Source organism: Triticum urartu, chromosome 4A (genome assembly GCF_056163025.1).
Source record: "Triticum urartu cultivar PI428250 chromosome 4A, HENAU_Tu73, whole genome shotgun sequence".
Classification (NCBI taxonomy): Eukaryota; Viridiplantae; Streptophyta; class Magnoliopsida; order Poales; family Poaceae; genus Triticum; species Triticum urartu.
Window position 1 is genome coordinate 13,000,765 of NC_141876.1, and position 72,089 is coordinate 13,072,853.

The 72,089-nt window shown below is 44.1% G+C and overlaps 2 protein-coding genes across 5 annotated transcripts; one reads left to right on the forward strand and one right to left on the reverse strand.

Annotated features, from left to right (window-relative positions):
* Window positions 1-24,294: 24,294 nt before the first annotated feature.
* Window positions 24,295-34,714, reverse strand: LOC125550241 (hyperosmolality-gated Ca2+ permeable channel 2.1). Of its 4 annotated transcripts, XM_048713189.2 has the most exons (15): window positions 34,487-34,714; window positions 34,308-34,394; window positions 33,051-33,126; window positions 31,976-32,028; window positions 31,803-31,836; window positions 30,547-30,905; window positions 29,770-29,916; window positions 29,479-29,542; window positions 29,167-29,376; window positions 27,284-27,475; window positions 26,896-27,194; window positions 26,210-26,486; window positions 25,783-26,058; window positions 25,117-25,350; window positions 24,295-24,939 (listed from the first exon to the last, which is right to left on the reverse strand). In XM_048713189.2, the coding sequence occupies exons 6-15, from the start codon at window positions 30,825-30,827 to the stop codon at window positions 24,619-24,621; spliced, it is 2,301 nt and encodes a 766-aa protein (XP_048569146.1). In that variant the 5' UTR covers window positions 30,828-30,905; window positions 31,803-31,836; window positions 31,976-32,028; window positions 33,051-33,126; window positions 34,308-34,394; window positions 34,487-34,714; the 3' UTR covers window positions 24,295-24,618. The 4 variants fall into 4 exon arrangements, with proteins under 4 accessions (XP_048569146.1, XP_048569145.1, XP_048569144.1 ...); XM_048713188.2 differs by lacking the exon at window positions 31,803-31,836; XM_048713187.2 differs by lacking the exons at window positions 31,803-31,836; window positions 31,976-32,028 and having other exon boundaries at window positions 34,487-34,713.
* Window positions 34,715-41,853: 7,139 nt separating this feature from the next.
* Window positions 41,854-46,981, forward strand: LOC125550240 (DUF21 domain-containing protein At2g14520). Its single transcript, XM_048713186.2, has 11 exons — window positions 41,854-42,156; window positions 42,900-42,976; window positions 43,053-43,136; window positions 43,208-43,321; window positions 43,411-43,497; window positions 44,402-44,541; window positions 44,672-44,759; window positions 45,551-45,624; window positions 45,931-46,064; window positions 46,187-46,428; window positions 46,733-46,981. Exons 1-11 carry the CDS (start codon window positions 41,979-41,981, stop codon window positions 46,775-46,777), a joined length of 1,263 nt encoding a protein of 420 aa, XP_048569143.1. The 5' UTR covers window positions 41,854-41,978; the 3' UTR covers window positions 46,778-46,981.
* Window positions 46,982-72,089: the final 25,108 nt, after the last annotated feature.

Below are 72,089 nucleotides of genomic sequence, written 5' to 3' on the forward strand. Positions count from 1 at the left end.
GCAACCAAACAGGCAACGGTTCCGACGCTTTCTTTGCAACTAGGTTCACCTGAGTTGCCGTTGCTATCTTCATCTGTTGCACTCGTTGTCTGAATTCTTTCCACGGATCATCTGTCATCAGCGGATTCATTCAGTTGACTGGCAGAAAGCAGAATCAACACCCTTGTGAGTCTCATCCATTCCGCCTTAAACGTAAAAGATGAAGAGTTGTGAGGCCAAAAGATAGTTTCTTTTCCTAATTTAAGCCCTTCAAAACAAATCTTCGGGGATCTCTCCAATGCTGGGGGGCGCCCATCACATAACTCCGTCGTTGGGTCACGTGCTTGATTTTGGACAAAGTGGGCTTGATCCCATACAACAACCTGCTTGATTTTGGACAAAGTGGGCTTGATCCCATACAAGATCTGGCCATTTTTATGACGCCATCCATGCGCGGATCTGCTTCAAGGACATCAAGACGTTGCTGGAGGACAACTCCGACTGCGACCTCCAGATATTCGAGCAAGGGTACTCGGACGCCACGGTGAGAGTCGACGACTGCCGCAACAAGACGATTCCCATCCAAGGCGAGTCAACGTCCACGTACGGCAAGGCAACACAGACGGCCACCAGAGCTTTCTGGCTTTCCGGCTGGGCCTGCTGGTTGCCAACCCCTAGGTCGATCCATCGCACTCGCACCCTAGTTCTTCGGGCACTCCGTAGTTACTCGCACCCACATTCCTTGGAGCCATATATAGTTTTTCTGAACGATAACAGGAGAGCTGTTATATTTGAAGAAGACGGTACGAGGACCCGAACTGCTTGGTTTATTAAAGGGAAATCGGGCGAAAACCTAAACAACGGCAAGCCACATCTAGTAACCTAGGCCTAAAACACCACAATACATATAAGACGCCCGCAAGGCTGACAAAGTCTGCCAAGAGCCCGTTCATCAACCGCGACGACACCGAAGAGGAACGACATGCCCAAAGGAGGCGGACATATGCAGCTCCGATCCCACAAGAACCGACCAACATGGCTCATCTGACGCCTCGCATGTGAAGAGTGCTCAAGCTGCCCAACCTCGACGACCGACATGCCCGCTCCATCCACAAGCCACAAGCCTGAGCAAATCCAACTCCAAAACACCCTCAAGAGTGAGCTCTAAGCTTCAACATTGCCTGATCCGAAAGACCATATCTAGGGTTTCCCCTGGAGCATGGTAGAAAGGAGGATGAGGACTGCACATCGACGCCTCCAACAAGGATACGACGCCTGAAGGCGCCGCCGTCGATGACTCCGGACGCAGCCGAAGTACGGTTTTCACTGACAACCACAACCATCAAAGCCAAGGATCGGCCGGCCCATCTGACCAACCACCTCCGCGTGCCACGCCGACCGTCGGACCTCCTGTCGCCAGCGCCGCGCCATCAATAGGAGCAGCAGAGCCGGCGGCCCCACCATGTTGGCCGCTGCACGTGCACCCAGCCGCCCGCACCGCCGCCCACAGCTCCATGCCTCCGCCGCGTCGCCGCGTAGATCTAGAGCACATCTCGCTGTGGCCCGGCTGGGCGCCGGCACCCAAGCCACAATGGTGCAACACGCCGCGTGTTGGGGAACGTAGTAGAATTTTAAAATTTTCTACACATCACCAAGATCAATCTATGGAGTCATCTAGCAACGAGGGATAGAGGAGTGCATCTACATACCCTTGTAGATCGTGCGCGGAAGCGTTCAAGAGAACGGGGTTGATGGAGTCGTACTCGACGTGATCCAAATCACCGATGACCTAGTGCCGAACGAACGGCACCTCCGCGTTCAACACACGTACGGTTGGAAGACGTCTCCTCCTTCTTGATCCAGCAAGGGGGAAGGAGAGGTTGATGAAGATCCAGCAGCACGACGGCATGGTGGTGGATGCAGCATGATCCCGGCAGGGCTTCGCCAAGCGCAAGCGGGGAGGAGAGGTATCACGGAGGGAGAGGGAGGCGCCAAGAGCAAGGGGTGCGACTGCCCTCCCTCTTTATATAGGGGGGCGGCAGCCAAGGGGTGGCTTCCCCCCCAAGCCAAGTGGGGGACGCCCCCACCCCTAGGGTTTCCTAACCCTAGGCGTAGGGGAGGCCCAAGGGGGCGCACCAGCCCACTAGGGGCTGGTTCCCTCCCAATTCAGCCCATGGGGCCCTCCGGGATGGGTGGCCCCACCCGGTGGACCCCCGGGACCCTTTCGGTGGTCCCGGTACAATACCGGCGACCCCCGAAACCTTCCCGATGGCCGAAACTGTACTTCCTATATATAAATCTTTACCTCCGGACCATTCCGGAACTCCTCGTGACGTCCTAGATCTCATCCAGGACTCCGAACAACTTTCGGGTTACTGCATACTAATATCTCTACAACCCTAGCGTCACCGAACCTTAAGTGTGTAGACCCTACGGGTTCGAGAGACATGCAGACATGACCGAGACGCCTTTCGGGTCAATAACCAATAGCGGGATCTGGATACCCATGTTGGCTCCCACATGCTCCACAATGATCTCATCGAATGAACCACGATGTCGAGGATTCAATCAATCCGTATACAATTCCCTTTGTCGATCGGTACGTTACTTGCCCGAGACTCGATCGTCGGTATCCCAATACCTTGTTCAATCTCGTTACCGGCAAGCCATTTTACTCGTGCCGTAATGCATGATACCGTGATCAACCACTTGGTCACATTGAGCTTATTATGATGATGCATTACCGAGTGGGCCCAGAGATACCTCTCCGTCACACGGAGTGACAAATCCCAGTCTCGATTCGTGCCAACCCAATAGACACTTTCAGAGGTACCTGTAGTGTACCTTTATAGTCACCCAGTTACGTTGTGACGTTTGGCACACCCAAGGCACTCCTACGGTATCTGGGAGTTGCACAATCTCATGGTCTAAGGAAATGATACTTGCATTCGGAAAAGCTACAGCAAACGAACTACACGATCTTTGAGCTATGCTTAGGATTGGGTCTTGTCCATCACATCATTCTCCTAATGATGTGATCCCGTTATCAATGACATCCAATGTCCATAGTCAGGAAACCATGACTATCTTTTGATCAACGAGCTAGTCAACTAGAGGCTCACTAGGGACGTGTTGTGGTTTATGTATTCACACATGTATTACGATTTCCGGATAACACAATTATAGCATGAACAATAGACAATTATCATGAACAAAGAAATATAATAATAACCATTTTATTATTGCCTCTAGGGCATATTTCCAACAGTCTCCCACTTGCACTAGAGTCAATATTCTAGTTACATTGTGATGAATCGAACACCCATGCAGTTCTTGTTGGGGAACGTAGCAATAATTCAAAATTTTCCTACGTGTCACCAAGATCAATCTATGGAGTCATCTAGCAACGAGGGAGGAGTGGATCTACATACCCTTGCAGATCGCGCATGGAAGCGTTCAATAGAACGGGGTTGATGGAGGCGTACTCGTCGTGATCCAAATCACCGATGATCCTAGCGCCGAACGGACGGCACCTCCGCGTTCAACACACGTACGGAGCAGCGGCGTCTCCTCCTTCTTGATCCGGCAAGGGGGGAGGAGAGGTTGACGGAGATCCAGCAGCACGACGGCGTGGTGGTGGAAGTAGCGGGATTCCAACAGGGCTTCGCCAAGCGCTGCGGGAGGAGGGAGATGTGTCATGGGAGGGAGAGGGAGGCGCCAGGGCTTAGGTGAGGCTGCCCTCCCTTCCCCCCACTATATATAGGGCCAAGGGAGAGGGGGGGCGCAGCCTTGGCCCTTCCTCCAAGGAAGGGTGCGGCCAGGGAGGAGTCCATCCTCCCCAAGGCACCTCGGAGGTGCCTTCCCCCTTTAGGACTCTTCCTTTCCTTATCTCTCTTGGCGCATGGGCCTCTTGGGGCTGGTGCCCTTGGCCCATACAGGCCAAGGCGCACCCCCTACAGCCCATGTGGCCCCCCGGGGCAGGTGGCCCCACCCGGTGGACCCCCGGGACCCTTCCGGTGGTCCCGGTACAATATCGGTGACCCCGAAACTTGTCTCGATAGCCGAAATAGCACTTCCTATATATAATTCTTTACCTCCGGACCATTCCGGAACTCCTCGTGACGTCCGGGATCTCATCCGGGACTCCGAACAACTTTCGGGTTACCGCATACTAATATCTCTATAACCCTAGCGTCACCGAACCTTAAGTGTGTAGACCCTACGGGTTCGGGAGACACGTAGACATGACCGAGACGTTCTCCGGTCAATAACCAACAGCGGGATCTGGATACCCATGTTGGCTCCCACATGTTCCACGATGATCTCATCGGATGAACCATGATGTCAAGGACTTAATCAATCCCGTATACAATTCCCTTTGTCTAGCGGTACGATACTTGCCCGAGATTCAATCGTCGGTATCCCGATACCTTGTTCAATCTCGTTACCGGCAAGTCTCTTTACTCGTTTCGTAACACATCATCCCGTGATCAACTCCTTGATCACATTGTGCACATTATGATGATGTCCTACCGAGTGGGCCCAGAGATACCTCTCCGTCACATGGAGTGACAAATACCAGTCTCGATTCGTGCCAACCCAATAGACACTTTCGGAGATACCCGTAGTGCACCTTTACAGTCACCCAGTTACGTTGTGACGTTTGGCACACCCAAAGTATTCCTACGGTATCCGGGAGTTGCACAATCTCATGGTCTAAGGAAATGATACTTGACATTAGAAAAGCTTTAGCGAACGAACTACACGATCTTTGTGCTAGGCTTAGGATTGGGTCTTGTCCATCACATCATTCTCCTAATGATGTGATCCCGTTATCAACGACATCCAATGTCCATGGTCAGGAAACCGTAACCATCTATTGATCAACGAGCTAGTCAACTAGAGGTTTACTAGGGACATGGTGTTGTCTATGTATCCACACATGTATCTGAGTTTCCTATCAATACAATTCTAGCATGGATAATAAACGATTATCATGAACAAGGAAATACTATAATAACTAATTTATTATTGCCTCTAGGGCATATTTCCAACAGTCTCCCACTTGCACTAGAGTCAATAATCTAGTTCACATCGCCATGTGATTAACACTCACAGGTCACATCGCCATGTGACCAACATCCAAAGAGTTTACTAGTGTCACTAAACTAGTTCACATCATCATGTGATTAAGACTCAATGAGTTCTGGGGTTTGATCATGTTTTGCTTGTGAGAGAGGTTTTAGTCAACGGGTCTGCAACAATCAGATCCGTATGTACTTTGCAAATCTTTAGGTCATATTATAAATTCTGCTACCACGCTCCACTTGGAGCTATTCCAAATGGTTGCTCCACTATACGTATCCGGTTTGCTACTCGGAGTCATTCGGATAGGTGTTAAAGCTTGCATCGATGTAACCCTTTACGCCGAACTCTTTATCACCTCCATAATCGAGAAACATGTCCTTATTACTCCAAGGATAATTTTGACCGCTATCTAGTGATCCACTCCTGGATCACCTTTGTACCCTCTTGCCAGATATGTGGCAAGGCACACATCAGGTGCGGTACTCAGCATGGCATACCGTATAGAGCCTATGACAAAAGCATAGGGGACGACCTTCATCCTTCTTCTGCCGGGTCGAGCTTTAAGTCTTAACTTCATACCTTACAACTCAGGCAAGAACTCCTTCCTTGACTGATCCATCTTGAACACCTTCAAGATCATGTCAAGGTATGTGCTCATTTGAAAGTACCATTAAGCATTTTGATCTATCCTTATAGATCTTGATGCTCAATGTTCAAGTAACTTAATCCAGGCTTTCCATTGAAAAACACTTTCCAAATAACCCTATACGCTTTCCAGAAATTCTATGTTATTTCTGATCAACAATATGTCAACAACATATACTCATCAGAAATTCTATAGTGCTCCCACTCACTTCTTTGGAAATACAAGTTTCTCATAAACTTTGTATACACCCAAAATCTTTGATCATCTCATAAAAGCATACATTCCAACTCCGAGATGCTTACTCCAGTCCTTAGAAGGATTGCTGAAGCTTTGCATACTTATTAGCATCTTTCAGGATTGACAAAACCTTCCGGTTGTATCACATACAACCTTTCCTCAAGAAAATCGTCGAGGAAACAATGTTTTGACATCCTATCTGCAAGACTTCATAAATAATGTAGTAATCGCTAATATAATTCCAACAGACTCTTAGCATCGCTACGAGTGAGAAAGTCTCATCATAGTCAACTCCTTGAACTTGTCGGAAAAGATCTTAACGACAAGTCAAGCTTTCTTAATGGTGATACCTACCATCATTGTCTGTCTTCCTTCTAATATCCATCTGTACTCAACAGCCTCACGACCATCGAGCTGTTCTGTCAAAGTCTACACTTTGTTTCCATACATGGATCCTCTCTCGGATTTTATGGCCTCGAGCCATTTATCGGAATCCGGGCCCACCATCGCTTCTCCATAGCTCGTAGGTTCATTGTTGTCTAGTAACATGACTTCCAAGACAGGATTAGGTACCACTCTGAAGTAGTACGCATCCTTGTCATCCCACGAGGTTTGGTAGTGACTTGATCTGAAGTTTCATGATCACTATCATAAGCTTCCACTTCAATTGGTGTAGGTGCCACAGGAACAACTCCCTGTGCCCTGTCACACACTAGTTGAAGAGACGATTTAATAACCTCATCAAGTCTCCACCATCCTCCCACTCAATTCTTTCGAGAGAAACTTTTCCTCGAGAAAGGACCCGATTCTAGAAACAATCCCTTATTGCTTTTGGATCTGAAACAGGAGTTATACCCAACTGTTTTTGGGTGTCCTATGAGGATGCATTTATCCGCTTTGGGTTCGAGCTTATCAGCTTGAAACTTTTTCACATAAGCGTTGCAGCCCCAAACTTTTAAGAAATGACAGCTTAGGTTTCTCTAAACCATAGTTCATACGGTGTCATCTCATCGGAATTACGTGATGCCCTATTTAAAGTGAATGTGGTTGTCTCTAATGCCTAACCCATAAACTATTGTGGTAATTCGATAAGAGACATCATGGTATGCATCATATCCAATAGGGTGCAGTTATGATGTTCGGACACACCATCACACTATGGTGTTCCAGGCTGTATTAGTTGTGAAACAATTTCCACAATGTCTTAATTATGTGCCAAACTCGTAATTCAGATATTCATCTCTATGATCATATCATAGACATTTTATCCTCTTGTCACGACGATCTCTCACCTTCACCCTGAAATTACTTGAACCTTTCAATAATTCAGACTCATGATTCATCAAGTAAATATACTCAACATCTACTCAAATCATCCATGAAGTAAGAACATAATGATATCCACTACACGCCTTAGCACTCATTGGACTGCACACATCAAAATGTATTACTTCCAACAAGTTGCTTTCTAGTTCCATTTTACTGAAAACGAGGCTTTCAGTCATCTTGCCCATGTGGTATGATTTGCATGTCTCAAGTGATTCAAAATCAAGTGAGTCCAAACGGTCCATTTGCATGGAGTTTCTTCATGCATATACACCAATAGACATGGTTCGCATGTCTCAAACTTTTCAAAAAACGAGTGAGCCCAAAGATCCATCAACATGGAGCTTCTTCATGCGTTTTATACCGATATGACTTACGTGGCAGTGCCACAAGTAGGTGGTACTATCATTACTATCTTTTGGCATGAACATGTGTATCACTACGATCGAGATTCAATAAACCATTCATTTTAGGTGCAAGACCATTGAAGGTATTATTCAAATAAACAAAGTAACTATTATTCTCTTTAAATGAATAACCGTATTGTGATAGTCATAATCCAATCATGTCTATGCTCAATGCAAACACCAAATAACAATTATTCAGGTTTAACACCAATCTCGATGGTAGAGGGAGCGTGCGATGCTTGATCATATCAACATTGGAAACACTTCCAACACATATCGTCAGCTCACCTTTAGCTAGTCTCCGTTTATTCCGTAGCTTTTATTTCGAGTTACTAACACTTAGCAACCGAACCGGTATCTAATACCCTGGTGCTACTAGGAGTACCAGTAAAGTACACATCAACACAATGTATATCCAATATACTTCTATCAACCTTGCCAGCCTTCTAATCTACCAAGTATCTAGGGTAATTCTGCTCTAGTGGTTGTTCCCCTTATTACAGAAGCACTTAATCTCGGGTTTGGGTTCAACCTTGGGTTTCTTCACTAGAGCAGCAGCTGAATTGCCGTTTCATGAAGTATCCCTTCTTGCCCTTGCCCTTCTTGAAACTAGTGGTTTCACCAACCATCAAAAATTGATGCTCCTTCTTGATTTCTACTTTTGTGGTGTCAAACATCGCGAACATCTCAAGGATCATCATATATGTCCCCGATACATTATAGTTCATCACGAAGCTCTAGCAGCTTGGTGGTAATGACTTCGGAGAAACATCACTAACTCATTTGGAAGATCAACTCCCACTTGATTCAAGCGATTGTTGTACTCAGACAATCTGAGCACAAGCTCAACAATTGAGCTTTTCTCCTTAGTTTGCAGGCTAAGAAAATCGTCGGAGGTCTTATACCTCTTGACGTGGACACGAGCCTGAAAATCCCAATTTCAGCCCTCGAAACATCTCATATGTTTCGCGACGTTTTAACACGTCTTCGGTGCCTCAACTCTACACCGTTTAACTGAACTATCACGTAGTTATCAAAATGTGTATGTCAGATGTTCGCAACATCCACAGACAACGTTAGAGGTTCAGCACACTGAGCGGTGCATTAAGGACATAAGCCTTCTATGAAGCAATGAGGACAATCCTCAGTTTACGGACCTAGTCCGCATAATTGCTACTATCAACTTTCAACTAAAATTTCTCTAGGAACATAACTAAATAGTAGAACTGAAGCGCGAGCTACGACATAATTTGCGAAGACCTTTTGACTATGTTCAGGATAATTAAGTTCATCTTATGAACTCCCACTCAGATAGACATCCCTCTAGTCATCTAAGTGATTACATGATCCGAGTCAACTAGGCCGTGTCCGATCATCACGTGAGACGGACTAGTCAACATCGGTGAACATCTTCATGTTGATCGTATCTTCTATACGACTCATGCTCGACCTTTCGGTCTCTTGTGTTCCGAGGCCATGTCTGTACATGCTAGGCTCGTCAAGTTAACCTAAGTGTTTTGCATGTGTTCCGAGGCCATGTCTGTACATGCTAGGCTCGTCAACACCCGTTGTATTCGTACGTAAGAATCTATCACACCCGATCATCACGTGGTGCTTCGAAACGACGAACTTTCACAACGGTGCACAGTTAGGGGGAACACTTTCTTGAAATTTTAATGAGGGATCATCTTATTTACTACCGTCGTTCTAAGCAAATAAGATGTATAAACATGATAAACATCACATGCAATCAACTAGTGACATGATATGGCCAATATCATATTGCTCCTTTTGATCTCCATCTTCGGGGCTCCATGATCATCATCGTCAACGGCATGACACCATGATCTCCATCATCGTGTCTTCATGAAATTGTCTCGCCAACTATTACTTCTACTTCTATGGCTACCGGTTAGCAATAAAGTAAAGTAATTACATGACGTTTATGTTGACACGCAGGTCATAAATAAATAAAGACAACTCCTATGGCTCCTGCCGGTTGTCATACTCATCGGCATGCAAGTCGTGATTCCTATTACAAGAACATGATCATCTCATACATCACATATATCATTCATCACATCCTTTGGCCATATCACATCACATAGCATACCCTGTAAAAACAAGTTAGACGTCCTCTAATTGTTGTTTGCATGTTTTACGTGGCTGCTATGGGTTTCTAGCAAGAACGTTTCTTATCTACGCAAAGACCACAACGTGATATGCCAATTGCTATTTACCCTTCATAAGGACCCTTTTCATCGAATCCGATCCGACTAAAGTGGGAGAGACAGACACCCGCCAGCCACCTTATGCAACTAGTGCATGTCAGTCGGTGGAACCGGTCTCACGTAAGCGTACGTGTAAGGTTGGTCCGGGCCGCTTCATCCCACAATGCCGCCGAATCAAGATTGGACTAGTAACGGTAAGCATATTGAACAAAATCAACGCCCACAACTACTTTGTGTTCTACTCGTGCATAGAATCTACGCAATAGACCTAGCTCATGATGCCACTGTTGGGGAACGTAGCAATAATTCAAAAAAATTCTACGTGTCACCAAGATCAATCTATGGAGTCATCTAGCAACGAGGGAGGAGTGGATCTACATACCCTTGTAGATCGCGCGCGGAAGCGTTCAAGAGAACGGGGTTGATGGAGTCGTACTCGTCGTGATCCAAATCACCGATGATCCTAGCGCCAAACGGATGGCACCTCCGCGTTCAACACACGTACGGAGCAGCGACGTCTCCTCCTTCTTGATCCAGCAAGGGGGGAGGAGAGGTTGATGGAGATCCAGCAGCACGATGGCGTGGTGGTGGAAGTAGCGGGATTCCAACAGGGCTTCGCCAAGCGCTGCGGGAGGAGGTAGATGTGTCATGGGAGGGAGAGGGAGGCACCAGGTCTTAGGTGAGGCTGCCCTCCCTTCCCCCCACTATATATAGGGCCAAGGGAGAGGGGGGGCGCAGCCTTGGCCCTTCCTCCAAGGAAGGGTGCGGCCAGGGAGGAGTCCATCCTCCCCAAGGCACCTCGGAGGTGCCTTCCCCCTTTAGGACTCTTCCTTTCCTTATCTCTCTTGGCGCATGGGCCTCTTGGGGCTGGTGCCCTTGGCCCATACAGGCCAAGGCGCACCCCCTACAGCCCATGTGGCCCCCCGGGGCAGGTGGCCCCACCCGGTGGACCCCCGGGACCCTTCCGGTGGTCCCGGTACAATACCGGTGACCCCGAAACTTGTCTCGATAGGCGAAATAGCACTTCCTATATATAATTCTTTACCTCCGGACCATTCCGGAACTCCTCGTGACGTCCGGGATCTCATCCGAGACTCCGAACAACTTTCGGGTTACCGCATACTAATATCTCTATAACCCTAGCGTCACCGAACCTTAAGTGTGTAGACCCTACGGGTTCGGGAGACACGTAGACATGACCGAGACGTTCTCCGGTCAATAACCAACAGCGGGATCTGGATACCCATGTTGGCTCCCTCATGTTCCACGATGATCTCATCGGATGAACCACGATGTCAAGGACTTAATCAATCCCGTATGCAATTCCCTTTGTCTAGCGGTACGATACTTGCCCGAGATTCGATCGTCGGTATCCCGATACCTTGTTCAATCTCGTTACCGGCAAGTCTCTTTACTCGTTTCGTAACACATCATCCCGTGATCAACTCCTTGATCACATTGTGCACATTATGATGATGTCCTACCGAGTGGGCCCAGAGATACCTCTTCGTCACACGGAGTGACAAATCCCAGTCTCGATTCGTGCCAACCCAACAGACACTTTCGGAGATACCCGTAGTGCACCTTTACAGTCACCCAGTTACGTTGTGACGTTTGGCACACCCAAAGTATTCCTACGGTATCCGGGAGTTGCACAATCTCATGGTCTAAGGAAATGATACTTGACATTAGAAAAGCTTTAGCGAACGAACTACACGATCTTTGTGCTAGGCTTAGGATTGGGTCTTGTCCATCACATCATTCTCCTAATGATGTGATCCCGTTATCAACGACATCCAATGTCCATGGTCAGGAAACCGTAACCATCTATTGATCAACGAGCTAGTCAACTAGAGGTTTACTAGGGACATGGTGTTGTCTATGTATCCACACATGTATCTGAGTTTCCTATCAATACAATTCTAGCATGGATAATAAACGATTATCATGAACAAGGAAATATTATAATAACTAATTTATTATTGCCTCTAGGGCATATTTCCAACAGTTCTGGTGTTGATCATGTTTTGCTCTAGGGAGAGGTTTAGTCAACGGATCTGCCACATTCAGGTCCGTATGTACTTTACAAATCTCTATGTCTCCATTTTGAACACTTTCACGAATGGAGTTGAAGCGATGCTTGATATGCCTGGTCTTCTTATGAAACCTGGGCTCCTTGGCAAGGGCAACAGCTCCAGTGTTGTCACAGAAGAGAGTCATCGGGCCCGATGCATTGGGTATGACTCCTAGGTCGGTAATGAACTCCTTCACTCAGACTGCTTCTTGTGCTGCCTCCGAGGCTGCCATGTACTCCCCTTCACATGTAGATCCCGCCACAACGCTCTGCTTGCAACTGCACCAGCTTACTGCCCCACCATTCAAAATATACACGTATCCGGTTTGTGACTTAGAGTCATCCAGATCTGTGTCGAAGCTAGCATCGACGTAACCCTTTACGGCGAGCTCTTCGTCACCTCCATAAACGAGAAACATATCTTTAGTCCTTTTCAGGTACTTCAGGATATTCTTGACCGTTGTCCAGTGTTCCATGTCGGGATTACTTTGGTACCTTCCTACCAAACTTACGCCAAGGTTTACATCAGGTCTAATACACAGCATAGCATACATGATAGACCCTATGGCTGAGGCATAGGGGACGACACTCATCTTTTCTCTATCTTCTGCCGTGGTCGGGCATTGAGCCGTGCTCAATCGCGTACCTTGCAATACAGGCAAGAACCCCTTCTTTGACTGATCCATTTTGAACTTCTTCAATATCTTGTCAAGGTACGTACTCTGTGAAAGACCAATGAGGCGTCTCGATCTATCTCTATAGATCTTGATGCCTAATATATAAGCAGCTTCTCCAAGATCCTTCATTGAAAAACACTTGTTCAAGTAGGCCTTTATGCTTTCCAAGAATTCTATATCATTTCCCATCAACAGTATGTCATCCACATACAATATGAGAAATGCTATAGAGCTCCCACTCACTTTCTTGTAAATGCAGGCTTCTCCATAAGTCTGCGTAAACCCAAACGCTTTGATCATCTCATCAAAACGAATGTTCCAACTCCGAGATGCTTGCACCAGCCCATAAATCGAGCGTTGGAGCTTGCACACCTTGTCAGCATTCTTAGGATCGACAAAACCTTCCAGCTGCATCATATACAATTCTTCCTTAAGGAAACCATTAAGGAATGCTGTTTTGACGTACATTTGCCATATCTCATAATCATAGAATGCGGCAATTGCTAACATGATTCGGACGGACTTCAGCTTCGCTACGGGTGAGAAAGTCTCATCGTACTCAACCCCTTGAACTTGTCGATAACCCTTAGCGACAAGCCGAGCTTTATAGATGGTTACGTTACCATCCGCGTCTGTCTTCTTCTTAAAGATCCATTTATTTTCTATGGCTCGCCGATCAACGGGCAAGTAAGTCAAAGTCCATACTTCGTTTTCATACATGGATCCTATCTCGGATTTCATGGCTTCCAGCCATTTGTCGGAATCCGGGCCCGCCATCGCTTCTTCATAGTTCAAAGGTTCACCATTGTCTAACAACATGATTTCCAAGACAGGGTTGCCGTACCACTCTGGTGCGGAACGTGTCCTCGTGGACCTACGAAGTTCAGTAGCAACTTGATCTGAAGTTTCATGATCATCATCATCAACTTCCTCTCTAGTCGGTGCAGGCACCTCAGGAACAGTTTCTTGATCTGCGCCACTTATCGGTTCAAGAGGTAACACTTCATCAAGTTCTACTTTCCTCCCACTTATTTCTTTAGAGAGAAACTCTTTCTCTAGAAAGGACCTATTCTTGGCAACAAAGATCTTGCCTTCGGATCTGAGGTAGAAGGTATACCCAACAGTTTCTTTAGGGTATCCTACGAAGACGCATTTTTCCGATTTGGGTTCGAGCTTTTCAGGTTGAAGTTTCTTGACATAAGCATCGCATCCCCAAACTTTTAGAAACGATAGCTTAGGTTTCTTCCCAAACCATAATTCATTCGATGTCGTCTCAACGGACTTCGACGGAGCCCTATTTAAAGTGAATGCGACAGTCTCTAAAGCATAGCCCCAAAATGACAGCGGTAAATCGGTAAGAGACATCATAGATCACACCATATCTAATAGAGTGCGATTACGATGTTCGGACACACCATTACACTGAGGTGTTCCAGGCGGCGTGAGTTGTGAAACTATTTCACATTTTCTTAAGTGTGTGCCAAATTCGTGACTCAAGTATTCTCCCCCACGATCTGATCGCAAGAACTTGATTTTCTTGTCACGTTGATTCTCAACCTCACTCTGAAATTCCTTGAACTTTTCAAAGGTCTCATACTTGTGTTTCATTAAGTAGACATACGCATATCTACTCAAGTCATCAGTGAGGGTGAGAACATAACGATAGCCACCGCGAGCCTCAACACTCATTGGACCGTACACATCAGTATGTATGATTTGCAATAAGTTGGTTGCTCGCTCCATTGTTCCTGAGAATGGAGTCTTGGTCATTTTACCCATGAGGCATGGTTCGCACGTGTCAAATGATTCGTAATCAAGAGACTCTAAAAGTCCATCTACATGGAGCTTCTTCATGCGTTTGACACCTATGTGACCAAGGCGGCAGTGCCACAAGTATGTGGGACTATCATTATCAACCTTACATCTTTTGGTATTCACACTATGAATATGTGTAACATTACGCTCGAGATTCATTAAGAATAAACCATTCACCAACGGAGCATGACCATAAAACATATCTCTCATATAAATAGAACAACCATTATTCTCAGATTTAAATGAGTAGCCATCTCGAATTAAACGAGATCCTGATACAATGTTCATGCTCAAAGCTGGCACTAAATAACAATTATTGAGGTTTAAAACTAATCCCGTAGGTAAATGTAGAGGTAGCGTGCCGACGGCGATCACATCGACCTTGGAACCATTCCCGACGCGCATCGTCACCTCGTCCTTCGCCAGTCTCCGCTTATTCCGCAGCTCCTGCTTTGAGTTACAAATGTGAGCAACCGCACCGGTATCAAATTCCCAGGAGCTACTACGAGTACTGGTAAGGTACACATCAATTACATGTATATCACATATACCTTTAGTGTTGCCGGCCTTCTTGTCCGCTAAGTATTTGGGGCAGTTCCGCTTCCAGTGACCACTTCCCTTGCAATAAAAACACTCAGTCTCGGGCTTGGGTCCATGCTTTGGCTTCTTCCCGGCAGCTTGCTTACCGGGCGCGGCAACTCCCTTGTCGTCCTTCTTGAAGTTCTTCTTACCCTTGCCTTTCTTGAACTTAGTGGTTTTATTCACCATCAACACTTGATGTTCCTTTTTGATTTCCACCTCTGCTGATTTCAGCATTGAATATACCTCAGGAATGGTCTTTTCCATCCCCTGCATATTGAAGTTCATCACAAAGCTCTTGTAGCTCGGTGGAAGTGACTGAAGGATTCTGTCAATGACCGCGTCATCCGGGAGATTAACTCCCAGCTGAGTCAAGCGGTTATGCAACCCAGACATTCTGAGTATGTGCTCACTGACAGAACTATTTTCCTCCATCTTACAGCTGAAGAACTTGTCGGAGACTTCATATCTCTCGACCCGGGCATGAGCTTGGAAAACCATTTTCAGCTCTTCGAACATCTCATATGCTCCGTGTCTCTCAAAACGCTTTCGGAGCCCCGGTTCTAAGCTGTAAAGCATGCCGCACTGAACGAGGGAGTAATCATCAGCACGTGACTGCCAAGCGTTCATAACGTCTTGGTTCTCTGGGACAGGTGCGTTACCTAGCGGTGCTTCTAGGACATAATCTTTCTTGGCAGCTATGAGGATGATCCTCAGGTTCCGGACCCAGTCCGTATAGTTGTTGTCATCGTCTTTCAGCTTGGTTTTCTCTAGGAACGCGTTGAAGTTGAGGACAACGTGGGCCATTTGATCTACAAGACATATTGTAAAGATTTTAGACTAAGTTCATGATAATTAAGTTCATCTAATCAAATTATTCAATGAACTCCCACTCAGATAGACATCCCTCCAGTCATCTAAGTGAAACATGATCTGAGTTAACTAGGCCGTGTCCGATCATCACGTGAGACGGACTAGTCAACATCGGTGAACATCTTCATGTTGATCGTATCTTCTATACGACTCATGCTCGACCTTTCGGTCTTCTGTGTTCCGAGGCCATGTCTGTAAATGCTAGGCTCGTCAAGTCAACCTAAGTGTATTGCGTGTGTAAATCTGGCTTACACCCGTTGTATTCGAACGTTAGAATCTATCACACCCGATCATCACGTGGTGCTTCGAAACAACGAACCTTCGCAACGGTGCACAGTTAGGGGGAACAATTTCTTGAAATTATTACGAGGGATCATCTTATTTAACCTACCGTCGTTCTAAGCAAATAAGATGTAAAACATGATAAACATCACATGCAATTAAATAGTGACATGATATGGCCAATATCATTTGCTCCTTTTGATCTCCATCTTCGGGGCTCCATGATCATCGTTGTCACCGGCATGACACCATGATCTCCATCATCATGATCTTCATCATCATTCTTCTTGAAGTTGTCTCGTCATCTATTACTTCTACTACGTACTTTGGTTAACGCTTTAGCAATAAAGTAAAGTAATTACATGACATTTATGTTGACACGCAGGTCATAAATAAATAAAGACAACTCCTATGGCTCCTGCCGGTTGTCATACTCATCGACATGCAAGTCGTGATTCCTATTACAAGAACATGATCAATCTCATACATCACATATATCTTTCATCACATCCTTTTGGCCATATCACATCACACGACACATGCTGCAAAAAAAAGTTAGACGTCCTCTAATTGTTGTTGCAAGTTTTTACGTGGCTGCTATAGGTTTCTAGCAAGAACGTTTCTTACCTACGCCAAAACCACAACGTGATATGCCAATTTCTATTTACCCTTCATAAGGACCCTTTTCATCGAATCCGATCCGACTAAAGTGGGAGAGACAGACACCCGCCAGCCACCTTATGCAACTAGTGCATGTCAATCGGTGGAACCAGTCTCACGTAAGCGTACGTGTAAGGTCGGTCTGGGCCGCTTCATTCCACGATGCCGCCGAATCAAGATAAGACTAGTAACGACAAGCAAATTGACAATATCCACGCCCACAACTGCTTTGTGTTCTACTCGTGCATAGAAACTATGCATAGACCTAGCTCATGATGCCACTGTTGGGGAACGTAGCAGAATTTTAAAATTTTCTACGCATCACCAAGATCAATCTATGGAGTCATCTAGCAACGAGGGATAGAGGAGTGCATCTACATACCCTTGTAGATCGTGCGCGGAAGCGTTCAAGAGAACGGGGTTGATGGAGTCGTACTCGACGTGATCCAAATCACCGATGACCTAGTGCCGAGCGGATGGCACCTCCGCGTTCAACACACGTACGGTTGGAAGACGTCTCCTCCTTCTTGATCCAACAAGGGGGAAGGAGAGGTTGATGAAGATCCATCAGCGCGACGGCGTGGTGGTGGATGCAGCAGGATTCCGGCAGGGCTTCGCCAAGCGCAAGCGGGGAGGAGAGGTATCACGGAGGGAGAGGGAGGCGCCAAGAGCAAGGGGTGCGGCTGCCCTCCCTCCTCCCTCTTTATATAGGGGCCTTGGGGGGCGCCGGCCCTAGGAGATGGATCTCCAAGGGGGCGGCGGCCAAGGGGTGGCTTCCCCCCCAAGCCAAGTGGGGGGCGCCCCCACCCCTAGGGTTTCCTAACCCTAGGCGCAGGGGAGGCCCAAGGGGGGGCACCAGCCCACTAGGGGCTGGTTCCCTCCCAATTCAGCCCATGGGGCCCTCCGGGATGGGTGGCCCCACCCGGTGGACCCCCGGGACCCTTCCGGTGGTCCCGGTACAATACCGGCGACCCTCGAAACCTTCCCAATGGCCGAAACTGTACTTCCTATATATAAATATTTACCTCCGGAACTCCTCGTGACGTCCTGGATCTCATCCGGGACTCCGAACAACTTTCGGGTTACTGCATACTAATATCTCTACAACCCTAGCGTCACCGAACCTTAAGTGTGTAGACCCTACGGGTTCGGGAGACATGCAGACATGACCGAGACACCTCTCCGGTCAATAACCAACAGCGGGATCTGGATACCCATATTCGCTCCCACATGCTCCACGATGATCTCATCGGATGAACCACGATGTCGAGGATTCAATCAATCCGTATACAATTCCCTTTGTCGATCGGTACGTTACTTGCCCGAGACTCGATCGTCGGTATCCCAATACCTTGTTCAATCTCGTTAGCGGCAAGTCACTTTACTCGTGACGTAATGCATGATCCCGTGATCAACCACTTGGTCACATTGAGCTCATTATGATGATGCATTACCGAGTGGGCCTAGAGATACCTCTCCGTCACACGGAGTGACAAATCCCAGTCTCGATTCATGCCAACCCAACAGACACTTTCGGAGGTACCTGTAGTGTACCTTTATAGTCACCCAGTTACGTCGTGACGTTCTAAGGAAATGATACTTGACATTCGGAAAAGCTACAGCAAACGAACTACACGATCTTTGAGCTATGCTTAGGATTGGGTCTTGTCCATCACATCATTCTCCTAGGGATGTGATCCCGTTATCAATGACATCCAATGTCCATAGTCAGGAAACCATGACTATCTTTTGATCAACGAGCTAGTCAACTAGAGGCTCACTAGGGACGTGTTGTGGTCTATGTATTCACACATGTATTACGATTTCCGGATAACACAATTATAGCATGAATAGTAGACAATTATCATGAACAAAGAAATATAATAATAACCATTTTATTATTGCCTCTAGGGCATATTTCCAACACCGCGACCACCGGGCCCTTAGGAACGCCGCGCGGAGCCCATGCCGCGGCACTACCGCCTGCAGCTCCATGCCACCGCCGCGTAGATTTGGGGCGCACCTCGCTGCGGTCCGGCGCCCCGCGCCCTGAGCTGCCCAGCCGCCACCTTCCTTGGGTCGTCCCGAGCTTCGCTGACATGCGCCCTCCGGCGGCGGCGGGACGGGAAGGGGAGGGGGGAAGCTGCGGCGGCTAGAGTTTTCTCCCCCGAGCCGCCAGGGAGGCGACGCGGGGGTCTGGTCTGAGAGGTTGAGCCATCTGTAGTGACACCCCATTCCTTGGGGCTACATATTTATGGATAAAAGGTGGTTTAAGAAGCACCAAAATCATAGGACTGGGAAAATCACAGGAAATGAAATAACATGTATCTCAAATCTTATGAATAGGAATAGGAAAATAGACGCTCTTTGGTTCATATCATAAGTTTTTTTCTTCATTAAGTCTAGGCTAATATTTATTTTCCTATGAAATGTGGAGGATAAGAAGAATTCCTCCATAGGAATAAGATTCTATTCCTACAAACCAAGAGCTGAATCAGTTTGAAAATCAAGCCATAAATGCAATTAAATTAAAGGAAAATGTGTGTGTAATCGTTGTCGGGACACCATTATTAATCTCTACTACTATTAAACGGAAAGCGTGCGTAGTCGTTGTTGGGACGCAGCCATTAATGGAAAAATAATTTGAAAACCAAACAGTGCGTCAGTTTGAAAATCAAGACATAGCGTTGGATGAAAGACGGACGGTAGATGCAAGTCTTTGCCATCTTTATATACACTGGTAATAATATGATTGCACGTTTATATTAGGTAAGATATTAGTTGCACGTTATATTAGGTAAGATATATCTGTTGCACGTTGGTATTTGGTAAGATATCAATTATTTTTTCCGTAGGAATGGTAGAATATTAATTACATCGCAGATTTCAAGGGATAGTGCTGAGTCAAAACATGTTTATAATCAATGACAGTGGTGGGTAATTAAAGCGTTAAACGTGTTTGGTGCTCAACATTGGAGCAATTTAAACCGCTAGATAACATGATTTGACGGCCGAGATGGTTTGGATCTGCCCATTTGGGTCTTTTTATATTGACTAGTAATAATGTATGTGCAATGCACGTTTATATTAGGTAGGATATGTTAGTTACACGTTATATTAGGTAAGATATATCTGTTGCACGTTAGTATTTGGTAAGATATCAATTACTTTTTCGCGGAATTGGTAGGATATTAAATACATGACAGATTTCAAGGGATAACATTTAGTCAAATCGTGTTTATAACCAATGACAGTGATGGGTAATCAGAACGTTAAACGTGTTTGGTGCTTAACATTGGAGCGATTTAAACCGCTAGATAACATGATTTGACGGTTGGGTGGTTTGAATCTGCCCATTTGAATCTTTTTATATTGGTATAGATGATATAGATATATACACAAGGACACTTCACAGTTACCTCGTCCTCGTCATGCCCGTAGTACAGACATAGTAGACGGTACCCTTCACAATTGCACTAGTACTTTCAAGTTTGACCATGGACAAGACTAGTGGCCTTTCTCTGCCCCTGCTCTTCCTGTTCGTTGCCGTCACCGAGGCCGGCAAGTTCAAGGACGTCCGAGCGACGTCCACTGTGGCCTGCCGCTAGGCGAGCACCAGCAAGCTCCTGTACGAGTACGACCTCTGTGTCCAGATGCTTACGGGTTCGTCGGACAGCGGTGACGTACGCAGCCATGCACTCGCCGCCGCGGATGCGGTCCTCAAGTCTTACTCGGCCACCGGCGTGGCGATCGACGAGACGCAGCGGTCGGCATCCCACCGGCCACCGCATGAGGGAGAGGGAGGCCCTGCTATCCTGCACGCAGTACTACTTCCATGCGCGCATTTGCTTCGTGGACATCAAGACGTTGCTAGAGGACAACTCCAACTGCGACCTCGAGACATTCGAGCAAGTGTACTCGGACGCCATCCAAGGCGAGCCACCGTCCACGTACGACATGGTCAATATCAACGGCCATCGGAGCTTTCTGACTTTTCTGCGGGGCCTGTTAGTTGCCAGCCCGTAGCCTCCTTTGATTCATAGGATAGAAAAATCATAGAAATAGAAAAGTCACACGAAATGAGATGGCATGTATCTCAAATCTTATAAATAGGAATAAGTAGACGCTCTTTGGTTCACATCATAAGATTTTTTTTTTCATTACGTCTAGGCTAATGTTTATTTTTCTATAAAATGTAGATAATAAGAAGAATTTCTCTATGGAAATAGGATTCTATTCCTACAAACCAAAGGGCTCTAAAGGATTATATCATTTGAAAATCCTACAGAATTCCTCCAAACCAAAGGAGGACTAAAGGGAAATGCATAGGTAGTCGTTGTCGGGACGCAGTTATTAATGTAAAAGTAATTTAAAAGCCCAAGTGTTGAATCAATTTTAAAATCAGGTCATTAGTGCAATAAAATTAAACAAAAATGCTATGTACTAGTCATTTTCTTAATATTATACGTATGTAGTCATCCTTGGGACGCAACCATTATTGCAAAAATAATTTGAAAACCAACCGCAAAATCAGTTTGAAAAACAACCAGTCATTAATGCAAAAATAATTTAAAACCAAGCGTTGAATCAATTTGAAAATCAAGTCATTAATGCAATTAAATTGAAGAAAAATATGTATGCACTATACTAGTCGTTGTTGGGATGTAATCATTAATCTCTACTATTAAAGGGAATGCGTATGTAATTGTTGTTGGGATGTAATCATTAATCTCTATTATTAAAGGGAATGCGTATGTAATTGTTGTTGGGACGCAGCCATTAATATGAAAATAGTTTGAAAACCAAGCATTGAATCAATTTAAAAATCAAGCCATTAATACAACTAAATTAAAAGGAAACGTGTACGTATAGTCGTTGTTGAGACGCAGACATTAATTTCTACTATTAAAGGGAATGCGTACATAGTCATTGTTGGTACACAGCCATTAATGCAAAAAAGAAAAAGAAAAAAGAAAATTGTCATTCTTAAGCCGACGACATAGCGTTGGATGAAAGACGGACGGTAGATGCAAGTCTTGTACTCCCTCTATCCAAAAATACTTGTTATCAAAATGAATAAAAGGGAATGTATCTTGTCATCAAAATGAATAAAACGGGATGTCTCCAAATATATTCCTTTTTATTCATTTTGATGACAAGTATTTTCGGACAGAGGGAGTACGTCTTTATATACAGTAGGTACACTCCACATTTCACCTCGTCCTGCCCGTAGCAGTACATACACAGTACAGCACCCTTCCCAGTCGCACTAGTACTTCCAAGATTCCCCATGGGCAAGACCGGTGCCTTGTCTCTGACCCTGCTCGTCATGTTCGTCGCCGGGGCCGAGGCCGGCAAGTGCAAGGACGTTCGGGCGACGTCCACTGCGGCCTGCCGTCAGGCGAGCACCAGCAAGCTCCTGTACGACATCTGCGTCCAGATGCTTGAGGGTTCGCCGGACAGCGGTGACGTACGCAGCCACGCGCTCGCTGCCGCCGACGCGGTCCTCAAGTCCTACACGGCCACTGGCGTGGCAATCGACGAGTCGCTGCGGTCGGGATCCGACCGCATGAAGGAGGCCATGTTATTGTGCACACAGTACTACTACCATGCGCAAATTCGCTTCAAGGAGATCAAGACATTGCTGCGACCTCAAGACATTCGAGCAAGTGTACTCGGACGCCATGATGCGCCTCGACGACTGCCGTAGCAAGATGATTCCCATCCAAGGCGAGTCGCCGTCCATGTACGGAATGGTCTACACCGATGGCCACCGGAGCTTTCTGGCTTTCCGGCTAGGCTTGCTGGTTGCCAACCCCTAGGCTCTCCGTAGTTACTCGCGCTCACATTCCTTGGAGCCATCTGTAGTGACACCCCATTCCTTGGGGCAAAAATTGATGCACCTTTCTTGGGGCAATAAAAGGTGGTTTGAGCAGAACAAAAATTGATGCCCGGTGTGTCTCCTCTCCATAAATTTTTACTACTATATTAGGCTTTCTTTGGTTTATAAGATAAGAAAATCATAGAAATAAAAAAGGCATAGAAAATGAGATGGCATGTATCTCAGATCTTATGAATAGGAATAGCAAAGTAGACGTTCTTCGGTTCACATCATAAAAAAAATCACGGAGAATTCCTTGCTTGACCCACAACGGTCTGAAAACTGAAAGTGAAGCTGCCGCACGCGTGACGTAAGCAATGAGTTGCTTGCTCGGATCTTCCGTGGAGTTCTCCCGGCACACACACGGAGCACGGTGGTTGCAATGGCTCTCCTTGCGCCGTGTATCTCCCCGGCTGTGTTTTTTTTTGTCAATTTGAGATTGCTTTTACCACGCTTGTCGCCTGGTATCTCCCCGGCTGTGTTAGCGTGCTACTAGGCACAGTTTCGCAACAAAGATCTCTTCATTTTGCAAATACTAAAGCAGTAGCACCTGTTTCGTGTGGAGATTTATTTTAGACTTGCGTCGTCACCTTGTCGACGAACATAATGAAGCACCTTGTCGGTGATAATAGGCATCTCTTGATTAGCATAGGCCAGACCGCCACACCAATGCCTTGTTTCATTCACATGATCATTTCAATTCTTCTGTTTCTTGGAATAAGAAAAGAAGAAAAAGAAAAAGTCAATTCTTCAATTCTTGTGCAGACGGAGGAACGGAGCTGTCAAACTAAACTAAACCAAAGAGAAGAGCAGGGCAAAGCAAGAGGCAGCCAGCGAGTCGTCTTCAAGCAACGGATTCCATCCATCAATCCATCCATCGATCGCCACCGGAGAGCCAGCAACAGAGCAATCGACCGAGCGAGCGCGAGGATGTGCTGCCTGGTGAAGTGCGGCAAGTCCACGTGGGCGGGGTGCGGCCGCCACGTCGCCTCCGTCCACCGGCAGATCCCCGAGGGCCAGCACTGCGCCTGCCGCGACTGGCCGGGCGTCTCCGCCGGCGGCGACAAGGCCGCCGGCTCCACCTCCGGCGCCGTCGAGGAGTCCTCCACCTGCGCTATCCTGTGATGTAAGGTACGGGCCGGGCCGTGGTCGGCGAATCAGCATCGGCCGTTCGTTGACTTCCTCGCCGATCCAAAGCCGTGGTGCATCGCCTACACTCGTGTCAGTGTGCGGCATCTCGTTGTAATCTGTATCCTGTAATAATAATTCTGGGTTGGAACTAAGAAACGATGGCAAGTCATTCCTTGTTCCTCGTTTGGCATCGTATCATGCTTCCTCTGCGGCTCTGTCTGTTGGTTGAAGCAGCAAGGAACTCGCTGTGGAACTGCGCCCTTGCCAATTCCCAACAGCAGCAAAAAAAAACCTTCCTCTGCTCGATTCAGTTTCACAGCTCCCTCCGTCCAGAATTACTTTCGCGGATAGTTCAGCCCAGGGCCAGGGGCACAGAGCGGTCGAACAAAACAAAGGCACGTGTAGACATGGATTGGATGGATTGCTTTCTTTCACAACAACTTGTTTAACCGAGGTTACAATGCAGCAAAGCCGCAGCAAGCAATTCAAGGGTCCGTGCATCATGGCCAAAAATGGCCTGAAAAGTCGCGCAGGCATCGATTTAAACACAAAATTGCTTGCACCCTTGCAACCAAACAGGCAAACACATCGACTTTCAAAAGAAAAGAAAAACAGGTGACACTCCATTCTTTTTTCCTTGGAGCAGCGTAATATCCGTATGTGTGTATCTTGGTGTCTCTGTGTTGTTCTATGTGCACACTGTATGCAGTTTGTACATTCACCAACCACGGCTTACGCTGATACGCCTCTCTTCTGCAATCTGATCATGAAACCGAGTGATCTCACCGCGCGCCGTAGCCGCTCAACGGGGAGCCCTTTCAGTGTCGGGTGAGACAAGTCAGTTACTGGTTGTCCGACGCTTTCTTTGCCGCTAGGTTCACCTGAGCTGCCGCTGCCATCTTCATCTGTTGTACTGATAGCTTGAACTCTTTCCAGAGATATGTCATCGGCTGATTCCGTATCGGTGGACTGACAGTAAGCGGAATGAAGGCCCTTGTGAATCTCATCCATTCTGCCCGATTGCTCGTCTTCTCTGTCCATGTCTATCAAAACCTGCGTGTGTCCAACAAGAAATAATGGCAAGTGAAAACTATATATATAACAGGATCCATTTCAAGTAACTAATCCCTCTGTAAACAGATCCTATATACCTAAATAGTTGATCCCCACAGACTCCAATTCTGTATGTATAGGTTAAATTCTACCAATTGTTAAAGAAATCATACCAACCTGTGCAGGGAAAGTCCCGAATAACGGCAGAAGACGCATTCTACAATACTGGTTGAATAAAAGAGTGATGATGATAAGAGGTACAGTGAAGCCTGCAGCTACTGGGGATTCTTTAAGGCCAAAGACACCAAGGCAGATGATCTGGGTGAGCACCAGAGAGAATATTGTTGCATTGTACGCAATTGGCCAATATAGACCGCCAGTGTCGTATCTTGTGCAATAAACATTGATGAACTGAAAATGATAAATTACCAACCCATTAGGTTATAGGAGCACAGAGGACATTCTTCCACGAATACTATGTAGTGTAAACAAAATCACGAACTAGGAAAAACGGTTTGAGTTACCCTAAAACTCAGGTTAAATAACTAAAAGATATCTAACCACAATAAAGTTATACAAGGCCAGAGAAAACAGATCAAATGGTATATCCAAGACAAATATTGCATTTCACCTAAAATGGAGCTAGCACACGAGGATTTATCAAATTCAAATTTCGCCCATTATAAAAGAATAATTTCAGACAAAATGATCGCATACACATTCGAACATATATTTTTTACTTTATTCATTCATAACTATAGACCAAATTATGCATGAGGACTTCAAATAACAACTTCGTTTACAAACAAATTAAATGTTTTAAGTTTATATCTAGTTTCTCACCTGATTTCGGTACACAATGTAGGCAAGAAAGAAGTAGAGTAGTAAAAAGGGCAAGATCAGAGGTGCTAGCACAGAGCATGTGAAGCCCAATAGTCCAAACAACAGAACTTTTGGTAGTTCAGTGTGATACGGAAACGAGAGGATAAAATCGCTATCTTCTTTCATTCTCAGAATATATTTCCTTACAAAGTTCCAAATAAGGCCAAAGAGTTGCATAACTTCCGACGACAGACTAGCCCATCCTGAAGTCAGAACATAGGTGGTAAAGAAGGTAGCCTGAAATGGAAGTAAAAAAGAAGTCATCAATAAAATGCAGTGAGCACCTGGAGAAACTCAACCTAAAAACAAATAAATACACTGCATATACCTACTTAAATATTTATATTTTGCACCTTCATAAACAACAGAACATAAATATGTGATTCACCTGTAAAGGAATTGCCCTCGCAAGCTCCATTGGAATGTCCTTTGGTCTTGATAAGGCGTTAAGTTGGTTAATTGCAGAACCTGATAGGACGTTGACGAAGAAGACATTCCAAATGGTGAAGTATAATACTTTACAACAGGCACTTTTCTTCCTTTCACTGTGAGAAATAGGTCCCTCTAGTGTCGCAAATAGCATCATGGTCGGGGGGACAGTATATAAAAATATTTGCAAGATCACACTGGGAAGGTATCCAGTTACTAGCTGGGTCATGATTTTCCTGCAGGAGAATTAATAATCGTTAAATTTTGCTGTAATGATAAATTAAAGACTGCAATATCTCCACACTTCAGTACTCCCACCCGTCCAGTTTATAAGGCACGCGCGCATTCCTAGATCATGAATTGGACCGAAAAAATATGAACTATATGCCTCAAAACTATACCTATTAATTTGAACCACCGCCATAATTGTGATAGCTTTTTTAGAGAAAGGGAAGGCCTCATAATTGAATGTTATCTCGGATACTCAACCCTAGATTAAATCCTACTAACAAATTGAGTCATTCTGATTAACGCACATTGTATTGTCAATACAAATTAAGGGATCCTTTGCTGCAGCTGCTCCGGCTGAGTTAGACCCTGCATTTAATAATAACAAGGTGAGTTCTAAGCGTTAAGATTGCTTACCCTTTCAATAACCCTTTCAGGAAAGGGAGCCTTTGCTGCAGCTGTTCCAGCTGAGTTAGACCTTGTATAAATGTCACAGGTACAAGAAAAATGAACATAAAAACAATAGAACCAAGAAGTGTAGCTATGCGGCGAATCCAAAGCTGCTTGTACGGTAACCAAAGATTTGACCAGTACATGTCTTTAGGTTCTGGGGCCAGACTAGTGACCCATTTCATAGGATTGGATGTCTGGAGAATTTTGGATACAATTAGCGCTGCATACCGCGTTTTGAAAAATACAAAAGCAGCAGAGCATTCCTGTATTCGGTGAGCACAATTAAATTAGTAGATTAGAATAATTCAGTGAGGATAATAGTAAGCAAAGAACCAAATGATAGCTAGTTTACCTCGGCAGGTAAGTTCAAGTTTGAATTTTTCACACAAGGTTTTTCCCTTTCTTGCTCTTCAGTGGGCAACAACTGGAACGAATTTGATGACACCCCACAAAGACAACATCGATATGTCACAGATCTGCATGTCTGATCGACTGTGGTACCCTTAAAATGCTTGAACTTCCTATAAACCTTCTTCGCACCCGTCTGAAAAGTAAGGATATAAGCTATCACTACAAACAGATAGTACTATGAACATGCAATGAGGGTATTGATTCAAAGATCTGAAAAAAGTTCCCCCGTGATATACGAATGATCCTGCATCACAAAAGCATGTGTTGCATGTATAATAGTTTTGAATTACCCAACAAAAAGAAATACATGTACACTTAAAACTTGTAAGGAGCCTATTCTGAATTTCAGTTCGACATATTGTCCTGTGCAGTTGCACTACAGAGATTACGCAAAGAGCTTAGCATGAGTTTTAAGAGTTCCGCCAGAGAGATGCTCTAGACAAGCCAATAGCAATATGCAAAGATGGTGCTGGTCAAACAGCTCACCGGCCTCTTGTAATCTCATTGGCAGTGCTTTATGGTAATTATAGTCCTGCTTTGCTGGTTCCATAAAGGTGGTTTGCATTGCTCTAAAAAAACTACTCCCTCCATTCCGAATTACTTGTCACAGGTATGGATGTATCTAGATGTATTTTAGTTCTAGATACATCCATTTCTGCGACGAGTAATTTGGAACGGAGGGAGTACAACGATTCTGCGTGTTGCAAAATATTATTGGTGACAAGTAGTCCTAGTGAAGAGATCACCACTACTTAAACACAGGGATGTTTAAAGCCATGTAACTACATACAGATGAGGAGGACGAAGTTGAAGCAGTGAAGTTGAAAGAAGACTTTCCATAATCTACACAAAATGATTTGAGGCTTGAGGGCATGTGTTGAAGTCATGTCAGGTCATGATAGATGCTACCAACGTATTAGTTTGCTCTTTGCTGTATAGTTGTCCTATGGTATGGACTTGCTAGTTGCTAATTGATGTTAACTGGTGCTGCCTTTATGTTGATGTTTCTTGTTATTTAAGTTCTAAATCTCCTAATATCAAGGATAGTGATAAGCAAAACCTGCTGGATGGGGCGTCGGCGATCCGTAGCTGCTGTTAGAACTCATGAAGCTGCCCGTGCCTCTCCAAACAATACTCTTCTTAGCATTGCAGAGGCGGAGGAAGAATATGAAGGTGGTCAGTCTGGATGAGGAGAGGACGACCGCCAGTAACTTTGGTACCTATTGAAAAAGCTCATTTGGTGCTATGTGGGATCCTGGGATGCAAGGTTGTAGTACTTTGTTTTGTGCTGGTGCTAGCGTCTGTTTTGCTAAGAACCTTGGCTGTTTGTGTTCAGGTCTTTTGGGTGGTGGCCTGGTCTGGTTAATTCCTTGTAGCTGGTTGCCTGGACTTTATTTCTTTTAGTTTTTGTTTCGTTTTCGTTTTGAAATAAAACTCTGTTCATTATGCTTATAGTGGAATCCGGCTCCCCTTGTTGGGAGGCTTATGGAAAAACAATATGAGGTATAGTTTCACGTTTTCTGCTATATGATATATTATTTTTGTCTAACGCCTAACTATCGCCATGGCACCCCTGGGCTGCCTTGACTTGCCATGAGTACAATGCTTGTGCATGTGCTCTACCAGACTACCACTGATCTACTTTTGTTTATCAGTGGCTATCAAACAGTTTTAATATTTCATTATTACAGGATAGTGCGGAGATAAGTACAACAATATTTAATCAGGAATCTCTGGCGGCAGCATTCCATTTCCACAAAAGAGAATAGAAAGTTGGTAAAGTCCACATATCAGAATCACATAACTTGATGAGATATTGCTTACCACTATCTTCTGAAGTTTACCAACTTTATAAACAACTTGATGGGATAGGTAACTCGGTGCATGGTACGTTGTAAAGAAACTCTCAACAGCGTTGTTGAATGATTCATGAGTTGACTTTGGTATCCCACGGACAAGGACAGTAAAGTGGCTACGGTTGGTCGTTGTTCGAACAAGATGAAGCAACCTCAGTCTAGCAATATGCTTGTATTCCTAAAGCAACAATGTAGGATTTTTTTTTACAAATAAGGTTCCTGAAGATTAAGGTAAACGAACATTTAAGTAATTTTGAAAGGTAAAATTACTGATGCGTACCATATATAGAAGAAAGCAAGCTACACCAGATATGATGTACAGCACGACGCAATGGACCCAGAGCCTGCAGTTATGACCAAACAAAATCCAAGAGTATAAGTTCCAAAGAAAACTGCCTAAATGATTACGTGACCAGTATATACAACAAACACAGAACTAATAACTTAGATCATAGGTAACACCGGAACAAGGTATAAATCAGCTAAACAAAAGATGAAACATATAAGATGGCATATTCAATGAACCAAGTTAGCCTCCTCATAACCAAATAAGAGAAGCTCAATTGCTCACCATATTGATTTCTCTTTCATATTTCCTATTGTAAATGTCTCCAATGATGCTGAAGGAATCCGTTCATGCTGCATATCTTGTCCAAAATAATTCAAGGGGAGAACTCCAAATAAACAAAGAATGGCAGCTAATGAGAATATGCGTATGCTGTTGAAAAAAAACATACATCAGCTAACTGAATTTGGATGTTGGAACTATGAAGTGGAAGGATATACAATAAGCAGGAGTATAGCAAAGAGGTTTCTAATATAATAATGTTTCCTTTTAGTATACGGATGTTTACATCATCTGTAAAAAGAAGAAACCCACATCTACCAAGAATGGTGGCGATTAAATAATGCTTGTGGACACAGAAGTAATTAAATTGGACTAAACTGTAACAAACATCCCTCAGATTGTCCATTTGACCAGTTAAGTCTACCGGTTTCATTTTGATCTAGGAGGTGCTTAAATTTATTAAGTTTATTGTTTCTATCATCTCTACATTAAGATATCAGATCACATTCCTATTTTTCTGCAATTATACAAAGTTAATTCGATTTTCTTATTGGGTTTTCATATTAAAATGTTCTGAATTTTTCTAGTTTTAAGGAGGAAAATCATGTCACTCACATATCAATGATTAGAATGAAAGCAATATAGCTTAAAAATCACATCGGCATGTTGCTATTTTCAAAAGTGAACCTTCTACTCGGCACAACTCAAAAGATATCTATCATAAACATCGAACAGTAAATATTGCAGAGGCAAAGAAAGCAAAAGTAAAAATGTATGCACCTAAATACTAGAACTCTATTGAAAACAACTGCATCCAACCCAGCAGTAGATAGGATCTCATCTTCCGTGCATTGCAGACTTCTCACAATCCAGCTAGGGGATGGAACAAATCTCTCCAAAATAAAAGCCCCTCGGAGCCGCTTATGCTGCTCAGCAATCCTTCTCCCAAAATAGACCTTAACATTCTGTGGCTGCTTTCTCAGAACGGAATAGAATGACAGAAAAAGTATACAGAGACCAATGTTGATTCCAGCAGAGGTCAGAAGAGCACCAACTTTCATCTCTTTCTAAACAAATATACAAGACTCAATACTCCTTATGTCATCTGAATACAAAATATTTCATAGCTCTGTTGGCGTCTGCAAGAAAAAATTGGGTTATGAAATTTCATATAACATATATATAAGATTTACAGACTTTATCTTGAATTAATTCTGCATTCACATTCTTCCAATGTGCACAAAAGAAACTAAAACATGAGTATGCACCACCTAAAAACAGTCACATGCTGGCCAATTCCATTGCATTTGGTGAAGACAAAGAAGAGTAGAACTAACAGGAAACCCTCTTGAATATTGAGCAAATACTACAGATTAATATTGAACTTTTCTGTTTTATTTTCTTGTCAAACAGATCAATTTTACAAAGACTGAAAAATCAAACCCACGTGATTGACTTAAAGCGAGCAGCCCAATATAAAAGAAGATTGGGCGATGCTAAATGAATGGTAGAAGCATCAATTGCTAAGGACATGCAAATATTCAAACAAGAGTAACAAATTTTGGAGCAAAATAACTGGCATTAGGCAGGGGAAGATTTATAGTAGAAAAAATATAGTTCAGATCCAAACTCAAATCAAGCCCAACGAATATGGCTCAGATGACAAGCATCTTTCTTTATTGGGAAAATATTAACCTGCCATGGATGGTGAACACTGAACAGTAGGGGTCACCGAAATACGAGACAAGAGTGTAGGCGTGCAAAGGCGACTGCAGGAGCCTGTAATGAGGTGGGAACAAGTGGCTGCTAGGTAGATTGGGGGGATTTCAGTGTGAAATTGAGATTTGAAATGGGTCTAGATGCGGTGGGATTTAAATTTCAAAGTATTATATATTTTCTCAAGTAGTTATCTGAATAATTATTGTGGATACAAAGAAAGCCCCTAATTATTTGTACATATGTTTATAAAAACTTTCTATCAAGGTTGAGTACCCAAGACGGAAAGAATATTGGCCAAACAAAATATGGATCCTCACCCAAAACTAGGTCTGGAAGAAAGCTTAGGTGGCCCTGCAGATTATGCCAATTAGTTAAAGTCTTAAAGCTATATAAGTTGTGTATGTGCGTGCATTTAGCCCAAGCTGTGTTACTGCATTGTAACTATGCAAGCATCATCACCCTTTTCCTGCATGCATGATGCAGATCTCACCTCTATTTTCTATATATAACTGCAGGAAATGAAGTGCTTGATTAAAACAAAGCCTGCGAATATCAGATACAAGAGGTTGACTGTAGTGTAAAAGAGTGCAGAATGGAATATATATCTGACAAACTTTTAAAAAGAGAATACATATCTGAGAGATCCCATGGAGACATGAAGAATCTAAAGGATAAACAAATCTTGTCATTGTCAACGAGTCACAGTGAATTAAGCAATTGGACAGGCCCTTAAACACTTCAGAGTTCATACTGTTTGTTCAGCTTCAAAAGCCAAACAGTTCATCGACTAGAAGAGCCCATAGCATCTGCTTTACTGAACACATAGGTTGAGGCATTCCATCTGGCCGCAACGTGGCGTCCTAATATTAGAATATCACCCAAATCAAACTATTTTATCTTCTTCTTTTGACTGAACCAACCAGTTTATCACGTCTAGTTCACTCAACATGCAGATCAGGTTCAGGCACTCAATCTATCCGCAGTGTCGCAGGCTAAGATTAGAAACAGCCAATCGCCCAAGCACTTGGGTTCAGCTTCAAAAGGCCAGTTTTATTCCCCATCTTTTGACTGGACTGGAATATAACCAAGAGTTGATCAACTAGAAGAGTCCACAGCATCTGCTTTACTGAACATAACATACAGGTCAGGTTCAGGCATTCTATCGGCCGCCGCGTGGCATCCTAATAGATTATCACCCTAATCCAGGCGCACTTTCCTCTTCTTTCGACTGAAACAACCAGTTCATCGACTGGGAGGGAGACTCTATGGTGTCTATTTAACTCAACATACATACAGATTAGGTTGTCCCAGCGTCACAGCAGGCTAAGATTAGAATAGCCAAATCACCAAACCCACCAAATTAAGAAGCACCTCGCCCAATCCAAAACGCGCATCGAATCAAAATCAAACACCAGGAGTGCACTCAGACATCTCCCGCCAGATCACCATGCACAATATTACTAAGATTGGCAGACCGCGCATAGACAACTAACAAGCATAGCACCAAATCCATCTACCAGGCCCGACTCATCACGACTTTTAACCACACAAAGAGTATTACTCACCTGTCAGTCAGACACCTCCTCCAACTCGACGAGTGCCGCCGAATCCAGCAATGCAGCTTGATTCCTCCTCCAAACCCTACGTAATTAAACGCCACATGAAGAAAATGTTAACATGGGGCAAAGACAAAGTGAATCCATTGTAAGTTCAAATAGAAGGAGCAAGGTGGCTTCATTATTTATCAGTACATAACTGGAGCAGATGAAGTGCTTGATTAAAACAAAGCTGTGAATCTTAGATGCAAGAGGTTGACTGTAGTGTAAAAGAGTACAGAATGGAATATATATATCTGACAGATCCCATGGGAGACATGAATGAAGAATCTAAAGGATAAACAAATCTGGCCATTGTCAGTGAGTTAAGCAATTTCACTTGACAGCCAGAAAATTGTTTAAACACTTGGACAGGCCCTTAAACACTTCAGAGTTCATACTGTTTGTTCAGCTTCAAAAGCCAAACAGTTCATCGACTAGAAGAGCCCGTAGCATCTGCTTTACTGAACACATAGGTTGAGGCATTCCATCTGCCCGCAACGTGGCGTCCTAATATTAGAACATCACCCAAATCCAATTATTTTATCTTCTTCTTTTGACTGAACCAACCAGTTTATCATGTCTAGTTCACTCAACATACAGAACAGGTTCAGGCACTCAATCTATCCGCAGTGTCGCAAGCTAAGATTAGAAACAGCCAATCCCCTGACCACTTTGGTTCGGGTTCAGAAGGCCGGTTTCATTCTCCATCTTTTGACTGGACTGGAATATAACCAAGAGTTGATCAACTAGAAGTGTCCACAGCATCTGCTTTACTGAACATAGCATATAGGTTAGGTTCAGGCGTTCCATCGGCCAGCCGCAATTTGGCATCCTAATATTAGATTGTCACCCAAATTCGGTTGCTCTTTCTTGTCCCTTTGACTGAAATACCCAGTTCATCGACTGGGAGGGAGAGACTCCATGGCGTCTTACTTAACTCAACATACATACAGATTAGGTTGTCCCAGCGTCGCAGAAGGCTAAGATTAGAATAGCCCAATCACCTAACCCACCAAATTAAGAAACACCTCGCCCAATCCAAAACGCGCATCGAATCGAACCAAAATCAAACGCCGGGAGTGCACTCAGATCACCACACACAGTATTATTATCACTCAGATTGGCAAGCCACGCACAAACAACCAACAACTAACAACCAAATCCGTCTGCTAGACTCGACCCCCGCCGCGCCCGACTTTTAACCACACGAAGAGCATTGCTCACCTGCCAGCCAGTCAGGCGCCTCCTCCGACTCGACGACTGCCGCCGAATCCAGCAATGCCGCTCGACTCCTCCTCCAGAGTCCAGACCCTGCGCCATCAAACACCAGAAGCAACAACAAAAAATTCAGAAAACGAGTACCCGCAGACACGCGCGCGGGAGAGAGGGGGGGCGAGAGATACCGGGAGCCCGGAGCCGTCGGCCGCGCGCGCGAAGCGGCCTGCGCAGTCGATCGCCGCGAGCCGCCGGAATGGGGAGAAATGGGGCGGGGATTGGACGGATTGGGGTGCTGGTGGATGGGGGTGGGGATTGGAGAGCGATGGTTATACGCTAGCAGGCAGCAGTTGTTGGCGATGGTGAGAGGAGTCGGTGGACTCCGAGGTGGAAGTTTCGACGGGAAGGAATGGGTGGGTGGAGGCAACGGGGGGGAGAAAAGGGAAAGCGACTCAAGCGCACGACTGTGTGGCGACTAGCGAGGAGGAGTCAAACAAGACACGGGAGAAAGATTTCTTCTGGTTCTTACCGGAAAAAGTGGTGAACAAGGGTGGGGTGGGGATGCGGTTTGGCTTCTGAGCCGTTGCTGCAGCCACGTAGGAAACTGAATATCACTGCTTTTCTTTCAGTTGGTGAAACAATATATGACTTTTCTAGGGGGAATTGAAACAACATAACTTTCTTTATGGGAGATTGAAAGAACACCATCACTGTTAGAGCCATTTTCTAGGCATTTTGATTCGCGGGATTTTGAAGATGCGGGGATAGGATGAACGAGTTATTAGAAAAAAAAAATTAGCCATTTATTATCTTTGGAATTTTGAAAATGCGATGATGGAAAACCCTGATATTAAAATGCCATGCGCACCTCTATGAAAGTGTGCACACATTAATAAACTGACGGCCACGCGCTTTATACATGGTTTTAGCCATACGTCGGTCGGCGGTCGGTGACCAAACTAATAATAAAGACAAACAAACCCAGCATAAGTAAAATATACATGCGGCTCACAGGATGCAAAGTGTGCGTGCAGCTCCACCGATGTCTTCAGGCTTTGGCACCTCATGTCATTATCAATCTGCATCGGTAATCCGTAATCGTCCGTTCAATCTTGACTATAACCCATTGCCCTTGTGATGTCATTTTCATAGCCTTTAAGAAACTGCAGAGAGGACAGGGTGCGGTTAGAAGTCCAAATCATCGTAACAATTATTTTCAGTATCTTTCTTCTATTTATTTGCTTTTTTTGCAGGAATAGTTGCTTTTATATTAGTTAACATTCAGAAGGAAAAAACGACTAAAAGGTGGCTACGTGAATTAACATGATTTTAAGCTCTTTCTGTCTTTTCGCGTGGGCAGAGAAAATTAGGTGAAACATTAGCTTAGCTGCCCCTGGAAACTGGAAAGCAATGCATGATTGCACATAATCTATTGGCTGCTTTTTTCACCAAGGAATGACTTTTGCTACTTGGCGCTTTAGACTTTATATATGTGGGAATCCGTCTCTTCGCGAATTCAGACGAAGGATGCTCAAATAAAAGCAAGATATGTTTAAAGCAAAAAATACTATGTAAATTTTGTCTCGCAGTTAGCAAAGTACATCTTTTTATCTCTAAACCCTAAAATTGGACAAATTTAACCCCGGGCTTTACACGATAATGTGCGTTGCCCCACCCATCAAAACAATAATAACTGACGATGTGGCGGTGATTTCACACACGTCATAGCCTACTCATATAAGAAATATGAGAATAAAGCTTTTACAGAATATGCAAAAAAAAATATACAAGATACAAGATACATAAACAGTGTAAATTGATAACCCATAAGTATAGGAGATCGCAACAGTTTTTGATAAGTAAGAGTGTCGAACCCAACGAGAAGCTAAAGGTAGAACAAATATTCCCTCAAGTTCTATCGACCACCGATACAACTCTACGCACGCTTGACGTTCGCTTTACCTAGAACAAGTATGAAACTAGAAGTACTTTGTAGGTGTTGTTGGATAGGTATGCAAGATAATAAAGAGCAAGTAAATATAAAGTAGGGGATGTTTAGATGAAAACACAACTAAATTAGTTTTAGCAAAGAGCTTTTGTCAACAAGAAGGTTATTTGTCCCTAGGCAATCGATAACTAGACCGGTAATCATTATTGCAATTTTATTTGAGGGAGAGGCATAAGCTAACATACTTTCTCTACTTGAATCATATGCACTTATGATTGGAGCTCTAGCAAGCATCCGCAACTACTAAAGATTCATTAAGGTAAAACCCAATCATAGCATTAAAGCATCAAGTCCCATTTATCCCATACGCAAACAACCTACTTACTCGGGTCTGTGCTTCTGTCACTCACGCCACCCACCATACTGAGCGAGAGGGAGAGAGCCCCCCTCCTTCTTCTTCCTTGACCTTCATCCTAGATGGGAGAAGGGTTTCCCCTCTGGTCCATGGCCTCCATGGCGTGGGAGGGGCGAGAGCCCCTCCGAGATTGGATCTATCTCTCTGTCTCTCTCTGGTTCTGCGTTCCCAGATTCTTCCCTTTCACCGTTTCTTATATTCCCGAAGATCCGTAATTCCGATTGGGCTGAAATTTTAACACGATCTCTATCCGAATATTAGCTTTCTTGCGACGAAAGAAGGGCTCCAACCGCCTTACGGGGTGGCCACGAGGGTCAGGGGCGCGCCCCCCTACCTCGTGGGCCCCTCGAGCATCGTCTCGCGTGGATTCTTCTTCCCAAAAATCATACATATTCCAAAAAAAATCTCCGTCAGTTTTTGTTTTGTTTGGACTCCGTTTGATATGGATATTCTGCGAAACAAAAAACATGCAACAAACAGGAACTGGCACTGGGCACTGAATCAATATGTTAGTCCCAAAAATAATATAAAAAGTTGCCAAAAAGTATATAAAAGTTGAATAATATTGGCATGGAACAATAAAAAATTATTGATACGACGGAGACGTATCACAAATCCACTGTTCTAATGGCATAAAAGTTCCCAAACAAAATTAACATGCAAAAGGTTGTTACTTTCTACTTTGTCAATGTTATCATATTTTATTTGAAATCGTCACATTGCTTTAGTTTATCGTCTTGACAATTGGTTTTGATCTACCAAGTACACCTTAAATTTATATACGGAGTGTGACACTCTCTTTCGGCAAATATTTATCGGTTCTTCAATCATCAAGGGACTTTTGGAGGTTCGTTTTTCTATATACTGGAAGTATTTTTGTTCCTTGTTGAAAAAAATAAAAGAATGTCTAAAACTATAATAATAAGCATACAAAGGTATTCTACAACAACTTGGCATATTATGTGGTTATAAGATAAATTGACATGGCCTATTTTCAACTGCTATCTGCAAGTTCGTATATTTTATGCAAAATGTGTAAAACACTGGTTTTTAGTAAGATTAATTAGAAGTATGTTTTCTTAAACCACGTGCATCTACCCTACTAAAACCTACTCCCTTCGGTTCAATGTTAAGTGACATTTTTGTATCGGTACGATATTTGGCATGAAACTTTAATAATTAGTTTATACCATAGTACATCTATATAACAAAGTATAATTTATGTATTTTGAGGACAAATTTTCAAGACAAATATATACACATTATTTTAAATTTTAAAATATAATTAATTAGTATTACTAGTCAATTCTAAAAGGTCATGAATGGAAGTTTGCCGTAGGTGTTACCTATTTGTGAACTAGATGAGAGTGGCATTTTGGCACACGGGAGCGCATGCTCCTGGTTTTAAAATGTGTTTTATACGTATTTTGAAATGTCAAAAAACGTCGAACAAAAATTTGGCGCGTACATCTCAATATTGTACATACTCACAAAGTTGTTTCGCGAAAAACCGACAAATTATGTGTCGCATGTGAAAAAGACAAAATCTGGTGTTAAAAAGTGCTTTTTCACAGACATCTTTTCGTCTTTTTTACATAAGCTACAAAAAATGTTGGTTTTCTCCGAAACTTGACGTGCACACATATAATGTCGAGATTTTTGCGCAAAATTTTTGTTTGGAGTTTTTTCACACTTTGAAATGTTTTTTCCGTTGGCAGGAGTACGCGCTCCCATGTGCCAAAGCGAATTTTTGGTTACTAGATAGAGTATTTACTATATTTGCTTCTTAAATTTCTATTCAAATAAGGGTCTATCTGATTCATTATAAAAGTGGTCTATGTGATTCACTAGATTTCATAAATGATGAACTGAAGAAGCACATAAATTTTATGTCGTTGCATATGTATGTCGTATAAGTTGCATAATAGTTTCTCTCATACTAAATTAAAGCGTATAATATAATCACCTTATTTTTAAATGATAATATAATCACCCTTGAGACTTCTAACATTCCTAATGAATTGATGAACACGGTTTGTAGCGACATGATACTAACAAATTAGCTGAAGTTATACAAATCCTTTACTTAGATCAAAACATTGTGTACTCCCTCAATTCCATAATATAGTGCATTTTTTAAAAGAAAGTCAAATTTTGTAAACTTTGACCAAGTTTATAGACAAAACTATTTATATCTACAATCCCAATTATATAAAATATGAAACTACATCTTATGATGAATCTAATGGTATATGTTTGGCATTCTAGATATAAAGGGTTTTCTCCACGAACTTGGTCAAAGTTGTGAAGTTTGACTTTTCAAAGAATCTATATACACTATATTATGGAACAGAGGGAGTATTAAATAGCAGCTTCCTAACAGTCGCGGCCCCATTATCCCTACTCAGCAGCCACAACCGCCTCCTACTCTTCTCGTCGTTGCTAGAGACTAGCTACTGGGCTAAGCCTAGTCACTGGTCGATGAAGATGGTGGCGGGAAGGTTTCTACTCACGTAGCCTTTTTAGCGGTGAGATGCAATCTACGAGTGGCTTGAGGTGAAGGGTATGGATGTGCAGCGGTGGCGGTGACATTTCTTGCTGGGCCAAAATTCTCTGGTGGCGAGGCATTGGTGAGTTTCAGGAATCATTGCAATTGTAACACAAAAAGTAAACATCAGTTATGAACATTGAAATAAATAATATTTTATTATTGCATATTTTCAGCCGGTTTTACCTGACAATGCGGTGTTTTTGCGTCATTACATTGCTTGAACTTGACCTTCAGAGTGAAAAACCAGACTTTCGGTGGTTGGATTGAGCGTCATTCCTTACGTGCTGCTGCTAAAGAATATATTTTGTTGCCGTTATGATGTCAAATTAACGATGATCGTTGTGGGTGGTCGTTGCTGTAATTCGTCGATCAATGTTTTGATTGTTTTTTCTTTCTTCGTTCGCTTTGTCATAGCTCCGATCTTTTATGGTTTTGCTTTTATGCCGATGTAATTTGTTCTGTGTGTGTTGTTGTTAGATTTTTTATCTGCATTCTTTTAACACAGTACATACGCAAGCGCTCATACATACGCGCATACACTCATCCTTATGAATACACACCGTACATCTATGAGCATTTTCGGAAGACTGTGCTTTTTTATCCGTGTTGATGTTAGGTGTGAGCGTACATCCTAGTCATGGGGATGTCGGGCGCGCACCGTAGGTTCTACCAAAAGGGAAACAGCCCACGATGCTACTAGCGCGGTGCAGCCTCGTAGGTCGTAGCCGCGGTGGCATAAGATGCCGAGCACCGGCCACGTACGGTGGATCCAGCACGCAGTCTCGCAACGGCCGACGTGCGCGGGGTACCATGCCTCGAATCACGCACACGCGCCCGGCATGCAAGCAATGTGCCGGCGTCGTGGAGCCGGTCCATAGGCCAGCTTATATATTTTGTCACAGGTGCAGCACATCACACACGTTCTTCTTTTAGGAGTAGCTCCCCTTATTATCCTCCTTTCTATATTGCTCCTATTTCCGTCGGCCGTCATTCTCGTGGTTGTCAATGTCTTCGCTTTGCTTTCGGTGGCTCGGGTAACAAGTTTGACAATATAAAAAGTAGTACTATAGATCAAATTTGTGGCTCTTGTAACAAGTTTGACAATATAAAAAGTAGATCAAATTTGCTAGCCTAAGCATGTCTACTACCTACCTACCCACCCAAGCATATCTTAGGGCTCATTCGATTTATAAAGTTTTTAAGTAAAAGGAATATAGGATAAATAAAGGATTAATAAGATGCTAAAACTCCTTAGGAATTATATCAATATACACAATCCTAAACCTTGTGCAGTCGCGGCCTTGGTCGGCGCCCACCGATGCTTCTCTCCTCGGTGGCAATGAGATGAGACTCCTTTGTACAACAACGGTCCAAACAGGCAGCTCCACACCCCCCCCCCCCCCCCCCCGCCCCCGCCCACCGACACACACAGTCCATTTTGTGTCGCTCGTGCGGTGCTCAAGTATGTTTGGACTTGCGCGGTAAGATGTCCCTGCTTGGCGGCTGCCAGTGGACAAGGGCGACGCCTGTGGGTGTTGTCTCATCCTTGGAGGCGTAGTCCATTTTTTCTAGCCGTGCACTGAAGGAAACCCTAGGTTCGGTTCATCGGGCCAGGCAGCGGCGGCACCACAGTGTCATCTCCTTCTTAGAGGCACTGCTTGCGTGCCCATAGAGTCTATCAGATCGGAAGTGGAGTTGGATGCCTCGTCGGCCTCATCGGCGAGGCTCGGGGTGGAGTGTTGCTTTGGTTTTGGTCGGTGCTATGGCCTTGGGCGCAATGTATTCCATCTCCGAGGCCTCTTGGGCGACATGGCCTCGGGTCCGGCTGGTTCCCATTGTCCGCCTGCCTATTATCTTAGACACTTTGGATGAAGGGTGCGTTGATTCGGCTATGACTTGTTTTTAGGGTCGTGCTTCCGGGACCATGTCAAGCGACATTATAAAATCCGAGTTAGCTACATTAATAGCCTTGTGGTTAACAATACATAGTTTATATACATACTTTCTCCGTTCAGAAATACTTGTCATTAAAATAGATAAAAGAAGATGTATCTAGAATACGAACAAGTATTTTCAGACGAAAGGAGTACATGCGTAAGTGTATAGCCCTGACATCACTAGGTCTGACTCCTAGCGCCGCCTCCGAGATGTTCGGTTTGGTTGTGACGCGGCTTTGGTGCTCTGTGTTGTGTCTCTCCGTCATTCGTGGCCGGAGGTCGAGCATGGTGGATTGTGTGTCGTTGTAGTCCCGATGTGTTGTTGACGTGATGTGATTGCCGTAGCGTGGTATCAACACCTTTTATGGTTTGGTGCACTTTTTTTTTTAACATCAGTACAGACGCAAGCGGTGCACTTCTTCATGGTGTATATATCCTCGAAAATAAATTGTTTTTTTTTAGGATCTCGAAACTAAATTGTTGGAGGTGTGGAAGCAGCGGCACATGCCGACAGCCCATAAACAAACTGGTCCACGGAGGCGCTTCCAGCAATTTCCGCAGGGCGAATCGGACACGAACACTCCCGCTCGCTGCCCGGTGGGCCCACCCAACCGCCAGCCAGGGACGAGCAGGCCTGGCCCACATGTCATAGAGACACGCGTCCCCGTCCTCTTCACACGCCCAAGCTGCGCTCAGTCCAAATACCGAAACGGCTCACTGGGAAAAGGGGAGAAAAAACAGAGCTCAATAACTTCGAGGAGGAGGAGAGGCGTGGCGGGGGAAGGAAGGGAGGGAGGGAGCTCGTCGTCGTCGTCGGCGGCGGCGGCGGATGGCGGTGGAGTACCGCTGCTGCGGGGGCCCCTTCTTCGAGCACATCGCCATCATCGTGGTGCTGGTGCTCTTCGCGGGGCTCATGTCCGGGCTCACCCTCGGCCTCATGTCCCTCAGCCTCGTCGACCTCGAGGTCCTCGCCAAGTCCGGCACCGACAAGGACCGCAAGTACGCAGGTGATGCCCCCATTCCCGCCCCCATTCCTCCGCGCGCTCTGCTTCCCCGCGCCCGATTTGGCTGGCACTAGTACTATTTCAGTCTGGGGTTTGCTCTGTTGCCCGTCCCCCGGGCCGGCTCGCCATTTCGCCGAACAGCTTGCACGCGTCGGCCCCGCCGAGGAATCGAAATCAGATGGCGAATGTTGGGGGCGCGCTGCTGCGAGGAGCTGGCGAATCGTTTCGGTTTTTCGTCCGCGGGGATCCACCCTGCTCAGAAAGGATTGCTTGTAGGAGTGCTTTCCTTTTCTTTCCTTTCCTTTCTTGTCTTGTCTTCATCGATGAATTCGTGCTGTTCATCGGGGGGCTTGGTCACCTCGTTAGTTTGTTCGCGTCCTGTTCAAGGAGATGGTGACATATGGTACGCTCGGTGCGCTGGCTTGTTCTCTCGGAAAGTGAGAGGTCGTAGCATAGCACTGGCACAGTACAAGGGGGGAAATGGAAAATTATGTGAGATGCGTCTGTCAGTACAAGTTAGAAAAATAATACTCTGGTCTTCTTATAATCCTGGGTTATTTTTGTCCCTTATTGAACCCTGATATGATTGGAGAATGGAGACCGATGATGAATTCTAGGCTTATTTCTTTAGTTGATTGAAATGCAAAACATGCCAACTACCTTGTTCTATGAGACGCATGTTTCAGATGCAAATAGAAACATCTAATGTAATTTCTTAGGTGTTAATAATAATATTCTGTTTGCAGCTAAGATATTGCCCGTCGTGAAAAACCAGCACCTTCTGCTATGCACTCTTCTGATCTGCAACGCTGCAGCTATGGAGGTACTCTTCTTGATTTTCAAGTCACCCCCTCTATATAAGTCAAGTAGCTGATAACATACTTCTTGATCCATATTAGGCACTGCCAATCTTCCTTGATAGCCTGGTGACTGCTTGGGGTGCTGTTTTGATCTCTGTGACACTGATCCTGCTGTTCGGCGAGGTGAGTGGTTAAAACTTTACTTGTGATGCTCAAATGCATGGTATGGTATGCTAATAGTTTGATATGAACAGATCATACCACAATCTATCTGCTCACGGTATGGGCTGGCAATTGGTGCCTCGGTTGCTCCGTTAGTCCGTGTTCTTGTTTGGATTTGTTTCCCTGTTGCATATCCAATCGCCAAGGTACTACTATACTCCTAGACTCGATGCGATTATCTACATGACGAGTTCTTGAACATGCATGATTTGAACTTTTGCCCTTTCTGTTTCAGCTGCTGGACCATGTGCTTGGTCACGGTAAAGCGGCACTTTTCCGCAGAGCTGAGCTAAAAACACTTGTGACACTGCATGGAAATGAGGTAACAGAACTGATTGTCTAATCTTTCAAATTGAAATACCGTGAGACTGCGTCGATCTTAGACAGTTGTAAGGTATTTATTTCTGTATGTAAGTAGATATTGAGGCCCACTTCTCTCTTCCTGCTCACCGTCTATCCAGGAAACATGATATAGGGTCACACACATTATGTAGTGTCTGCCTAGTAAATGCAATTTTGGACACCTTCATGATAGCAGTTTGTATATCTTCTTAAATGGAATCCACATTCCTTAAATACTGTAAGCATTTTTGGAACACAGTGATATACTCCGCCAAAAAATTTGCGCATGAAACAGAGAATATGTTAGTGACCTGTGAGGTCTAAATATCTTTGATGTGCAGACGGTGATTGGTCTGTGGTAGGATATCACAAGTAGCTATAAATACTGATAGGGATGAATTTCACATAACTTGGCATGTGGGTTCTAGATGCTAGTTTGGATAATACATCATGTGATTGTAGCTACAAAAACATGTACAATCCATTATCCCAACCAGAGGTTCCAAACCATGGTGATCTGCTGGTCTACACGTTTACTCTCTGGATTGGTCTGAGATTTATTAGCAGAACGAACTTGATTCATGACAATCTGGCCACCAAATAACCGAGGATACATGCTGCTTCGTCACATGGAAGATCAACGGGCGATAAAAGTGGTCGGACCCTTCCCCGGACCCTGCGCAAGCGGGAGCTACGTGCACCGGGCTGCCCTTTACCTTGATGCATCTTAATATATTTTTTGCTTTTGCAAGCCAGTATATTTGTCACTGAACACACCCTAAATAATCCTTGTCACCATTTATTTTATTCACCAGGCATGCCACTTTATCCCCTTTAGCCTGCATTGCTAGTTTTTAACTCCGACTTATCTTATTACTAAACAGGCTGGTAAAGGTGGAGAGTTAACCCATGATGAAACAACTATAATAGCTGGAGCTCTTGAGCTCAGTGAAAAGAAAGCTAAAGATGCTATGACACCTCTTTGTGATACATTTGTGATTGATATAAATGCAAAGCTCGACAGGTACTGGATTGTCTTGTTGAACAATAATTCGATTAAACATGGGCTACAGTTATGCATGTTTCTCTTTTGTTAAAATGCATGATGTTCTGTTTAGCACATAGTTCAATCATTTGTGTTCTCTTTTGTGCAGGAAACTAATGCAAGAGGTCATTGAGAAAGGTCATAGCAGAGTGCCAGTTTATTATGAAAAGGATACAAACATTATTGGATTGATATTGGTAATTCTATATTCTGCTTTTGAATTGATATGCAATTTTGTCACAGTTTTTTATTTGGATGAAAGGTTTTAGTATTTTCTATTTCCTCAGAATTAGCACCTACCAGTTTGTGCCTTGTTGGACAATGATATTTGAGCAGAACAGGATTCACAAAATCGACCAAGATCTTTAGTTTCTGGCCAGATAGATATCCACGAGTTATTCTGTAGGTAAAAGGCAGGAAATTGGTGGGCACTGGGGTTGCCAGCCCTGGGTAGAGTAGTTTGACACTTGTATGACTCAAGTTTAGAGTCCGATCAGAGTGGAGGCTTTTGTATCCGTGTACCTGCATTTGAACTAGGATTGCATATTATCTGCAAGAGAGGTGACTGCGTATTAAGGACTTAAGGTGCACAAGTGGCATGCTCTGTGAAAGAAGGCATTAAATTTGCGTGCTATCCTTGACCATCATATAGTGACACCGCACTGTTTTGTTATTAATCATTAACAGTAGGACAATTTTTAGTTTATATGAGGTACGGACATGTAAAGTTGTAAAAATATTTTAAACCAGACAGTACTACTGACACTTGTGCCTGCACCTTTTACAAGAAGTGGTGCTTTTGCTGTAGTTATCTTGTGTATCTGATCAATATGTTCTGTAAATTATGCATGTAATATAGATATAGTTATAATGTGGGTATAAATTTTGCTTTTTATTTTGTATTATTTTATATACAAATAATAAAACTGGTAACCTTTCATGTGGGCAACTGTATTGTACTCATCTATATTTTGCTATATATTTTCAGGTGAAGAATTTATTATCCATTAACCCTGATGATGAAATTCCCATAAAGAGTGTAACTATCCGCAAAATTCCTCGGTATGGTATAGTCCAAAATTTTATGTATATATTTATGCTGTTTAATATAGTTGAGTAGCTCCCGTTCAATGCAACTATTAATGGCTGTGAATCGCTGGTCTGTCTGTCACTGGCTGATCTATATAAGTCAAAATACAAACAAAGTGATCCCATACTCGCTTCTTATATCTTCTCAAAATACAAACAGAGTGAAGTAGAATACATGAACAGAAGGACATGTATTTTTGCTCATTGGAAATTCTGGAATTGTGTACCAAGTATTTGTATGTACAGCTTACATCTCTGCACCTTGTTATATAAATTCAGCGTTTCAGAAGACATGCCCCTGTATGACATCCTAAATGAATTCCAGAAGGGCCACAGCCACATGGCGGTTGTCATAAGGCAAAACATTCCAAACTACCCAGCTAAGCAGCCCAGCATCGATGGTGGATCTCTTGGTGAGCAGCTCCAAGGCAGTCCGTAGTTCTTCTGAACTTGCATGTCGCACGCATATGTAAACTGCCGCCGTCCAGTTTTCTGAGTTTCTCTTTGTTCTCCTGCCTTTTGGTGTCAAAAACAGAGGTCGCCATCGCCATTGATGACAAGCAGGGTGAGAAGGTTGCGAAGAGTCTCACTCCGCTGCGGAGGTGGAAGAGCTACCCCAACACCCAGAACTCCAACACGGGGAGCAGGAGGGGGAAATGGTCCAAAGACCAGTCGGACGTCCTCCAAGTGCACGAAGAGCCGTTGCCCACGCTGAGCGAGGATGAAGAAGCCGTCGGCATCATAACCATGGAGGATGTCATTGAAGAACTGCTGCAGGTTAGTTCCCGCAAAGAGCTCATCATTTTTACCTTCTCCAACGCATGCGACTTGCACTTGTTACAAAGGATGGTGACATTTCAAATCCACGCTCATAATGGTTGTTCTCCTTGTCGACAGCATAAGATGTGCTGTACAAGATGATGATCGTTCTACCAACCTGTTGATCTTTTTCTTTTCTTTTTTGCGGGGGACCAACCTGTTGATCAGTGTGGTGTATGGTTGCTTCAAGCTCAAGCATGTATAGACTGTTTTTTTGCAGTACTACATTAACTGTTTTTTTTTGTGTGTGTGTGGTGCACAGGAGGAGATCTACGACGAAACCGACGTACATGTTGAGGAGCAATAACACATTGCTTGCTAGGGTTTACGCACACGGTAAACTTGCCGTTTTGGCTGGAGCCGGAAGCAAAGTTGCGTGCCACGCCAGTTTTTTTTCTTTTTTTGTGCCGAGGGGAAGAAGAAACAATATATGTATGTATGATAACGTAACGTTGTACTGCTACGTGTGAATAGACAGAGACCGCAAATATTAGTTCGTCTGAAGTGTTGATACGAATGCCGGGTGCATGCATTTAGTGGAGGATCGATGTATGTATGTCCTGCAGCAGAATCTGCAGGGCGGCGAGGTTTCCTGGAAACTGCACCGACCAAATATCCCGAGATGTTACATGCCAGTGGAGTGCACCCTCGTTGTTGCGCCCGAGACTGGTAGCAGCATTCCCGCTGCAAAACGGTGTACGCGCCGTTCGTGCGGTGTGGTGCAAGTGCAACCCCAGCCGTGCGGACGGGCAGACCCCGTGGGAGGGAGCATGGCAGCGCGCCGCATTTAGAGCAGCTACGGTGAACGGCCGATACGGCACTGTTCCCCCGGCTGGGGCCTGTTTGTCAAGGACTCAAGGTACTAAGCACGACAAGCGTGGCACGCACACGTAATAAACCCGGACTGAAATGAGGCGAATTATTGCCCAAAATACGTACTGCAGTACGATTTGGACGTGTTCGCCGAGCTGTCTGCCTACCCTACCCGCCTACTTTCCGACAGGCCAAAAAAAAAAGGTGTACGTACGTCGAGGGTATGTATTTACTCGAAGGAAACAGAGGCCGTGACCCACCGGCCGTAGAGCTGAGCAGCTAGATACGGGGCAGTAGTGATTAACCACGGTGCTGTGGGAATTGAAGCCCACGGAGAGTACGCTACAGTCCCACCCTACTTATGCATGAAGATACAAAGAGAGCCAGAGAGATAGAGAGAGGCACATGACGATATTGATGGCGCTGTACTGTACGTACGCAATACTACTACATGCGTGCTCGCCGCGCCGGCCCCTGTATGATACTCGATCGCGTACGTGACGCCGGTCCTGCTCCCGGTCCCCGCACGTACTGTACTGCGGCGAGGTAATTACAATTGAAAAGGAACCAGCAGAAAAGGGGCCGGGGCGTGTTGCCTCCGACAGAAACATGCGTAGGTTATTGCTGGTAGTTGTCATTAGGTGGTCTACGAGTATAGATGTAATTTTTATTGTTTTTGATGTTTGTTGTATCGTCATGATTGAAGATGAATAGATTAAAAATTTCCCCGCAAAAACTAAGTAGGTTATTGCAGTTGTTTATTTCATTTTGGTTTTTATCTATGCTGGCTTGGATTTTAAGTATGTTGTGGTGGCGTCATGTTTCATTCGTATATTGTGTTGGGATGTTGATGGAGACTGCATTTGTTCTAAGAGGAGGGCAGGGTTGTTCGGTGTGTGTTTGTGGTATCCTTACATGTTTCGATATCGGTGTCAGCTCGGCTCCGTACTTCGCTCGCTCGCTTAGCTTTATTTTTTCCCGGTGCACCACTCCAAGCTCAGAAGAAGCCGACTATCGTATTTGAAAAAGTTCAGCCAATAACAAGATGTTCACGGGTTTTTAAAATCTTGGGTTTTACAAAAATTTCAATAAAAAGTGTTTATGAATTCAAAAAACTGCTCACTGATTTAAAAAACTTCATGAATTTTAATAAACATTGGTAAATTAAAGTATACAGAAATAAAAAACAAACAAGAGAAGAAAAATAAAAATAAAAGCTATTAAAAACAATAGAAAAAACAAAAAATTAGGGAATACCTACTCAAACTAGGAAAATTGGATGTCCACCAACACACAGTCATATAGGGGGGCTCATAACGACATCTACAGCCCCCTGCCCATTAGGAGGCTCCAAATTTAGAAAGCTTGTTCATAAATTAAAATGCAAAAAAAAACTAAGAAGAAAAGAGAAAAACTATTTAAATGGTAAAAAGACATAAAAGAAAGAATAAATAAAAACCAGACAATATCTTCTCAAAACCGGCTAGTCCATTACTACTAGATAAGTGTTACTCTCAGTCAGGGACGTATCTTTAGATGCGGGGTCTATATGAACACCATAGCCCCGCATGTAGTAGGACGCTTTAAATCTAGCTTAGGGCATCTCCAATGGAGTCACAAATAGCCCGCAAACGTTTAGACCATGCTGTCCGGACGCACTTTGACATCCAACGCCGAGCCATATTTGTTTGCGAGCAGTCTAGATGTTCGAATTCCTGCAAACCGAAAGCAAACCTGTGAAGGTTCGCGGGAGTCCTGACATTCGTCACGTACCCCTCGTCCGCCCATGATGGCGAAAGGCCACTACTATTTGGCGGAAGATTGCTAATGACTATATGCATTTGACAGAAAGGTTGCTAAATGTCTATATGCATTTGGCGGAAAGTTGTTGAACGGACCTTTGGATGTAAACCTGGCAAACGCCGGGTCGGAGCGGGTTTCGGGACAGGCTTCTAAAAGCCCAACCTTCCTTTCTCTTGCATTTTCATAACCGGTGAAATGCCGAGTATGCACGAATTCCCCCAATTTTGCCGAAGACTGAGCCTGCCCGGAAGCCTAAAATACATTCTGTTTTCAAGCTCAAGCCCGGCCCAGAATCAAGCCCGAAAGCCCGACCCAAACAATGTTTTTTAGTGTACACACATTGCAAGCCCGACCCAAAGCCCAAAAGTCCGGCCTGAAATACGGAAAAAGAGAAGCCTTACCCCAGCTGAATAGCCTTTAGGGCTGCAAAATAAGGCCCAAGCCCACTCCGAATGACAAGCCCGGACTGGCCCGTCCCAAGTTTTTTGGGCCGGGCTGCCCATGCCCGGGTCTAGTTGGATGACCGACTCCTCTATGGTATTGTGTCCGGTCCATGAAGATAGTATGTTTATTGCAGAGATAGAAGACTAGGCCGGCGAAAAGCCAAAGCCATGTAATTTTGTTTTTGAGCGTAGAAATCATAATTTTAAAGCTCACAATCTTGCTAAATTTGCTTGTAATTAAGATATAAGTAGACATATTTGGTTGGGTTCGCTGCATGACCCGACTAGTGTATCTATGAACATCATTATCAATCAATAAAGTCGGGCGAGATTTCTCAATAAAAAAAGTAAACAGCGGCCTTTCTCAAAAAAGAAAATGTAAAACAGCCAGGCCCCGTGTATCACCGTTCCCTAAATGCGGTCGATGCGATCCGTGGCAGGGAGCGCCGGCCGCTGTATCTTCACAGCACACACCAGTGGCTTGTGTTCGTACGTACGTGTGTGATAGTGTGGTGTGACCCACGTGTGCAGTGTAGCAATGAGAACTGGCACACGATAGGATTTCAGGATCCCCGACCAGCCAGCGTATCTATTTCATCTACTCGGTCACGTTAATGGAGTGCACCAAAAACATTCGCTGATCCTCTCGTTGCGACTCGCGAGGCGCGAATATGACGCATTTTCCCGGTTCAGTGCAGCGGCATCGCCCGTCTACTTCGCATGCGGGTTCCTTTTCCCTTTGTTGCCATCGACCCAACAGGCCAACACACGACCAGTGCATCTACAGCCGGCGTCTCAAACCCGTTTCATACATCTGGGCAAGCCGTTTATTCATTGACCGGTCACGATCCCCTTAAACGGATCTCAAACGCCCGAACTGACCGGCACCCCTCATATCCAATTTAAATATGATTTGGATATAAGACGGATCTCACGCGGACTCGTCCGGAAACCTGACAGTCCGACGAACGCCTTCTCCGTCGCCGTGGCGTGAACGCTGCATGGCGTCGCTCCGGCTCGCCGTCCGAGAGCAATCCGCCTATTTTACCCCGTCGGAGTCCCGCAATCCTAGTCCATCCACCTCCCCCTCTCCGCCCCGTTAGTCCAAGTCTATCCACCTCCTCCATCTCCCGCTCCGGCGCTCTATAATACGGCCCGAACACAGAGCTCGACTACTGCAGAGGGACTACTACTTTCGGGCCACCAACACAGAGCACCTCACCAAGCTCAAATCCAAGCTCCACAGAATTTGTATGTTATTGTTAAGCTCTTGCGCTCGGTTCAGTGTTGCTCGCTTCCACTCAGAAGCAAGTACAATAACATGTTTCGAACATCCCCGCAAAAAATCCAAAACTCCGGAAGAGATTTCTAGACAACCTTAGAGCTTGGCGTGGGAGCAAAATCGATTGGCGCTCAAGAAATTTCTAGACAACTTATGAACAGCAAGGATTCACCTGTACAATGAAGATGAACTCGGCCATCTCTGAGCAGCCAACAGAGAGACCTGAATCTCGCTGAAGCGTCTCGTCTCGACCGAGACCAAGATGGTACTGCTCGGGAACCTCACGGCAAGTCCGGCGGCCACCTCGTCGGAGCAATCCTCTCCTCTTGCCGTTGTCGTCACCTAGCCTCCTCCCGTTGCCCGGCGGCCACCTCGGTGCAGACGGCGGTCTCTTCTCTTCTCTCCTCCCCTCCCAAGCCCCAAGTCTAAGTTGCACACGCACCCCGCACGCGGATGAATCATCACTTCTAGTATATATAGAGATGGAGATGGGGTGGTTTGGACTTGGGAGGAGTTAGAAGGAGGGCATGGTCCATGACCAGTGGGAGGGTCGAGCCCCGGATCAGTGACTTAGCACAAAGCTTGGCCAGAGGGATGACCGGTGTGATGATGATGATGATGATGGCGGCACACACGCATCCTTGCTATTTCCAGCAAAGTGACCTCATTTTTCTTAATGGAAAGAATATTGCAATGGTCTGTCTATTTACTTTCGAGTCAAGTTATCCCATCCTGCTTTCTTTGAGAATGTCGAATATCAATTGTTCTTGAATTTGTACTTTATCTATCAAATGCTGAAGCAATCCTTCTCTCTTATTTCACTTGACAAGAATAACCAATGTGTGTTACAAGAAAAGAAAAGCAAATGGATCCGGTAACACGTCCAAACAAGAATAGGCATGGATCCTCAAACAAACAAGGACAAATTGATTATGTATGCGATTGACAAGTCGTCGTTTAGATAGATGGTCAAACAAGCAGCCACATTTGGTTTGATTGCATCTTCCAGCAACAATAATTCCATCAACCCATACATACAAAAAACTCCAAAGGTGGCTTCAGAGTTAAGCATTTATAGATTTCGCACAAAGGAGTCATCTACAATTTATAGATTTCACACAAGGGAGTCATCTACAATTTCATTATCCAGGCCACAACAGCACAGAAAGAGAGAAAGACGCAGAAACCAAATGGATACATCAGCCTTACATTTTTGTGCCAAATTAGCATTTGCTGTTCCTAATCTCTAGCTGTCTCTGGTGATCGTGGTTGTGACACCCCCGATTCAATCGTACACTATTCATACACGCAAATTTGTATGATCAAGATCAAGGACTCACAGGAACATATCACAACACAACTCTAGACGCAAATTAAAATAATACAAGCTTTATATTACAAGCCAGGGGCCTCGAGGGCTCGAATACATAAGCTCGAATACACAAGAGTCAGCGGAAGCAACAATATCTGAGTACAGGCATAAGTTAAACAAGTCTGCCTTAAGAAGGATATCACAAAAGCAATATCGATCGAAAAGGCAAGGCCTCCTGCCTGGGAGCCTCCTAACTAATCCAGGTCGCCAGCGACCGTCACGTAGTAGTAGGCACCCTCGGGGTAGTAGTAGTCATCAGTGGTGTCGTCTGGCTCCTGGGATCCGTCATCTGGTCGCAACAATCGGGTATGGGTGAAAAAGAGGTAGTAAAGAAACCGTGAATGCTCATCCAAAGTACTCGCAAGACTTACATCAGATCTAATCTAAGTATGCATCTGTATCAAAGGAATGGGCTGTATCTGTGGACTAAACCGCGGAATGCCAGAAGAGAAGGGGAAAGCCTAGCCTATCGAAGACTAGCATCTTCAAGCATCTTGCAGCATTTAGAAGAGTACAGAACAACATAATGTAAAGTAGTAGTAGTGTTATCAACCTCGCCCAGAGATCCTTCCTTGACCCCCTGCGAGAAAGCAATCCCAGAGCCATACGATCAATTTATCATCACAAGTATCCAGTTCTAGTTGTATCGATCGGGATATAACTCCAAGTGTCCGTTACCGTAGGACAAACTATCGATAGATGTTTTCTTCCCTGCAGGGGTGCACCAACTTACCTACCATGCTCGATTAACTCCGGACGGACACACTTTCCTGGGTCATGCCCGGCCTCGGCCAAACAATACGTCGCAGCCTGACCTAGGCTTAATAGAGAGGTCAGCCCGCCGGACTAACCCTATGCCACTAGGGGTCATGGGCCATCGCCCCGGGAACTCCTGCACATTGTGAACGTGGCTAGTGAGCAGACCTAGCTCCTTAAAAGGCAGGTGCTTACGCAGTCCAACCCGACCCGTGCCGCTCAGTCGCTGACATCTAATAAGCTTTGGCTGATGCATACGACGCAGAACGTCCATACTATGCCCACATGATGGTTAGTGCTATCAGGCCAGAGGGCCCTGGGATCAAATATCCAAACCGTTAGTGTGTTGGTAGCGCAGTCACGAGAAGAGACTCACGAAAGATGTGACCCCGTCGCCCCGTCTCGAGTACTTGCGGCAAGGGCTAAGAATGCCCGGCCACGCCTCGTAAGTATCTCGCGGGCACCTTCCAGGTCAACCCGACTCCACATCACTCGCAACTAAGCTCGCGCGGGTACCCCTCAGGGCCAATCCGTCTTTAGTAACATGGTTCAGTGTAAAGTCATAGTAACCATAGTAACTGTGTGTCTAACACCAAGGGAAACCCTGAGGAACCACCCTCGGTGGATTCCACTCGATGTAATCATCAAGGTGAACAGAAGAGGAACCACCCTCGAGGTTCACACTTGAGGGGTTGCATGACAGAGTCGTATCGGAAGTGGTTAAGGAGGAAATCACCCTCGATGACCATGACTGAATAGCTACACTACAGAGATCTCATCAGGAGTGATGTATGAGGTGTCACCCTCGGCACTCGATAGTAACTCTGCAGAGTCATACAACTAGGGGAGTGATGTGCGGCGTCGGGGCCTGGACGTCAATCACGTTGATCGAGTCATCGAACATAAAGCGGGGCAACAAGGACAAGGTGGGGGTCACTGATGGATCACTAACCAACCTATACTAAGCAGTTTAGGATAAGCAGGCAGGTAACAATAAGCAGGTAACAAAAACAAGCTATGCATCAGAGTAGGATCATACAAAAAGCAGTAGCAGTTCTAATTGTTGGGGAACGTAATAATTTCAAAAAAATTCATACGCACACGCAAGATCATGGTGATGCATAGCAACGAGAGGGGAGAGTCGTCCACGTACCCTCATAGACTGTTAAGCGGAAGCGTTATGACAACGCGGTTGATGTAGTCGTATGTCTTCACGATCGACCGATCCTCAGTACTGAATGTACGGCACCTCCGCGTTCAACACACGTTCAGCTCGGTGACATCCCGCGAACTCACGATCCAGTAGAGCTCGAGGGAGAGTTTCGTCAGCACGATGGCGTGGTGACGATGTTGATGAAGTTACCGTCGCAGGGCTTCGCCTAAGTACCGCTACAGTATGACTGAGGTGGATTATGGTGGAGGGGGGCACCGCACATGGCTGGGAGAGATCAATGATCAACTTGTGTGTCTAGAGGTGCCTCCTGCCCCCGTATATAAAGGATCAAGGGGGAGAGGTGGCCGGCCAAGGAGGGCGCGCCAAGGGGGGAGTCCTACTCCCACCGGGAGTAGGACTCCTCCTTTCCTAGTAGGTGTAGGAGAAGGGGAAGGAAAGGGAGAGGAGGAGAAGGAAAGAGGGGGGCGACGCCCCTTGCACTAAACCAATTTGGTTTGGGCCTTGGGGGGGGGGCGCCCCACACTCCCCTTGCTGCCCTCTATTTCCACTAAGTCCCATGTAGGCCCATTAAGCCCCCCCGGTAACCCCCGTTACTCTGGTATTTACCCGGTAACCCTTCCGGTGTCCGAATATAACCTTCCAATATATCAATATTTATGTCTCGACCATTTCGAGACTCCTCGTCATGTCCGTGATCACATCCGGTACTCTGAACTACCTTCGGTACATCAAAACATATAAACTCATAATATCGATCGTCACATAACTTTAAGCGTGTAGACCCTACGGGTTCGAGAACTATGTAGACATGACCGAGACACGTCTCCGGTCAATAACCAATAGCGGAACCTGGATGTTCATATTGGCTCCTACATATTCTACGAAGATCTTTATTGGTCAAACCGCATAACAACATACGTTGTTCCCTTTGTCATCGGTATGTTACTTGCTCGAGATTCGATCGTCGGTATCTCAATACCTAGCTCAATCTCGTTACCGGCAAGTCTCTTTACTCGTTCCGTAATGCATCATCTCGCAACTATCTCATTAGTCACATTGCCTGCAAGGCTTATAGTGATGTGCATTACCGATAGGGCCCAGAGATACCTCTCCGACAATCGGAGTGACAAATTATAATCTCGATCTATGCCAACTCAACAAGTACCATCGGAGACACCTGTAGAACACCTTTATAATCACCCAGTTATGTTGTGACATTTGGTAGCACACAAAGTGTTCCTCCGGTAATCGGGAGTTGCATAATCTCATAGTCATAGGAACATGTATAAGTCGTGAAGAAAGCTATAACAACATACTAAACGATCAAGTGCTAAGCTAACGAAATGGGTCAAGTCAATCACATCATTCTCCTAATGATGTGATCCCATTAATCAAATGACAACTCATGTCTATGGCTAGGAAACATAACCATCTTTGATCAACGAGCTAGTCAAGTAGAGGCATACTAGTGACACTTTGTTTGTCTATGTATTCACACATGTACTAAGTTTCCGGTTAATACAATTCTAGCATGAATAATAAACATTTATCATGATATAAGGAAATATAAATAAAAACTTTATTATTACCTCTAGGGCATATTTCCTTCAGTCTCCCACTTGCACTAGAGTCAATAATCTAGATTACATAGTAATGATTCTAACACCCATGGAGTCTTGGTGTTGATCATGTTTTGCTCGCGGAAGAGGCTTAGTCAACGGGTCTGCAACATTCAGATCCGTATGTATCTTGCAAATATCTATGTCTCCCACCTGGACTTGATCCCGGATGGAATTGAAGCGTCTCTTGATGTGCTTGGTTCTCTTGTGAAATCTGGATTCCTTTGCCATGGCATTTGCACCAGTATTGTCACAAAAGATTTTCATTGGTCCCGATGCACTAGGTATGACACCTAGATCGAATATGAACTCCTTCATCCAGACTCCTTAATTTGCTGCTTTCGAAGCAGCTATGTATTCCACTTCACACGTAGATCCCGCCACGACGCTTTGTTTAGAACTGCACCAACTGACAGCTCCACCATTCAATGTAAACACGTATACGGTTTGAGATTTAGAATTGTCCGGATCAGTGTCAAAGGTTGCATCGACGTAACCATTTATGATGAGCTCTTTGTCACCTCCATAAATGAGAAACATATCCTTAGTCCTTTTCAGGTATTTCGGGATGTTCTTGACCGCTGTCCAGTGATCCATTCCTGGATTACTTTGGTACCTCCCTGCTAAGCTAATAGCAAGGCACGCATCAGGTCTGGTACACAGCATTGCATACATGATAGAGCCTATTGTAGAAGCATAGGGAACACTTCTCATTTTCTCTCTATCTTCTGCAGTGGTCGGGCATTGAGTCTGAATCAACTTCACACCTTGTAACACAGGCAAGAACCCTTTCTTTGCTTGATCCATTTTGAACTTTTTCAAAACTTTGTCAAGGTATGTGCTTTGTGAAAGTCCAATTAAGCGTCTTGATCTATCTCGATAGATATTGATGCCCAATATGTAAGCAGCTTCACCGAGGTCTTTCATTGAAAAACTCTTATTCAAGTATCCTTTTATGCTATCCAGAAATTCTATATCATTTCCAATTAGCAATATGTCATCCACATATAATATCAGAAATGCTACAAAGCTCCCACTCACTTTCTTGTAAATACAGGCTTCTCCAAAAGTCTGTATAAAACCATATGCTTTGATTACACTATCAAAACGTTTATTCCAACTCCGAGAGGCTTGCACCAGTCCATAAATGGACCGCTGGAGCTTGCACATTTTGTTAGCTCCCTTTGGATCGACAAAACCTTCCGGTTGCATCATATACAACTCTTCTTCCAGAAATCCATTCAGGAATGCAGTTTTTACATCCATTTGCCAAATTTCATAATCATAAAATGCGGCAATTGCTAACATGATTCGAACAGACTTAAGCATCGCTACGTGTGAGAAAGTCTTATCGTAGTCAACTCCTTGAACTTGTCGAAAACCTTTCGCAACAAGTCAAGCTTTGTAGACAGTAACATTACTGTCAGCGTCAGCCTTCTTCTTGAAGATCCATTTATTCTCTATGGCTTGCCGATCTTTGGGCAAGTCAACCAAAGTCCACACTTTGTTCTCATACATGGATCCCATCTCAGATTTCATGGCCTCAAGCCATTTTGCGGAATCTGGGCTCACCATTGCTTCTTCATAGTTCGTAGGTTCGCCTTGGTCAAGTAACATGACCTCCAGAATAGGATTACTGTACCACTCTGGTGTGGATCTTACTCTGATTGACCTATGAGGTTCGGTATTAACTTGATTTGAAGCTTCATGATCAACATCATTAGCTTCCTAACTAATTGGTGTAGTTGTCACAGGAACCGGTTTATGTGATGAACTACTTTCCAATAAGGGAGCAGGTACAGTTACCTCATCAAGTTCTACTTTCCTCCCACTCACTTCTTTCGAGAGAAACTCCTTCTCTAGAAAGGATCCATTCTTAGCAACACATGTCTTGCCTTCAGAGCTATGATAGAAGGTGTAACCAACAGTTTCCTTTGGGTATCCTATGAAGACACATTTCTCCAATTTGGGTTCGAGCTTATCAGATTGAAGCTTTTTCACATAAGCATCGCAGCCCCAAACTTTAAGAAAAGACAACTTTGGTTTCTTGCCAAACCACAGCTCATAAGGCGTCATCTCAACGGATTTAGATGGTGCCCTATTTAACGTGAATGCAGATGTCTCTAAAGCATAACCCCAAAACGATAGCGGTAAATCAGTAAGAGACATCATAGATCGCACCATATCTAGTAAAGTGCGATTACGACGTTCGGACACACCATTTCGTTGTGGTGTTCCGGGTGGCATGAGTTGCGAAACTATTCCGCATTGTTTCAAATGTAGACCAAACTCGTAACTCAAATATTCTCCTCCACGATCAGATCGTAGGAACTTTATTTTCTTGTTACGATGATTTCCCACTTCACTCTGAAATTCTTTGAACTTTTCAAATGTTTCAGACTTATGTTTCATTAAGTAGATATACCCATATCTGCTCAAATCATCTATGAAGGTGAGAAAATAACGATACCCGCCACGAGCCTCAATATTCATAGGACCACATACATCAGTACGTATGATTTCTAACAAATATGTTGCTCGCTCCATTGTTTCGGAGAACGGCGTTTTAGTCATCTTTCCCATGAGGCATGGTTCGCAAGTACCAAGTGATTCATAATCAAGTGATTCCAAAAGTCCATCAGTATGGAGTTTCTTCATGCGTTTTACACCAATATGACCCAAACGTCAGTGCCACAAATAAGTTGCACTATCATTATCAACTCTGCATCTTTTGGCTTCAATAATATGAATATGTGTATCACTACTATCGAGATTTAATAAAAACAGACCACTCTTCAAGGGTGCATGACCATAAAAGATATTACTCATGTAAATAGAACAACCATTATTCTCCGATTTAAATGAATAACCGTCTCACATCAAACAAGATCCAGATATAATGTTCATGCTCAACGCTGGCACCAAATAACAATTATTCAAGTCTAAAACTAATCCCGGAGGTAGATGTAGAGGTAGCATGCCGACCGCGATCACATCGACTTTGGAACCATTTCCCACGCGCATCGTCACCTCGTCCTTAGCTAATCTTCGCTTAATCTGTAGTCCATGTTTAAAGTTGCAAATATTAGCAACAGAACCGGTATCAAATACCCAGGTGCTACTGCGAGCATTAGTAAGGTACACATCAATAACATGTATATCACATATACCTTTGTTCACCTTGCCATCCTTCTTATCCGCCAAATACTTGGGGCAGTTCCGCTTCTAGTGACCAGTCTGTTTGCAGTAGAAGCACTCAGTCTCAGGCTTAGGTCCAGACTTGGGTTTCTTCTCCTGAGCAGCAACTTGTTTGCTGTTCTTCTTGAAGTTCCCCTTCTTCTTCCCTTTACCCTTTTCCTTGAAACTGGTGGTCTTGTTGACCATCAACACTTGATGCTCCTTCTTGATTTCTACCTCCGCAGCCTTTAGCATTGCGAAGAGCTCGGGAATTGTCTTATCCATCCCTTGCATATTATAGTTCATCACGAAGCTCTTGTAGCTTGGTGGCAGTGATTGAAGAATTCTGTCAATGACACTATCATCCGGAAGATTAACTCCTAGTTGAATCAAGTGATTGCAGTACCCAGACATTCTGAGTATATGTTCACTGACAGAACTATTCTCCTCCATCTGGCAGCTGTAGAACTTATTGGAGACTTCATATCTCTCAATCCGGCATTTGCTTGAAATATTAACTTCAACTCCTCGAACATCTCCATGACGTTCAAAACGTCGTTGAAGTCCCGGTTCTAAGCTGTAAATCATGGCACACTGAACTATCGAGTAGTCATCAACACGCGACTGCCAGGCATTCACAATGTCTGCAGTTGCCGGCGCAGGTGGTACACCTAGCGGTGCTTCCAGGATGTAATTCTTCTGTGCAGCAATGAGGATAATCCTCAAGTTACGGACCCAGTCCGTGTAATTGCTACCATCATCTTTCAACTTTGCTTTCTCAAGGAATGCATTAAAATTCAACAGAACAACAGTACAGGCCATCTATCTACAACAACATAGACAAGCAAAAATACTATCAGGTACTAAGTTCATGATAAATTTAAGTTCAATTAATCATATTACTTAAGAACTCCCACTTAGATAGACATCCCTCTAATCATCCAAGTGCTCATGTGATCCAAATCAACTAAACCATGTTCGATCATCACGTGAGATGGAGTAGTTTTCAATGGTGAACATCACTATGTTGATCATATCTACTATATGATTCACGCTCGACCTTTCGGTCTCAGTGTTCCGAGGCCATATCTGCATATGCTAGGCTCGTCAAGTTTAACCCGAGTATTTTGCGTGTGCAAAACTGGCTTACACCCATTGTATTTGAACATGGAGCTTATCACACCCGATCATCACGTGGCGTCTCGGCACGACGAACTTTCGCAACGGTGCATACTCAAGGAGAACACTTATACCTTGAAATTTAGTGAGGGATCATCTTATAATGCTACCGTCAATCAAAGCAGAATAAGATGCATAAAGGATAAACATCACATGCAATCAATATAAGTGATATGATATGGCCATCATCATCGTGTGCCTTTGATCTCCATCTCCAAAGCACCGTCATGATCACCATCGTCACCGGCGCGACACCTTGATGTCCATCGTAGCATCATTGTTGTCTCGCCAACTATTGCCTATACGACTATCACTACCGCTTAGTGATAAAGTAAAGCAATTACATGGCGATTGTATTGCATACAATAAAGCGACAACCATATGGCTCCTGCCAGTTGCCGATAACTCCGTTACAAAACATGATCATCTGATACAAAATATAGCATCATGTCTTGACCATATCACATCACAACATGCCCTGCAAAAACAAGTTAGATGTCCTCTACTTTGTTGTTGCAAGTTTTACGTGGATGCTACGGGCTGAGCAAGAACGTTCTTACCTACGCATCAAAACCACAACGATAGTTCGTCAAGTTAGTGTTGTTTTAACCTTCTCAAGGACCGGGCGTAGCCACACTCGGTTCAACTAAAGTTGGAGAAACTGACACCCGCCAGCCACCTGTGTGCAAAGCACGTCGGTAGAACCATTCTCGCGTAAGCGTACGTGTTGGGGATATAACTACTGAGTATAAACCACCCAGGAGGGGCCGGGTTATACCCATAAGTGAAAGATCGTGGATGTCGCCTAGAGGGGGGGGTGAATAGGCGCTTTAAAATAATTACGGTTTAGGCTTGAACAAATGCGGAATAAACCTAGCGGTTAATTTGCCAAGCATAAAACCTAAAACAACTAGGCTCACCTATGTGCACCAACAACTTATGCTAAGCAAGAAGCAACTATGAGATAGCAAGATATATGACACAGAACTATATGGCTATCACAAAGTAAAGTGCATAAGTAACGGGCTCGGGTTCACACCCTTGCGGATGCTAATCTCCGTTTGGAGCGGTGTGGAGGCACAATGCTCCCCAAGAAGCCACTAGGGCCACCGTAATCTCCTCACGCTCTCGCACAATGCAAGATGCCGTGATTCCACTAAGGGACCCTTGAGGGCGGTCACTGAACCCGTACAAATGGCAACCCTTGGGGGCGGTCACCGAACCCGTACACTTTGGCAACCCTTGGGGGCGGTCACCGGTGCCCGTCAAATTGCCCGGGGCGATCTCCACAACCTAATTGGAGACCCCGACGCTTGCCCGGAGCTTTGCACCACAATGATTGAGCTCCGAACACCAACAACCGTCTAGGGCGCCCAAGCACCCAAGAGGAACAAGCTCAAGGGTACCAAGCACCCAAGAGTAATAGGCTTCTCAACTTGTAACTTCCACGTATCACGTGGAGAACTCAAACCGATGCACCAAATGCAATGGCAAGGGCACACGGAGTGCCCAAGTCCTTCTCTCTCAAATCCCACTGAAGCAACTAATGCTAGGGAGGAAAATGAGAGGAAGAACAAGAAAGAGAACACCAAGAACTCCAAGATCTAGATCCAAGGGGTTCCCCTCACATAGAGGAGAAAGTGATTGGTGGAAATGTGGATCTAGATCTCCTCTCTCTTCTCCCTCAAAAACTAGCAAGAATCCATGTAGGGATTGAGATTTAGCAAGCTCGAAGAAGGTCAACAATGAGGGAAGAACACGAGCTCAAAGGATGAGGTTCATTGGGGAAGAAGACCCCCTTTTATAGGTGGGGAAAAATCCAACCGTTACCCACCAACCAGCCCGCGGCCAGCGGTACTACCGCAAGGCCGCGCGGTACTACTGCTTGCATCCAAGCGGTACTACTGCACGGCGGTGCAGTACTACCGTACCGACCCACGGTATTGCCACAACCCTAGCACAGAACCGATAAACAGACGCACAGGAGCTGGGGGCGGAACTTCCGCACGCGCGGTACTACCGCGCCCCCCATGCGGTACTACCGCGAGGCAAAAGTCCCAGCCAGGGGAAAAGGGAAACTTCCGTGCCTACTTCCGCAAAGAAACAGAAGTAGCAAAAACCCGACACAGTAGTACTGCCGAGGGGCGGTACTACTGCCTGACCGCATAGCGCGGTACTACCGCACGGCGAAAGCGGTACTACCGCGGTAGGTGCGGATGCAAAAAATTACATCCGCTCCTACTATCGCAAAGCGGCGGCACTAGCCTGGTGGGCAGCGGTAGTGCGGCTCTAGGGGAGCGGTACTACCGTGGGCACCTGCAGTACTACCGTGCCACTGCACGGTACTACCGCTGATGCCTACGGTACTACCGCTTTCCTGGGAGCAGTACTACCGCAACCAACAACGGCAGCCACACAAGGGAGGCAAGAAAACGGAGGAAGCTCCAAGGAAGAAGGAGGGGAAAAGAAGGAGACGTGTACGTGAAGAAACCACCCAAACCTTTCCAACACGGACCCTGACAAAACCACACTCAAGAGAACAAGAACTGCCATAACTTCTGCATACGAGCTCCGAATTGAGCAAACTCAAGCTTGTTGGAAACAAGACGACGAGTAGCATCAAAAGAACGACTGGTTATAGAAAGAAGAGGCTGGGGAGGTATGCCAACAAATAGAGGAGTGAAACCTCCAACCGAGAAGAACCGACAAAACCTCCAACAACGAAAACATCATAGAGTATGCAAGCGAACTCCGTTTTCGATGAACTCAAGCTTGTCATCAAGATGACCAAAAGCTCTAAGACTCTCAAAGAGAACCAAACAAGAACCAAGAAAGATGATGCAAGGATGCAATGGTTTGAGCTCTCAGCGAACGATACGATCAAGCTACTCATCGAGAGCCCCCCCTGATAGTACGACAATCGATCCTATAACCCAGTCTCCCAACTACCATCATGAGACCGGTAAAATAGAAAACCTATCAAGGGAAAACCTTTGCCTTGCACATGGTCCACTTGAGCTAGATGAAGACGATCTTGACTCCCTCAAGTTGGACCACCTTTCTTGATTGGGTTGACTTGATGAAGACTAGTTGATTGCTCCCCCATACTCCACTATGGGTGAGCCACTCTTCCGCACATCTTCACAAGTCCATTGTCACCAGAAAGGACGGCAAGCTTCAAGCATTTGATCTCTTCGTGATGCTCCACTTGAACTTGCACACCGCAACCTAACCCCATAAAGAACCCTCACGAAGACCATGGGTTAGTACACGAAGCGTAATTGACAATGCTTACCATACCATGGGATCGCTTGATCCCTCTCGGTACATCTTCTACACTTTGTGGGTTGGTCAACTTGATTCACTCTTTGACTTAGTCTTGATCAACCTCTCACAAGACCAATCTTTAGGTAATTCCTTGAATAGCACCTTGGTCGACACAAACTCTCCTTGAAACCAACACATGTACTCCAAGAAAAGCCTATGGACAAAAACCTTCAAATATAACTCAAGGCAACCATTAGTCCATAGAGATTGTCATCAATTACCAAAACCAAACATGGGGGCACCGCATGTTCTTTCAATAAGGAGTTATCCATATTGAAGCCCATGAAGACAAGGAACATGGCGCTTTACTATAAGATATGTAAAGGCCCAGGGCCCAAAGGCGGATTAGGGCCCGTAGACATAAACAACCATAAGGTGTGTAACTTGTGTTGTAAGATAGGAAAGGATAGAAACCTAGCCGGACACGTTTATGAGCCGGTCGGGATTCTGTAAACCATCGGGCGTCAACCTGTGTATATATAGGGACGACCCGACGGCGGTTTAAGGACAGGAAACAACAACTCGAGAGCCAGGCAAAGCGTATTCGCTCCCTGGTGCTACGCCTTGAGCTTGCGTTGGTTTTCCCCGAAGAGGAAGGGATGATGCAGCAGAGTAGCGTAAGTATTTCCCTCAGTTCTTGAGAACCAATGTATCAATCCAGTAGGAGGCCACGCTCAAGTCCCTCGTACCTGCACAAAACGATAGCTACTCGCAATCAACGCGATTAGGGGTTGTCAATCCCTTCACGGTCACTTATGAGAGTGAGATCTGATAGATATAATATTTTTGGTATTTTTGGTTAAAGATGCAAAGTAAAAAGTAAAAGCAAAGTAAAAAAGCAAAGCAAGATTAAAGTGATGGAGATTGATATGATGAGAATAGACGCAGGAGCCATAGGTTTCACTAGTGGCTTCTCTCAAGAGCATAAGTATTCTACGGTGGGTGAACAAATTACTGTTGAGCAATTGACAGAATTGAGCATAGTTATGAGAATATCTAGGCATGATCATGTACATAGGCATCACGTCCGTGACAAGTAGACTGAAACGATTCTACATCTACTACTATTACTCGACTCATCGACCGCTATCCAGCATGCATCTAGAGTATTAAGTTAAAAACAGAGTAACGCCTTAAGCAAGATGACATGATGTAGAGAGATAAATTCATGCAATATGAAATAAACCCCATCTTGTTATCCTCGATGGCAACGATGCAATACGTGCCTTGTTGCCCCTTCTGTCACTGGGAAAGGACACCGCAAGATCGAACCCAAAGCTAAGCACTTCTCCCATGGCAAGAACTACCAATTTAGTTGGCCAAACCAAACGGATAATTCGAAGAGACTTGCAAAGATAACCAATCATACATAAAAGAATTCAGATAAGATTCAAATATTATTCATAGATAGACTTGATCATAAACCCACAATTCATCGGTCTCAACAAACACACCGCAAAAAGAAGATTACATCGAATAGATCTCCACAAGAGAGGGGGAGAACTTTGTATTGAGATCCAAAAAGAGAGAAGAAGCCATCTAGCTACTAACTATGGACCCGAAGGTCTGAGGTAAACTACCCACACTTCATCGGAGAGGCTATGATGATGTAGAAGCCCTCCGTGATGACGGCGGCCCTCTTCCGGCGGAGCTCCGGAACAGGCCCCAAGATGGGATCTCGTGGATACAGAAAGTTGCGGCGGTGGAATTAGGTTTTTGGCTCCTGTTCTGATCGTTTGGGGGTACGTATGTATATATAGGAGGAAGGAGTACGTTGGTGGAGCACCGAGGGGCCCACGAGGCAGGGGGCGCGCCCCCCACCCTCGTGACCTCCTCTTTGACTCCTTGGAGTAGGGTCCAAGTCTCCTGGATCACGTTCGGTGAGAAAATCACATTCCCGGAGGTTTTATTCCGTTTGGACTCCGTTTGATATTCTGTTTCTCCGAAACACTGAAATAGGCAAAAAACAACAATTCTGGGCTGGGCCTCCGGTTAATAGGTTAGTCCCAAAAATAATATAAAAGTGGAAAATAAAGCCCAATATAGTCCAAAACAGTAGATAATATAGCATGGAGCAATCAAAAATTATAGATACGTTGGAGACGTATCAGGCATCCCCAAGCTTAATTCCTGCTCGTCCTCGAGTAGGTAAATGATAAAAAGAGAATTTTTGATGCGGAGTGCTACTTGGCATAATTTCAATGCAAGTCTTCTTAATTGTGATATGAATATTCAGATTCGAAAGATTCAAGACAAAAGTTTATATTGACATAAAAATAATAATACTTCAAGCATACTAACAAAGCAATTATGTCTTCTCAAAATAACATGGCCAAAGAAAGTTATCCCTACAAAATCATATAGTCTGGCCATGCTCTATCTTCACCACACAAAATATTTAAATCATGCACAACCCCGATGACAAGCCAAGCAATTGTTTCATACTATAACTTTTTCAAAACTTTTTCAATCTTCACGCAATACATGAGCGTGAGCCATGGATATAACACTATAGGTGGAATAGAATGGTGGTTGTGGAGAAGACAAAAAGAAGGGGGAAGATAGTCTAACATCAACTAGGTGTATCAACGGGCTATGGAGATGCCCATCAATAGATATCAATGTGAGTGAGTAGGGATTGCCATGCAACGGATGCACTAGAGCTATAAATGTATGAAGGCTCAACAAAAGAAACTAGTGGGTGTGCATCCAACTTGCTTGCTCACGAAGACCTAGGGCACTTGAGGAGGCCCATCATTGGAATATACAAGTCGAGTTCTATAATGTAAAATTCCCACTAGTATATGAAAGTGATAACACGAGAGACTCTCTACTATGAAGATCATGGTGCTACTTTGAAGCACAAGTGTGGTAAAAGGATAGTAGCATTGACCCTTTTTATTTATTTTCTCTTTTTTGGGCCTTCTTTTTTTCTTTGGCCTTTCTCTCTTTTTTTGGGACAATGCTCTATTAAAGATGATCATCACACTTTTATTTATTTACAACTCAATGATTACAACTCGATTCTAAAACAAAGTATGACTCTATATGGATGCCTCCGGCGGTGTACCGGGATATGCAATGAATCAAGAGTGACAAGTATGAAGAAATTATGAACGGTGGCTTTGCCACAAATACTATGTCAACTACATGATCATGCTAAGCAATATGACAATGATTAATGTGTCATGATGAACTAGATGGTGGAAAGTTGCATCGCAATATATCTCGGAATGACTATGGAAATGCCATAATAGGAAGGTATGGTGGCTGTTTTGAGGAAGGTATATGGTAGGTGTATGATACCGGCGAAAGGTGCGCGGTATTAGAGAGGCTAGCAAAGGTGGAAGGGTGAGAGTGCGCATGATCTATGGACTCAACATTAGTCATAAAGAACTCATATACTTATTGCAAAAATCTAGAAGTTATCAAAGCAAAGTATTACGCGCATGCTCCTAGGGGGGTAGATTGGTAGGAAAAGACCATCGCTCGTCCCCGACCGCCATTCATAAGGAAGACAATCAATAAATAAATCATGCTCCGAATTCATCACATAACGGTTCACCATACGTGCATGCTACGGGAATCACAAACTTTAACACAAGTATTCTTTAAATTCACAACTACTCAACTAGCATAACTTTAATATTATCACCTCCATATCTCAAAACAATTATCATGCTTCAATCTTTTCTTAGTATTCAACACATTCAAAAGAAAGTTTCACAAATCTTGAATACCAAGCATATTATTATTAAGCAAATTACCATGCTATTAAGAGACTCTCAAAATAATTTAAGTGAAGCATGAGAGATCAATAGTTTCTTTAAAACAAATCCACCACCGTGCTCTAAAAGATCTAAGTGAAGCACATAGAGCAAAATTATAACACTCAAAAGATATAAGTGAAGCACATAGAGCAAAATTATAACGCTCAAAAGATATAAGTGAAGCACATAGAGCAAAACTACTTAGCTCAGAAGATATAAGTGAAGCACATAGAGCAAAACTACATAGCTCAAAAGATATAAGTGAAGCACATAGGGTATTCTATCAAATTTTAATTCATGTATGGCTCTCTCAAAAGGTGTGTACAGCAAGGATGATTTTGGCATACTAAGACACAAAGACACAAATAATAGAAGACGCTCCAAGCAAAACACATATCATGTTGGTGAATAAAAATATAGCTCCAAGTAAATTACCGATGGAAGTGGACGAAAGAGGGGATGCCTCCCGGGGCATCCCCAAGCTTTGACTTCTTGGTGTCCTTGGATTATCTTGGGGGTGCCATGGGCATCCCCAAGCTTAGGCTCTTTCCACTCCTTATTCCATAATCCATCAAAAGAATTCACCCAAAACTTGAAAACTTCACAACACAAAACTCAAAATAGAAAACTCATGAGCTCCGTTAGTGAAAGAAAACAAAAGACCACTTCAATGTACTGTAATGAACTCATTCTTTATTTATATGGGTGTTAAACCTACTGTATTCCAACTTCTCTATGGATTATAAACTATTTTACTAGCCATAGATTCATCAAAATAAGCAAACAACACATGAAAAACAGAATCTGTCAAAAACAGAACAGTCTGTAGTAATCTGTAGCTAGCGCAAGATCTGGAACCACAAAAATTCTAAAATAAATTGCTGGACGTGAGGAATTTATCTATTAATGATCTGCAAAAATAATTAACTAAATAGCACTCTTCAAATAAAAATTACAGCAGTTCCCGTGAGCGCTAAAGTTTCTGTTTTTTACAGCAAGTTCAACAAGACTTTCCCCAAGTCTTCCCAACGGTTCTACTTGGCACAAACACTAATGAAACACAAAAAACACAACCAAAACAGAGGCTAAATAATTTATTTATTACTAAGCAGGAGCAAAAAGCAAGGAATAAAAATAAAATTGGGTTGCCTCCCAACAAGCGCTATCGTTTAACGCCCCTAGCTAGGCATAAAAGCGAGGATAGATCTAGGTATTGCCATCTTTGGTAGGCAATCCATAAGTGGCTCTCATGATAGTTTCATATGGTAATTTTATTTTATTTCTTGGAAAGTGTTCCATGCCCTTTGAAATTGAAATCTAATATCCCCTTCCTTCATATCAATAATCGCACCAACCGTTCTAAGGAAAGGTCTACCAAGAATAATGGGGAAAGAATGATTGCAATCTATATCATGAACGATGAAATCTATGGGCACATAATTCCTATTTGAAACAATAAGAACATCATTAATCCTTCCAATAGGTTTCTTAATAGTAGAATCCGCAAGATGCAAATTTAGAGAGCAATCATCAAAATCACGGAAATCTAGTAAATCACACAAAGTTTTGGGAATAGTGGAGACACTAGCACCCAAATCACACAAAGCATAAAACTCATGATCTTTAATTTTAATTTTAATAGTTGTTTCCCACTCATCATAGATTTTTCTATGGATAGAAACTTTCAACTCAAGTTTTTCTTCATAAGATTGCATCAAGGCATCAACAATATGTTCGGTGAAGGCTTTATGTTAACTATAAGCATGTGGAGAATTTAGCACGGATTGCAACAAGGAAATACAATCAATTAAAGAGCAACTTTCATAATTAAATTCCTTGAAATCCAATATAGTGGGTTTAGCAACATCTAGATTTTTATTTCTTTCAATCCCACTTTCATCAATTTCATCGTAAAGATCTAAATACTCCGAATTTTTAGAACGCCTTCTAGGTAAAGGAAGATCATATTCAGTTTCATCAAGATTCATATTGCAAAACAAAGATTTAATAGGTGACACATCAATAACTGTTAGATCTTCATCTTGATTTTCATAGGAATTGGAAGAACACGCTTTAATAAAGGCATCTTTGGAAGCACGCATCCTAGCGGTTCTTTCCTTGCACTCATCAATGGAAATTCTCATGGCTTTGAGAGACTCATCGATATCATGCTTAGGAGGAATAGATCTAATCTTTAAAGAATCAATCTCAAGAGAAATTCTATCAACGTTTCTAGCCAAATCATCGACTTTAAGCAATTTCCTTCAAGCAAAGCATTAAAATTATTTTGTGAATTCATAAACTCTTTAACACTATTCTCAAATTCAGAGGGCATCTTATTATAATTTCCAAAAGAGTTGTTGTAGGAATTCCCAGAATTATTAGAAGGATTACTAGGATATGGCCTAGGACTAAAATTCCCTCTATAAGCGTTGTTACCAAAATTATTCCTACCAACAAAATTCACATCCATAGATTCATTGTTATTCTCAATCAAAGTAGACAAAGGCATATCATTAGGATCAGAAGAAACACTCTTAGTAGCGAATAATTTCATAAGTTCATCCATCTTTCCACTCAAAACATTGATTTCTTCTATCACATGCACTTTTTTATTAGAAGATCTTTAAGTATGCCATTGAGAATAATTAACCATAATATTATCTAGGAGTTTAGTAGCATCTCCTAAAGTGATTTCCATAAAAGTGCCTCCCGCGGCCGAATCTAAAAGATTTCTAGAAGCAAAATTCAATCCGGCATAAAAGTTTTGTATAATCATCCACAAATTCAAACCATGAGTAGGGCAATTACGTATCATTAATTTCATTCTCTCCCAAGCTTGTGCAACATGTTCATGATCAAGTTGCTTAAAATTCATAATATTGTTTCTAAGAGAGATGATCTTAGCGGGAGGGAAATACTTAGAGATAAAAGCATATTTGCACTTGTTCCAAGAATCAATACTATTCTTAGGCAAAGACGAAAACCAAGCTTTAGCACGATCTCTAAGCGAAAAAGGAAATAGCTTCAATTTAACGACATCATTATTGACATCTTTTTTCTTTTGCATATCACATAAATCAACGAAGCTATTCAGATGAGTAGCGGCATCTTCACTAGGAAGGCCGGCGAATTGATCTTTCATAACAAGATTCAAAAAAGCAGCATTGATTTCACAAGATTCAGTATTAGCAAGAGGAGCAATTGGAGTGCTAAGGAAATCATTATTATTAGTATTGGTGAAGTCACACAATTTGGTAGTATCTTGAGCCATCGCGACAAACAAGCAAACAAAAGCAAACGGGCAAAAGAGGCAAATAGAGAGGGAGGGTAGAGAGAGAGAGGGCGAATAAAACGGCAAGGGTGAAGTGGGGAAGAGGAAAACGAGAGGCAAATGGCAAATAATGTAATGTGAGAGATAGGGATTGTGATGGGTACTTGGTATGTTGACTTTTTGCGTAGACTCCTCGGCAACGGTGCCAGAAATCCTTTTTGCTACGTCTTGAGCTTGCGTTGGTTTTCCCCGAAGAGGAAGGGATGATGCAGCAGAGTAGCGTAAGTATTTCCCTCAGTTTTTGAGAACCAAGGTATCAATCCAGTAGGAGGCGACGCTCAAGTCCCTCGTACCTGCACAAAACGATAGCTACTCGCAACCAACGTGATTAGGGGTTGTCAATCCCTTCACGGTCACTTACGAGAGTGAGATCTGATAGATATAATATTTTTGGTATTTTTGGTATAGAGATGCAAAGTGAAAAGTAAAAGGCAAAGTAAAAAAGCAAAGCAAGATTAAAGTGATGGAGATTGATATGATGAGAATAGACCCGGGGGCCATAGGTTTCACTACTGGCTTCTCTCAAGAGCATAAGTATTCTACGATGGGTGAACAAATTACTTTTGAGAAATTGACAGAATTGAGCATAGTTATGAGAATATCTAGGCATGATCATGTATATAGGCATCACGTCCGTGACAAGTAGACCGAAACGATTCTGCATCTACTACTATTACTCCACTCATCGACCGCTATCCAGCATGCATCTAGAGTATTAAGTTAAAAACAGAGTAACGCTTTAAGCAAGATGACATGATGTAGAGAGATAAATTCATGCAATATGAAATAAACCCCATCTTGTTATCCTCGATGGCAACGATGCAATACGTGCCTTGCTGCCCCTTGTGTCACTGGGAAAGGACACCGCAAGATCGAACCCAAAGCTAAGCACTTCTCCCATGGCAAGAACTACCAATCTAGTTGGCCAAACCAAACGGATAATTCGAAGAGACTTGCAAAGATAACCAATCATACATAAAAGAATTCAGAGAAGATTCAAATATTATTCATAGATAGACTTGATGATAAACCCACAATTCATCGGTCTCAACAAACGCACCGCAAAAAGAAGATTACATCAAATAGATCTGCACAAGAGAGGGGGAGAACTTTGTATTGAGATCCAAAAAGAGAGAAGAAGCCATCTAGCTACTAACTATGGACCCGGAGGTCTGAGGTAAACTACTCACACTTCATCAGAGAGGCTATGATGATGTAGAAGCCCTCCGTGATGACGGCCCTCTTTCGGCGGAGCTCCGGAACAGGCCCCAAGATGGGATCTCGTGGATACAGAAAGTTGCGGCGGTGGAATTAGGTTTTTGGCTCCTGTTCTGATCGTTTGGGGGTACATATGTATATATGTAGGAAGAAGGAGTACGTCGGTGGAGCACTGAGGGGCCCATGAGGCAGGGGGCGCGCCCTAGGGGGAGCGCCCCCACCCTATTGACCTCCTCTTTGACTCCTTGAAGTAGGGTCCAAGTCTCCTGGATCACGTTCGGTGAGGAAATCACATTCCCGAAGGTTTTATTCCGTTTGGACTCCGTTTGATATTCTGTTTCTCCGAAACACT

Excerpts from the sequence above, each read along its gene's own strand:
- LOC125550241 (XM_048713188.2), bottom strand. The coding sequence starts at position 30,827 with ATGAAAGTTGGTGCTCTTCTGACCTCTGCTGGAATCAACATTGGTCTC. Across the intron at positions 27,476-29,166 it reads GTAAACTTCAGAAGATAGTG|ACGGGTGCGAAGAAGGTTTA; the intron begins GTAAGCAATATC and ends CTTACTTTTCAG. Across the intron at positions 24,940-25,116 it reads TCGGGACTTTCCCTGCACAG|GTTTTGATAGACATGGACAG; the intron begins GTTGGTATGATT and ends GGACACACGCAG.
- LOC125550240 (XM_048713186.2), top strand. The coding sequence starts at position 41,979 with ATGGCGGTGGAGTACCGCTGCTGCGGGGGCCCCTTCTTCGAGCACATC. Across the intron at positions 42,157-42,899 it reads CAAGGACCGCAAGTACGCAG|CTAAGATATTGCCCGTCGTG; the intron begins GTGATGCCCCCA and ends TTCTGTTTGCAG. Across the intron at positions 43,322-43,410 it reads TTGCATATCCAATCGCCAAG|CTGCTGGACCATGTGCTTGG; the intron begins GTACTACTATAC and ends TTTCTGTTTCAG.